Raw genomic sequence first — 71769 nt, 5'->3', positions numbered from 1 at the left:
TTTTTTTTTCATTTCACAGGAGATTCTGAATTCTCAAACAATAAAAAAATGGCAATCTCTGCAACCCCATTTACTCTCCATACCAATCTAGACACTCCCATCAAGGTAAGCTTCCCCAACACCGCTTCTTTATTTCTTTCTCCAAGCCAAAAATGGCGAATGTTAGCTTCTACTCTTACAGACTCCAAAAATATTCCAAGAATGGCAATAACTCATGAAACCAACAATGGGTATTTCTCAGAACTTAGTTTAGTTCCTAGAAATAATGGGGTGTTGGCTAATGCTGCTATTTTGCTTCAATCCATGGACTTAACAAACCCCGATGAATGTTCCGAAACTTACGCTTTAATCTTCCAAAGCTGTCGAAAGTTTGATAATTTAGAATTGGGCTTTCAAGTTCACGCCCATTTGATTGTTTCTGGAGTTGCATTGTGTGCATTTCTTAGCAGTCAACTTCTTGAGTTCTACTGTAAGTTTGGCCGTATTAATGATGCTCATCTATTATTTGATAAAATGTCGGAAAGAAATGTTTTCAGCTGGACTTCAATTATAGGATTATACTATGGGTTAGGTGATTATGAAGAGACGATTAGGTTATTCTATTTAATGGTTGATGAGGGAGTTCGGCCCGATCACTTTATCTTTCCAAAGGTTTTCAAAGCATGTTCCGAGTTGAAGAATTATCGGGTAGGGAAGGATGTTTATGATTACATGTTGAGTATTGGATTTGTTGGGAATCCTTTCGTGAAAAAATCACTTCTCGATATGTTTATAAAGTGTGGGAAGATGGACTCAGCAAGGCGGTTGTTCGAGGAGATGGAATTTAAGGATGTTGTGACTTGGAACATGATGGTTTCAGGTTACGCGTCAAAGGGGGATTTCAAGAAGGCTTTAAAGTATTTTGAGGACATGAAGCTCGCTGGTGTAAGACCTGATCGTGTGACATGGAATTCAATCATTGCGGGGTATGCCCAAAATGGGCAGGTCAATGAGGCTTCCAATTTTTTCTTCGAGATGCGTCATTCAGAAGAATTTAAGCCGAATGTGGTGTCTTGGACTGCATTAATAACAGGGAATGAGCAAAGTGGTTGTTCATATCGTGCATTGCAGGTTTTCAAACAGATGGTAATTGAAGGAGTGAAACCAAACTCTGTTACCATTTCAAGTATCCTTTCGGCTTGTACAAACTTGACTTTGCTACAACATGGCAAGGAGATCCATGGGTATTGTATAAAAAGAGAAGGATTACATTCAGATGTGATTGTTGGCAACTCATTAGTAGACTTTTATTCCAAATGTCGAACAGTGGACGTTGCACGCCAAAATTTCGATTTAATCAAGCAAAAGGATTTGGTATCATGGAATGCCATGCTTGCCGGTTATGCATTGACGGGTCATCGTGATGAAGCAGTTGAACTTCTCAATGAGATGAAGTCATTGGGAGTCAACCCCGACATTGTTACATGGAACGGACTGATCACGGGTTATACCAGAGCGGAGAGGGGAAGACGGCTCTTGAATTCTTTTATAGAATGCGTGAAACTAGTATAAAGCCTAATACAATTACAATATCCGGTGCACTTGCGGCTTGTGCTTTGGTGAAGGATCTAAAATTAGGGAAGCAAATTCACGGTTTCGTTACAAGAACCAAATTGAGTTGTCTACAGGTGTAGGAAGCGCTCTTATATCAATGTATTCAGGATGTGATGGCTTGGAACTAGCATGCTTTGTGTTCAATGAGCTTTCCACAAGAGATGTTGTTATTTGGAATTCTATTATTTTTCTGCGTGTGCCCAGAGTGGACTTGGTGTTGGTGCCCTGAACTTGTTGAGAGAATGAACATAAATAATGTGAAACCCAACATGGTCACGATGGTTTCAGTCCTCCCTGCTTGTGCAAGATCAGCTGCATTGCGACCAGGTAAAGAGATTCACCAGTTTATTATCAGGCGTGGGCTTGATACATGTAGCTTCATATGTAATGCCCTTATTGACATGTACGGACGGTGTGGGTCTATCAAAAAAGCACGAAGAGTATTTGATTTGATTCCTGAAAAAGACATAGTTTCCTGGAACACAATGATTGCAGGGTATGGGATGCATGGTTTTGGGATGGATGCCGTGAATCTCTTCCGCTGTTTGTGGTACACGGGACTAAAACCAAACCATATCATCACCTTCACACGAATCTTTTGTCTGCATGTAGTCACTCGGGATTGATTGATGAAGGTTGGGAGTACTTCAAGTTGATGAAATCAGAATGTTCTATGGATCCTGCCGTGGAGGCAATATTCTTGTATGGTAGATTTACTTTCACGCGCCGGTCAGTTTGATGAAGCCATGAAATTTCTCGAAGAGATGCCATTTGAACCCAATGCAGCTATATGGGTTCATTATTGGGTGCTTGTAGGATCCATTGTAACCCCGAGCTTGCAGAGTATGCCGCCGGGTTCTTTTTGAACTTGAGCCTCAGAATTCTGGAAACTATATACTCTTAGCGAACATCTACTCAGCAGTCGGAAGATGGGAAGATGCGCAAGAACAAGACGTTTGATGAAGGAAAGAGGGGTGACAAAGCCTCCGGGCTGTAGTTGGATTAGAAGTGAAACGTGAGAGTCCATAGCTTCATCGTTGGGGACACTTCACACCCATTGATGGATGAGATATCTGCAAAGATGGAAAGCTTGTTTTAAAAGGATTAAGAGAATTGGATATGTTCCGGACACAAACTTTGTGTTGCAGGATGTAGAGGAAGATGAGAAGGAGTTCAACCTCTGTGGACATAGTGAGAAGCTGGCCTTAGCTTTCGGCTTGATCAGCACGCCAAGTGGAGCCCCTTTGAGGATCATTAAGAACTTGAGGGTATGTGGGGATTGCCACTCGGCGACTAAGTTCATATCCAAAGTAGCGGATAGAGAGATCATAATGAGGGATTGTTACCGGTTTCACCATTTTGTTGATGGAGTGTGCTCTTGTGGTGATTATTGGTAAGCAAAATATATTTGGGTAGGAAAAATCCATCATCACTAACACTGTAAAAGTGATGTACTTTCTTGACTTTCTCCATTAATTGTCTTTTTAAGTAAGAAAATACGTTTAGTTATGGAGAAAACTGACATGAAACCAATTGGTTCACGAATATTATTATCTTAGCATCTACTATAATAACATGCCATTTGAATTCACAAAACTACCAAAGATTATAACAAAAAAATCGTTGTCAAAGTATTATTTATATAACAAAAGAACTCAGTGCCTAGGTTTTCAAGTATCCTGAATTTAATTTTCACCTTTTTTTATATACTAAAAATAAGTATTTCAATATGGAAATGGGGTTGAGTCCCTAATAAAGGCATTTTGGTCATTTTTGAGAAAAATATGAGAGTTTTTAGGAAATGTTTGGTTTGATCATAAATCGATAGTTTCTGCATCTGGGGATGGTTTCTCTAATGTGTAACATGGTTTATAATAAAGGGTATTTTGTTACTTAAAAAATATATATATATTAAGGGATCGCCATATTTACATTGCCTTGTTTGTATCATCGGAGAGCTCAGTTTTACACAGGGATGCAACTTGGTCTAATTCAAAACCAAACCAATAGGTTTGGGCTAGTTTTTTTGGTTTGGAACAAGTTGCGGTTCACTTTTGGGTTAAGAAAATGGAGAACTAGTCAATTCAGTTCATTTCTCGATCCAAGGCTTGTATGGAACGAACCAACTGAAAACCGAGCCCTCATATAATAAATAAATATAACTAATTTATTATGAATTATTTTTATGAGTTTGGACATAGATTTATGACTTTTTTATGGATAGGTTAATGTTTAATGTGTATTATTATTATTATTATATAAATTTCAATTAAATATGTTACTCCCAAGCATGTTTATAGAATATTGGCAATCAATAGATCCGAATCAAACCAAACTGACCTTAGTCTTGTTTGAGTTGATTTGGTTAATTGTCGTTTTGGTTCGATTCTGATTCTTATTTAGTGGAATTGCCCTATGTTGATTCAGTTCGAATTTGGCTTCAAAACAAACCAAGTTACACCCCTAGTTTTACATAGTTTGGAGAGGAAGTTGGTTTTCAATTTTCTCAATGACTTTAGAAGGCATACTTTGAGAGTACTTGTTTTGCCACACCATTTTTTGTTATCACACACTGAATAATGAGTTAACCTATGTATACAGGGTGTGATGACCCACCCTTTGTTTTTTTTCCATTTCTTCTTCACCTGAGGAGTTCTTTAATTTGGATTTATTTAGAGAGCTGTTATAGGCACCTAATTTTTTTAGATAATAAGTAAAATTTGGGATGCCAATAGAACTTCTCATAATTTTTTATTTTTTTAACCATATTGTTATTTGTTGGGTTTAATATTTTTTATATGAGCCTAATAATAATAGGTATGAAAACCGTTTGAATAATATTTTGTAATGTTGAGATAATAATTTGAGTCAAACCTTTGTTCTGTTTGATGATTTGTTTTAATCTTTAATTTGGGTGTGATAAATACTTTAAGAAATGGGATGTAATAAATAGAAGTTGGGGTGCCAATAGAAGTTCTCTTTATTTAAGGTTAAAAGCTCTTTGAAGTTGTAGGTTCTTGTTCTTGATTCCATCATTTCCCTCTCTCAATCCCAAGTTTATGAGGGTTGGCCCTGTAGACAAAACTTTGATGATCAAGTCAGTGGTCATACCAAATATAGATTAATGATAACCTATGCTCTAAATCCTAATGCTCTTTGTAAGCTCCCTGATGTGGCAGTACATAGAACCAAAGACTTTCTTCGAGATACATAAGGAAAAAGATCTATGGTTCTATGCATTGCCACATCAAAGAGCATCAGGTTTTAGAGCTTAATTTGTCATTAGTCTATAATCAAAGTTTCTAGGATCAGATTGCAACTTAATGCTAGACGAGTGGGTGCTATAGTCCACCCCACTGAACTTTTTTGAATTTTTTTTGTAATTTAGCCCTCATATTTTAATGGTTATTATATATATATACCCTGTATTTTTTAAACTGATAACTTATTCTTACAGTGATTTAGATTATAGCCCCCTCCGATATTTTTATATACCCTTGTATTTTTCCCTTACAATGGTTCATTTAGCTTTATAAAAATAAAGCACCAGCTGATTTAATTAGTCCCCCTACCCCTTCTCCTTTTTTATTTTTTTTTTTTTATTTTTTATGATATTACTTATTAGACATATTTGCTTATGTTTTTCAAACTAGTAATAGGCTTAAAATGGTTGGATTTTATTCAAAATCTAAGTGATTCGAATATGATTTTTAGTGGGTTTGGTTCTTTCTAGTATATCCGAATAAAAATATGGGTCGGATATGGGTTGATGTCCCTTGACCCAAATTGGATACGGATTCTCCCTATATCTGCCTATATTCGAATGATATATTATTATGTGTATATTGTAGGTAGAATTGTTATATTTTTTAAGTCTATCATTCATCAACAGATGATATTATGCGTAGTGGGCAAAACTTCTCTTTAAAAGGAGAGGTCTTAAGTTCAAGTCACATTTAAGCCACATTTTTTATAAATTACTTTGAAATGATTTGGAATTATCCGACTGAACCGACCCAAATCATTAATTAGATAATCGGATCTGGATATGGGCTTAATGAAAAAAAAAATTAGATATGATTTGAATTATAGGAAAAACCACTTCCCTCTCTCATTCATCGACCAAATGCTTGAAAACTTAGCCGGACATGCTTATTATTATTTCCTTGATGGCTATTCAGGATACAATCAAATCCCAATTACTCTAGAAGATCAGAAGAAAATCACATTTACATGTCCCTTTGGGACATTTGCCCATCGTCGCATGCCCTTTGGGTTATGCAATGCACCAACCACTTTTCAAAGATGCATGTTAAGTATTTTCTTCGATTTGGTAGAAAATTTTTTAGAGGTTTCGTGGTTGACTTTTCTGTATTTGGGTTCAACTTTGAGAACTGTTTAAATCACCTTAAACAAGTCTTAACTAAATGTCGAGAGAAGAATCTAATGCTTTGGGCACTCAACATTCGACTAAGATGCACACAAAACATCTCTATATTTTACATGTTGTTCAGACTTGTGATCTGACCTTTTGTGTTGTCTACCTGCTTCTTGAGACAATCACTGATGTAATGACAACTCAGATTCGTTCATTGGCTTTACTTCATCTTGTCTGTTGTATTCTTCAATGACGGATGGGTATTCTCATGGTTAGCCTACTTACTCAGGATCAACTCGAGAAAATACTGGTATTCAAAGGAAAAGATGGCTTTAAGACCTATGTTCAGGGTCTTTGGACCCTTAGTCTTTGTAGCTACATGGTTTTCGTCATTACGACGGTCACATTTACGATGGTTTGAAGTCGCCACCATTCATGTACTAAGTAGGTGTGAATGGTCACCCGATGGACATTTTTCAAAAAATGACATTTTTGGCATTTTAGTGACTCACGATGGATAAGGATTGATCAAGCTTTGAGATTCGGGTAAGCGGCTCGGTTGGAGAAAGGGGAAGGTGTTAGGCACCCCTTTCTCCCTGCCAAGTGGCGGTAACCTCAAATAACTCGGTTGTTTTGATTTTGAAATAGTGAAAAATAAAGTGTCACATGTGTGTGTTTGTGCCCTCGATAGGGATTCATTTTTGGCTTGATCATAGGGTCATTTCATTGATGGAAATGACCCTTATGAACCTTTAGCCTTGGGGTTCAATCATAAAAAATAAAATAAAATAGAAGAGGGGGATGTTAGAAGAGGGAAGAGGAAAAGGTTAGAGAGAGAGAGGGAAGGGGGAAATCTAGAACCCACCTTGAAGCTTCTTTCCTTTTCTTTCTTTTTCTTTTAGATCTTCTCAAGTTCTTTTGAGTCCTTAGTGAGTTGAGAGTGAAGTTTTCTTTTTTAGAATTTGATATGAAAGAGTAGTGAGGATGAGTAAAGAGAATAGACTTTTTTTTTGGGGGACTTGGTCACCATTTTTGGGAGGATGGGAGGGGTATTTATAGGTGTTTGAAGGATATTTAGGGGTATAATGGGGTGAAGAGTTAGGAGAATGGATAATGGCATTGGTTTTAGAGGTGAAGGGTATGAAATTTAGAATGAAAGTGGGGGTAATTGTGTAATGAGTGGAAATGGGTAGTGTTTAGATCCAAATGGTTTGGATCTTACCCAAATCATTTGGGTGGAGTGTTGGTGAGGTGAGATGATGGTGTTTAAGAGGATGGTTGGTTGATTGAATGTGTTTGATTTAAGAGAATGGAGGGTTGTAAGATGGTGGTTGGGAGGGGTGAAAGAGATGGGACATGTGGGCATGATGTGTGGATGTTAGAGATTTAGATTTAATTGATGGGAGAGGTTGAGTGTTTGATTTGAGAGGATGGATGTAGGTTTAGGTTGTAGAGATGGATTTATAGGAAATGATGCTGGGTAGATTAGGGAGAGGTATGATGATGGTAGTTAGGGGGAGGTGTGGTTGATGTGTTTGATTTAAGAGAATAGGGATTAGGGAGTTATGAGGTAGGTTAGGGGAGTATGGGGTTGATGGTGTTTGATTTGAGAGAATGGAGGTTTATAGGAAGTATGAGGGGTAGGTTTAGAGTGGAGCGTGTGGGTTGATGTGATTTTTTAGAGAAAATGTGATGTGGGTAGTTAATTTTTTGGAGAAAAGTGATGGGTGGTTGGTTTGATGAAGGAGTGGAGGGGATGATGACATGTCACCTTTTGATGGTAAAAGAGTGATTGGTTTATGTGGTTATGGTTTTGGGTTTTAGGTTGTGGGTTAGATATGAATTGGATATGGATTCGGACTTATGGGCATTGGGCTTGGGCTTTAGGAAAGGTTAGAGGTTTTTTGGATTGGGTTGGGGTCATTTTGGATTGGATTTTTGAGGGTGGGTAGGTTTTAGGTTTTTAGATGGTGTGAGATTGGATTTAGGTTAGGGGATAAGGTGAGAAATTGGTTTTTGGAGAATTGAGGGTTCATGGGCCATAGGTGGACTTAGGTTTTTTTTTTGGATTCTGAGATGGAGCGGTGAAGGGATATAGGAGGTGGTAGGCGTCCCAAGTGTCGTTTTTTAATTTTATTGATTTTTTTGTGATTTTTGAACTCATTGATTTGATTAGAAATGCCACGTGTTGGTAAATCGGGATTTTTGGGCCCGTTGAAGGATTTTATCGATTTTTCTGGATGTAAGCGTGGAGCGGTGAAGGTTGGGTCATCATGGGATGGGTCCGATCCCTTTGGTGGGTCCTTTAGACCATTGGGTGGTCTTGGGGGCCTCGATTTGATCAAAATGTCACTTTTTGGTGATTCGGGCCTTTGAGGCCCGTTGGCGAATCCTATTGAAAAATCAATATTTTTGGGCCCTTTCGAGTGTGAGCCCGTTCAAATTGGGGTGTCTACAGTCTTAACGAAGAGGAACATGGTAGCCTTCATAGTTATGGACTTGCAGGGGTCGAGTTCGACGAACCAGTACCTAAGGAGGAACGTACATCGAGCCCCAATTTTGAGGATATGTCTTGCTTCAATTAGGTACCTCAACAAGGGTATATAAATGCCTTTGAGAAGGTTTTTAGGGGCCTTAAGAAAGTCAACCAACGATATAAAGATCTGCAGACTGGTCAATACTTATTGATTGAATAACAAAGACAGATGTTGGCCTATATTAAGGAGAATAAGGCACATGCGAGAACCTGAGCCTCTCAGAGTTCAGATTCAGATTAGGATTAGGATTTATTTCTTAGATTAGGATGTTTTTATTTTTCTTAGTTAAGTTATTTTTCTATTTTTAGGTAAGATTTATTTTATGCGAAACTGTGTTAAAAGGGTACCATGATGTGAACTGAATCTCATAATCTGATGAATCCAAGTCCACTAGTAGTTATATTTTAAGTTAGGTGGAGGAGCTCTCTCTTGGAAATCATCCAAACAGACATGTATGGCTAAATCTTTAATAGAATCAGAGTTCATTACATTAGAATTAACGGGAATTGATGTTGAATGGTTGAAAAACCTATTGATTGGTATTCATTTATGGGAAAAAAAAAACGCCATCAACATTTATTCACTGTGATAATCAGGCTACTATAACCAAGGCTAAAAACCATATATGTAATGGTAAGAGTAGACACACATTCGTCTTAGACATAATGTGGTTAGGCAATTATTAACGAATGAAGTGATTGCTATTGACTTTGTAAGGTCAGAAAATAATTTAGTAGATCCATTAATAAAGTCATTAACTAGAGGGTTAATGAGTAAATCCTCGAGGGGAATGAGATTAATGCCTAGGTAAATAATTAGTTTATGATGGAAACCCAATTTACATGAATAGAGATCCCAAGAAGTAGATTCAATGGGTAATAACAAGTCACTGAACTAATTGATGAAGCAATAATAAAAAAGAGTTAACAAACTCTTTGTTCCTTTCCTATGGTGTTAAGTAGTGCTTATTTATGACAAGTTAATGATGAACAAAAGTTCTTAATATAATCCATAGCCTTATTAAGTGATATGTAATAGTCATAAAACACATTTGATGGACTTACCTATGTGAATGTGGAAGTGGGGTCGCTTCTTATGAATACTATGGACAAATATTCTAAAATATTCAAGAAAGATCAAGATTCGACACATAGTCGAAAAGTGTCAAATCATAAGAACTTGATCGGTCATAGAAAGAAAGATATGTATGATATAATAACTAACTTACACTAAAAGAGAAAAGGTTAAGTAACCTAGTTATACCATGTCTCTGAGAGTTATGTTTATCTATACTAAGTGTCGATTAAGTCTAAAAGACATCAACATTAGGTACTTGATATTTCACCTTGTACGAGCAACGCTTCCTTATTTTTTTTACTATGAATCTATGGGGGATTATTGTAAAATTCATAGTTTCCATATATTTTGAGAATAAGGTTTGAATTCAAGACCTCTTGAGTGTTTCTTGTAAAGAGTAGAAATTTCCTTATTTGGTGAAACATAAATTAAAAAGAATTTTTTTTTTATTTTTTGTATAAGTTGAAAGTCAAGATTTTTTTTTTTGCTTTTTGGTTATGAGAGTTGTAAAGACAACTCTTTAAATCTTTAGTCCCACATCAGATAAATACAAAAATAGTTTTCAACTTATTTATGATTTCTCTCACACTATTGCTTGAGTGTAAGAAAGAAAGAGAGAGACTGGGCCTTCCGCGTACATGGGGGCCCAAGGCACCATGAGACTATAGCCTATTGTGTTTGGGGCCAACTTGTGGAAAAATCTTAGTGCGTGTGTACGCATGCGATGCGTACGCAGGGGGTGCAAATCTCGAAATTTAAGCCCTACGTGGGTGTGCTACATAGAACTTTTTGATCTCTCTTCTTTTCTCCAATACACAATTCTACTGGTTTTACAAAGTTTGATCTAATTGAATTCGTCGTAGATTGCTATTTTTGAGTGCAAGATTAACAGACAATGCCTGTTGAATCATGGGAACTAGATGCTTGAGACCGACTGCACTAAGGATTCAATCCTAAGGGGACGAAATTGGTTTTAAGGATAGCGGCTTCTCCGTGCCATAGTCAACGATAAGTTCTTTTAATTTCGTCGTGATTTTTATATTATTTTCTATTGCTTATAATATGTTGTTTCAACAACACATAACCAAAACTGGAATCTCCAATAGGTTCTGTCTTTAGATTATTTCTCTCTCTCTCTCTCTCTCTCTCTCTCTTTTAAATTATAAAAAATATTTTAATGTAATTTAGTGATACTCTTAGTTTTTATAAGTTATTCTTGAGATACCTATGTACCCATGACTCAAGGATAAAAAAATAGGGTGGGGTTTGATCCAACATATGTTGGAACAGGTTGGTACCATAATAAAAGTTGCAAAGCATTTAATTAGTCCAAATTAGTTTATAGGGTCATGATCAATTTGGAACATTTGGAACTAGAAGAGTAGAAGGTGATTTCTAACAACCGAAAACAATCAACATCACCATTAAAAAAAGTGGTAGAATTTGCATAGCTGGGTTTGTAATTAAAGTTGAGGAAAAAATTGGAGGGGATGGGTTGGAATTCAAAGAGTATCAAAGCAATTAAGCATGAAATCAAAGAACTACGAAAAAGAAGTATCATAATAACATTTAAGGCTTTTCGAGTATTGGTAGCAATGGAAGTCATTACGGGGTGAAAGAAAGATTTCCACTTGGTAAAATGTGTAAGAAAAGTATGGAATGCGATGGGTGTTATCTGTGTGGTTATCAATTGTGGGTTCCTTGTTTTTTTATTTTAGAGCAAAATAGGGTAATTTCTTGAGTCATCTCATATCGATGTTTGAAACCAAATTAAGTCCATATTAGAGTTCCTTGTTTTTATCTCGAGTCAACTCGTACTCGACCGAGTTATAAGCCATGTTACACAGTAGTCACTTTGTTGGTCACTTTTTACAGCATTTTTGTTGGTGTGGTTAGGTTTAGCTCCTCTCGTTCCCTCGCTGCGACAACAATGGCTTTCATGAAAAGCATTAAGGTTCCACCAAACTCTGCAACTCTCGAAGAAGCGAGAAACCGGACCTTCGATTTCTTCAAGAAAGCATGTAGATCGATCCCGACAATTATGGAAATTTACAATCTTGACGACGTGGTGACTCCATCAAAGCTTCGCTCAGCCATCTCTGCTCAAGTCCGCAAGAACGCGCATGTTACCAATCCTAAGGTACTAATTCAAGTCTTCATCTTTCGATGATTCCTGTTTCCCTTCTTGGGTATTCTATTTTTTCTTAGATTCATGATTTTCAATTCTGGGTTGTTCAATTTTTGCTTAATTTCGACTAATTTTTCTAAGATTCCTGTTTCCCTTCATGGGTATTCGATTTTTCTCTTAGATTCGTGATTTTCAATTCTGGGTTGTTCAATTTTTAGCTTAATTTCTTCTGAGATATTGAATTGGGTATGGAAGTGATTTTGATGAGATGTTGCTTATATATATTTTTATTTCATTGATTTAGTGAGATTTTTCTCCTATGGTTGATTTCTTGTTATTTTATATTTTCATGTCAATGTGTTTCCCATCTAAGTAAGATAAGAGATCTGCTGGTTCGAGGGGTGTTCCCTTCTTCATTTTTTTTACAAGTAATTCATCTTCCTCTGTTATTGCAACCCAATTAAGATCAAGATCCATATTAGGATCTTACTCAAATTTACCCTAAAAAAAAAGATACTCAAATTGATTTAGAAAAAGAAAAGGGAAATGTAACAATTAGAAAGAGTTTATCGCTAGCCACATGATCGAAGCAATGCTCTTGTGCAGAAAGTCGAGAATTTGGAAACCCCCACTCATAATGCTTATGGTCCTGCACCACTCACAGTTTTTTGTTGAAATGATTTTTTTGAACTGCATTCTTCCTCCAGATGCAATGCATCTTCAATTATATCTTCTTCTTTTTTTTCTCTATCTCTTCATTCGAGCCTTTACTTCAATCAAGTCAACAACAACAACAACAACAACAAAGCTTTATCCCAAAGATTAGTGCTTGTCTAAACGAACCCTATTCCTCAATTCCACTCTATATAGAGCCACGTTCATTCTTATTGAAAGCAAGTTAATATCTTCTTTCACTATGTCTATCTACATTCTTTTGGGTCTTCCACTCGCTCTATTGGGGCCCTCGACTTCAATACTTCTTCTAACTGGGGCATTTTTTACAATCAAGTAATTTTTTTCCCTTTCTTTTTTCTTTTTGTTATTTATTAAATGGAGGTAAATGAAATGTTTTGAAAGGTTACTTATTGTGACGTGGTATGCCCATCCACACCTCCTTTCCCCATGAGTTGGCAATAGTGTTTCCATTTATATAAGTTGTTGGATAACCTTTAGCCAAAAAATAATGTGATAAAAGAAAGGATGTGTGATTGATGAAGTGAACTAGTTGTTAGGAAATTATTTTCATAATTGTTAGCAAAGGTCTGTTTCTAAAATCAGTTGAGTCTTGTCATCATTTGGTTCAAGAATCATGCTCAAGCTCAAAGTCCAAGTAAAGCGTAAGGATTGAAGATCTTATTGAAGACCATTCGATTCCATTCTAGGATGGTAAGGGATGTAGAGAATTATTGGAACCTTAGGTGATTAGAACTTTTCATAAAATTAAAAGTCCATTGTTCTTAATTTTTTAAAAGAAAGAAAAAAAATTCAATTTTAAGTTTTACTATATAGTATCGATCGACTAGAGTAGTCCGATTGTTCGATGCTGGCTAAAAACCGATCAATGACCAGGAGAGTCCGATCAATCAGATGGAGCTAAAACCAATCGATTGAACCACCTATTGATCATAATTTTTTTTCCGTGAAGAACCTCTGATTTTTCGCTAATTCAAAGTCATGTAAAACCCCTTGGTTTCTTTCAATAAAAAGAACTTTTGCCTAAGTTTTTGGAAGACACACAAGAACACACCAGAGGTTTTTCTCAAAGAGTTTGTGGAAGAAATGAATATATTTTATTCTAAGATACCTGTGAATTTCACAAACTGGAGCTTCAATTCTTATTGATGAGTGTTTAAGAAATTCCAACACGACCGAAGTCAGAATCTTTATTCAATATTGCTCGTGGAATCGAGTGTTGCAGTTCGTGGATTCGGATCATGTGGAGATCGAGACTTGGAGCGCTTTGTGGAATCAGATTGTGGAGTTCTATAAAAGGCATGGTAAAATAAGAAAGAGGTGGATCGGGGATTTGAGTCTGCCTATCGTCTTGTGTGTGGATGACTTTTGTAAACTCACAATTCTATAGTGGATAGTTTGGGACTTGGACCTGTAGTTTTTTCTCGGAATTTTCCGCGTAAAAATTGTGTCTTGGTTGCACGTTCTTTGGTTTAATTCTGCCTTATATGAATATCTACTAAATTAGATTAGCTTAATCAAATTCGGTAATCATTGTTTTGGGGAATTCTCACTAGTCTACAAGGTCTTAATGATATGTGTTTGATGATGTGAACTAGGTCTACAAGGTCCTTCAACTTTCTATCTGCTATCTCTATGTCTATTGAACTTGGAAAAAAGTTTCCTTAAAAAATTCACGACACGACCTTTTACTTTTAAAGAAAAATTCCTTCTGCTTGACACAATCTCTTAGCAATGCAATTCAACATTGTTAAACCTTCTATAATTGGATTTTGCTTTGTTTTACTTTTTTGAGACTATTGGACTTGGATAGATCTTCATGTTCACACCCTTGATGTCTTCAAAATCCACCTTTTAATCTAGCTAGTTTGAAGGTGCTAAATGAGCAACCATCAAAATTTTATTGGTTTACCTTGATTAAGAGATGGTTTTCCTATTTGTAACTTTCTTGTAAGATTGTAACCTCATTTTTATTTTTTTGATAAGTTTAAATTTTATTAAAATGGGGGACAAGATGGCCCTGAAGAACAAACTTAACAAAAAGGGTGAGGGCCGCTTAGGCATCCTCTAAATTACAAACCATATCCCACCTGACAATGAGATCCTCAAAGAAGATACATTTAAAAACTTTATACAATTTTCCCCGAAATAACAAGAGACCCAAAATAGACAATAATAGATCATGCATCGAAAGCTCCTTCCCCTAAAAAATATGGTTATTTCTCTCCTTCGAAATACCCCAACATATGGCGAATGGGGTTAGATTCCAAAGGATTCGTTTCGTGCCTTTGAAGGGGTTACCCCAGGATCCCCAAGCTGCCAAAAGCTCCTAGATGGACCTTGGGAAAAACAGCCCACACTGAAGAGGCTGAGGAAATGTGCCTAAACCTCGTGAGCAAGATCATAGTGAATGAGCAAATGGTTCACCGTCTCACCCTCTTTGAAGAAAAGCAACCATCCATTTTCGGTGTTTGAAGACCTCTCGAACAATTGATCCAACATGATGACTTTCTCCAACGACGCTTGCCACACAAACATAGAAACCTTGGCGGTGTTGTGAGAGCCCTTCCCATTGAGCTTCCTCCCATTGTTTTCTATTTTATCTAGTCAATAAATCTTTACTTATGAAACAAAACTTATTAGATGCTTCTATGGTTTACTTTGGTTTTCTACAATCATTTCTAACTTGCATGATGCTCCAAATAAAATACTTATGTTTAGAATTCTTTAAGCCATCTTTTTATATTATGAATTCTGCTTTGCCTATCAGGAAAAAAAAAAAGAAAAAATCTTCAAGCTAGCATACAACTTTAAGTTTGATTCTATTGAATTCACTCTTGAATATTTCTCCCCAAGAAAAAGCAAGGGGGGGGGGGGGGGTGGTCCATAGCATTACATTTCTCGCAACGTTCATTGGTTCACCATGTCTCTAGCAATCTACTGTATTCCAGAAAAAATCTTTTAAGTTCCCGAAAAACAAGGAATTGGTATTTAAGATCAGTAATGAAACAAATAAAGCTGACAGCCATAGCGAATTATCTTTGACTTTGTTACACGTAATGAAAAAAAATCATGTGAAGATGTGCAACTTTACATTTAATTTTATTCAAGTCATTCTTCTTGAATTTCTCCCCAAGAAAAAACGAGTGGGGATGTACATAGTATTTTCATTTCTCCTAATATTCGTTGGTTCAACACGTCTCCAACAATCTATTTCTTTGCCAGGAATATTTGATAAGTCTTTGAAAATGAAAGGAAATGTTTTAACTCCTGTGGGATTGGCTCAGTGGTTAGACTAGTGACAAGGGCTTGCTCCTTTTGGTCATGTGTTTGAAACTGGGTGGCCTCTTGGCTTAAACTTATTACACATTGGGAAACTTCTATGGGGACAGGGCGTGCAATTGTAGAGACTAGTCCCATCCCAAAAGGGGGTGGGGTAATCTTGCGAAAAGGCGTGGTTTGACACATTGCAAAAACATCTTTGAGGTCATGGGTTCAAGTCCAGCTTACCCATCAAAAAAATAAAATTCTTGCAATATCAAGGAAAAAAGTAAGAAAGAGATTGGTTTTAAATATCAGTAATGAATATTTTCTATTAATGAAATATTACTTATAAAAAAAAACAAAAAAAGCTATAGCGAATTATATTTGATTTTATTACATGCCTAACGAAAACACCCATGTGAAGATAAGCAATATTGATTTGGAGAAAGAGCCCACAATGATGTAAACCAGGGGTTTTTAGACTACATTAGTATGAGGACGGGATTTGGCAGTTTGTAGAGAAGGTGAATTATGAAATGTGTCTCCTTAGTGCCTTTTCCATTATAGTAAATGGGTGTCGTATTATGTGTTTAAAGAGTTCTAGAGGATTGAGACAAGGGAAACCTTACCCTATAATTGTTCATTATAGTGGTTTAGGTCTTTTTATATATATATATATATATGCATTTAGGTACTTCGTTCAGGGCTTGCTATAGGTCTAAAGAAATCTGAGACTTCATTGACAGATATAAGAGGAGAATGCCTTGTAAAACCACTTACCTATACAATTGAAGTGGAGGGTTTCTTCGTGGGAGAATTCTCATAATCTGAACACCTTAGGATCTGTACCGCAAACTACTCGTTTCTCTGGTCTTCCTCTTCCGCACCTTGAACTCCTCACTTGTGTAATACCTAGCAAAACCGCTCTGACACTCAAGATAGGTTACAATCTAACAATATATCTCTTTAGAAGGTTTCATTAAATTATATTTATTATACGTTTATTAATCCACAAACCCCTTCAAGCTTCTGACAGAACTCAAACCTCCACTTTTCTCAAGAGCGAACTGGATTGAATTGAACTCACCTCCCGACACAACGGACGTTCCCAGTATACTGACACATCATCCAACTTCTCCCAAAACTGATTGCACTCCCCCTTCCTTGAAGAGCCATAGACTATGGTAAACACCCACAAAGAAGTTGACCTCTACAATTGCAAAGGATTGATAAGGCGAAAGCGCCAGCCAAATGATCTTGAACACTCAGGAAGACCGATTCCCACAAGAGATCTGACACAATTTTATCATTGTCCACACTTAACTTCGATTCCTGAAGGACCACAAGATGAGGTTTACAAGGCCTAACTGTATCTTTATGGTCTCACCCAATCCCCTAACGTTCCAAGTCAGGATTTTAACTATCATTGTGAATCTTCACACCCTGGCCTTTTATACTATTTCCACCATATCTCAAAGGAAACGCTATTACATTCTGTAGATCTTATTCACATGACTTGGGAATAAAAGATCTTTGAGCATCACCCACATCCATTTGGGACACCAAGTGAAGTCTAGATTAGAGAGATGAGTGTACTCATAGCATTCCTTGAATGACATTATAATATGAATTTTTTTAGGTGAAAGTATTATGCCAATAGAAAAAGAAATAAAAGGAGGTCAAACTGACCCGCTAAAATAAAGCAAAGAAAAGAAATAGACAAAGGAGAAGAAAAAGAAAGTGCAAAGAAGAAAGTATCGTATGCATGGATCCTTTATCTATGCCTTGAAGAACGTTGGCATGATTTCTGACGGGGTAAATGATCCGTTCATGGAACCAATGATGAGGGAAACACACCTTTGTCATTGGCATCTAACATCACATCTTCAAATATGGTTTTCAAAATTCTAGATACTAGTTTTTGGTCCCACCCATTCTTTTAGCTTCATCTCTGTAGAGGTAGAAACAGGATGATCGGCCGCAGAGATGAGAGAGAGAAAGAGGATGATCGGCCGGTGGCAGCCACTGGCAGTAGGTCACACTTCACAGTGACGAGCGAGAGAGACGATAGAGAGACAGACAAGAGAGACGAGGGTTTCGTTGGTTTTTGTAAAAATTATAAATTAAAAATTAAATATAAATTAAATATTTTATTTTAAATTAATAATAATTCGATTTTCGGTTTGGTTCGGTTTTTTATATTACCTGAACCGAGAACCGAACTAAATTCATCGGTTTTTTATTCTCTAAACCCGAAACCGAACCGATACTAATCTAAACCGAACCAAACCAATCCAAATTTCACGGTTTGGTTCGGTTCTCGGTTTGAACCGAATTAAGTTGCACCCCTAGGTGTGGCACATTTCCTCTGGCAACTCAATTTCCGACATTGTACGCTTGTTCTATTAAGAAGAACCGCGCTATCCAGCAGTGTTTGATTCGCATTCCAATCCTAACTAGGATTTGGGGTTCAGGAGAAATTTTAATGATTGGGAGCTAATTGAGGTGACATCTTTCCTTGATCTCCTGCATTCGTTTCATCTCAATGAAAGCGAACAGGATAGGTAGGAATGGAAGTGTGCTAAAGACTCGAGATTCTTTTTAAGGTCCTTCTATAAGTGGCTCATCCCTCTTGTTGAGCGATCCTTTTCGGGGTCCATCATTTGGTCCAAATCAGTTCCCTCAAAAATTTCTTTTTTTGTTTGGTTGGCCTCCCTTGGTAGGATTCTTACGATGGATAACTTGATTGTTCGAGGTTGGATCACCCCAATTATTGTCCCCTTTGCTTGAGGGATGGGGAATCCGTTGATCATATCTTAATTCACTGCCCCTTTGCCCATAATATTTGGTCTATCTTCCTTGGTCTTTTTCGTATTAGTTGGGTCCTTCCTAGTAAGTTCTCTTTGTTAACAGAATGGGTCAACAATGATTTTCACCCCAGAAAAAGACTCCTGTGGGCTAATGCTTCCATCGGCGATTGCTTGGGGGGTGTGAAACGAGAGAAATAACAGGGTGTTCAACGGTAAGGTTAGAAGTTCTCATGCAGGCTGTTTGGAGATCTTGGGTTCCTTATACCTTTGGTCAAAACAACATATAGAGTTTGCAGGGTTATCTTTTGATGATTTTGTTTTTAGATAGAACTCTTTTTGTAATCTTTGATTTTTATTTCTCTTGTTTTTGTTCTTTACGAGGCTTCCTCGGCCTCCTTGTAATTTGTTTACCCCCCCCCCCCCCCCCCTTTCTTTTTCAATATATTATACTTCTCAAAAAAAAAAAAAAAATGACCCATCCTAAATTTGATCTTCTTTGATCAAGTTCTACTGTGTCTTTCAATTATTATAACTATTTAATGAGTTGTGATATTAGACAACTTCATGTCGGTTTGGACATTAATTTTGACTCTTCTTTTTCTTTTTATTCCCCACATCTATAGGTAATCGACATGCTTCTCTTTAATGCATTGGAGGAGCTAAGCAACGTTGTTGAGCATGCAAAACAACGGCACCACATCATCGGTCAATATGTGGTAGGGAGTGAAGGGCTTGTGAATGACCATGGAACCAAGGAACAAGGGACGTCCGACTTCCTTAAAAATTTCTACACCACCAACTACTTCTAAAGCTGACGTCGAGGAGGTAGTAAACTTTACCTTCCATATCTGGGTTGGACAATTTGTGTTTTTTTTTAACCTTGCTTTTGTAGACTTCAGGAATAAGATTCATATTGAAACTGCTCTGTTCATCTGTCTTCATGTTGGAGAAGATCAATCAATTACTCCTTTTGTTTGTATTTTGGCATTTTGGCCAAAATGTTTTGTTAGAACAAAGAAAATTCTTTTGCATTTTCGAAAAGAAATGTATTGGAACAAGAAGCACACCACAAGGGCTCTTACGGATCACTGCAAATTGGTTCGAAATACAGTTAAGCCTGTTTAGACGTCGACCAAATGCCCAATCACGTTCATTTAATCATTGGGTGAGGCTTGGGTCATATAAGGTCTGATCCATATAGCACTCCGGTTCTCTGTATAATTGTTTTGTCGAACAAATTTTTGTCGACTTTTGGTGGCAGATCTTTTAAAATGAGTTTCTAAAATTAATTGTGAAAAAATTATAAATTTCTTAATGTTACAAATTTAATATTATCTTTTATGCAATCTTTCTAATTGTCATGCACCAACCTCCCCTTACTCTCTCTCTCTCTCTCTCTCTCTCTCCTACCACCCTTGCCTGCAAAGGTCAAAGGAAACTATTAACTTCATAAATTATTTAGTGATTGTGCTTGAAAAGATGAAGTTTGAAAATATATATGTAGGAGTAATTCCAATCGATGATAAATTAAGAGAAAGTCGATTGAAATAATTTGGGCACCTTCAACAAAGGCCGGATTCCAATCAAAAGAGAGATTCAAGTTGAATGTTTTAAAAAACAAGATGAAGACCAGAAACAATTGCGTGAAAATCAAATTCCGTGTAGAATTATTTTATGCCAAAAAATGTGATAAAATTATCTTATTTACCAGGACAGGTCACCTCGCAAGCTATTTATGAAGTAAGTAAAAAAGTATATTTGGTAAATAAGTTGTTTCTTAAAATGGTTAAAAGGCTATTCGTTACTGTCATAAATGCCAGCTAATTTGATAAAATACCAATTTTATCCGTGTTATTAATTAATAATTACAGCAACAATAAAAATAAATAAATAAATAAAAAAGAATAATGTTGAAGTGACCTCAAGCCTCATATTGCATTTCTTGATGTGAAAGTATGAGGGAATCATAGATGCTTTTCATTGAAATAGGAGAAAAGCATCTATGTTTTCTATCCACTTTTAGTGCGATATGAGATTCCAGCTTGAGGGTCACTCCAGCATGACTGAAATAAATAAATAAATAAATAAATGAGTCGTGATAAATGCATGCCGTTTTGGTACAGGGCTCACGTGGCAAGGGCATAGAACCATATATTTTTTTTATAGGGATACACAGGAAAACAATGTGCGGCTCTGTGCCCTTGCCACATCAGCAACATACCAAAACCGCGTGCATTCATCATTGAGCAAAGAATCTGGCTCTCCCACGGTCCTTTGTGGAGAGAAGTATATGAATGAGTTTTACTGCCCTTGGATTTCAGCAACACACATCTCGTAAATTTTGCCACATCAATCACTTGCCATGTCATCATCCTTCTCATAGACACTTCAAACAGGAAAAAAAACGAAATTGATCTGGGTTCATCGCTTCAAAACACGTTCGAGACCGAGACGTGTCGCTCGAGTCGTTTCAATATCAAGCATAGATGAGACGAGATGGATGGACAAGTCAATGTATCAGACGGGATTTAAAACCCCACATTCATTTTCCTCATTGTTAAACGAGATGTATCAAACGTATCGGAAAACTCGTCCAAGACGAGACGTAAAAACAAGTTTTAAAACCATGTTTGGGTTGCCTCTACTAAAACCCTAATAGAAGAAATAGGTTCTTTTCGTCGATGACAAACATTGATCATGTTCTGACAAATAGAATCAAGTTACGACAAGATGGATAACAAATCTCTTACTATTGAAAATCAAGGTTCTCTCTCTCTCTCCCATCTACATTTAATATGTAGGAACCAAAAATATTTGATTAGTGAGATTAGAAAATATAGCATTACAACCCGGTCCAAACTCGAAATGACCAAGCACCACGGATCTAACACATACCCATATGGTTCAGCCCCCATAGAACCGACCCCTTCACATTCTCTTAAGGAGGTTTGGCCTCTCTCATGGAGTTGACCCCTTCATATTTTCTTAAGGAGGTTTGATGTCCAACTCGTAGAACTGAACAGTCACTGAGTTAAATCGACTGCAGAGTAAAATCCACTTCTCTTGTCTGTTACAAAAACCAAGAGAGTGGGGCTTCAAGGCCATTACGAGCCTAGATAATAATGCATTAAAGCCATTATGAGATGAGAAAATGGCTCATAATGACATCATGGGTCATCAATGACAGACATCATGGAAAGAAGTTACACATTCTAAGTAAATGAGTCAAATCAATAAATAGAGAGACTTCTCCCACCTCAAGGTACATGAGGACACACAACGCTATTCTACTTATAAATCTATTTTCCTTACTCTACAAATTTTCTCAAGTTCTAACTTGATCATCAAGGGCGTCTTGGCTAACACCACACTGATGTATCTTCAGGTGAGACTAACAGAGAAGATAACCAAAAAGACCAAGTTTAGTCAAAGAAGAAGATAAAGAAAAGTGAAAAAATCAACACGCAATTCGAGAATTAAATCATCATCAACAATATAGAACTCGAGGAGAGTGGGAGATCCGAAAAAATCTCCCACATAATCCTTCCTCTCTCTGTCTTAGTCGAGAAAGGATGAAAAAAATACCCTTTTAAATACATATAATTACAATATTATCTAATCTATCAGTAGAAGTAGTAGTCTACAACATTTGCTCTCCAACAACACCAACATCATATCTTCCTAAGCACTTTTTCATCCTTTCTCGACTAAGAGAGAGAGGAAGGATTATGTGGGATAATGTAGCTAATGAGTTGAAGTTGTAGGGAAAATACCTCATCTATTGATGAGATAGTATGGTAATATTTTTGATTGCAATGGATTGGGTATTTTTGATGTCCCTCCCCTAGAGCCATGGTTTTAATATTGATTTTGTTTTGACTTAGCTCGAGAATGAGTTGCTAAACCATCAAAATCTTTTTCACATTATCGGGGTTTGAAATGGTACAAGTTAAATGGTGGGATAATGTAGAGTGGGTGAAGCAAGCCTCTGCAAGGATAGATATTGTAGACACCCCAATTTGAACGGCCCCACTCGAAAAGGGTTAAAAAAGATGTATTTTTATATATTAAAAAAAAACCGTCAACGGGCTTAAAGACACAAATCTTTATAATAAAAAAATACTTATTTTATTTCAAATAATAACCTAAGACCCTCTTGCTTGGCCCATGGGCTAAAAGTGGACAATTTCCTATCATAAACCTTTACCTCCTAAACCTTCACCACCTCACTTCTTAAGCCCACTCAATCCTACTCATATGTGCCACTTTTCATTCCATTGATACCTCTTTCTTCATACCACTTTTCTGCCACTCTCAGCTATTCACCTCATTGCCACCACATGCTACACTTCCTTGCCAGCAGCTGTTGCCCCCATTTCTTTCCCATCTGCCATTTTCCTCATTCATTTTTTGTTTGTTTTGTCATTTAGTTTCTCACAGCACACACATTGTGTTGCCACCTTTCATTCTTATGCCAAGTCATTTCCCATAGCATCCTAATTGTCATCTCATGTGCACATTTTAATTGCTAACACTTCGCTACCCTATCCCTCCACTTTATATGTAAAACCCCAAATTTTTTATTCGTATCTCGAGAAAAAAATAAATAGTAAAAATTTAAGAAAATCTTGAAAATGAGACTTAGGATAAAATTTTAGGATGTTTCTGATTATTTTTAATAGAATCTGACCTCACCATTTGATTTAAAATGATCGAAAAACATACTTTAGCTTATAAGCATGTTGAAGTGCGAGTTCGAATATGAAAATTACAAAATCCTCGATTATCGAGTCAGATCAGGTTAAAATAGTGACTTTTTGCTAGAACAAGAATTATTAAGATTTGATTATATCATTGAGTTTGTAACAAAAAATTATTAAATATGAACTATTTATTTGTCATTTTTTTTAGCATAGAAAGTCGAATTATCGTCAAAAACGAAAATAAAGTCAACTTTAGGGGTCAACTCAGGGCAAAAATGTAAATTTTTGTTAAAGATAAAATTTGTAGAAATTGACCATACTATCAGATCCGAAACGAAAAATTAGATAAAATAGAGTATCCATTTATCAGTTTTAGAGTCTGGACGGTCAAGTTATAGTCGATCAAAACAATAGGCAAAATACCGATTTCATCCCAAGATATATATAAATAAATTTTTTGTTAATTTTTTTCACTATTCACTTTCGTTTTAAACGACCCAAAACCAGCCAACTCATTTTTTTTTTTTAAATTCGTTTTTTCATCAATTTTCAGCCTTGGATTTGTCGTAAACTGCTCGCCGTCGACTTCCAAATCAGAAGGGAGAAAAGTCCGCAGCCTCGACATATACAAAACCCACCTAAGATCTCTTCGTTTCATTTCCTCTTTCACCCCATATCGTCAAAAATCAGCTGTATTTATATACGGGAGTTTTGAAACTTCGACCTCGGATTTCATCCGTTTCAGGATCAAACCGTCCTCCGTCGTAGAAGGGAGAAAGGACGACGGTATTGAGATCTTCGAAACCACTGGGTTGGATTAAAAAATCAACCACCTCGAAGTTCGACCCATCTTGATTTTTATGCCGTTCGTCTCGAAGTTCGACCCATAAAAATCTTAGGATGGCGTTATTACGACCCACAAGGGATTCAAAGCCACATTTTTGTAATTAACTCTTGGGATTTGTGCACAAAATGGTGATGATGATTGGACCCTAGCTTTGACCTTAGTCTTCTTCCCTCGACCCTAGGATAGTTTTGAATCATAGTAGAGTCCGATCACCTCGATCGGGCAGGTTCGGTGCTTAACACCTTTCGAACCCGAAATCTAACCTCTTACTCATATCTCTTACTCGTAGACTACTACAGATTCATTTGGAGTTATTTTTCTTCTTAGACCTAAATTAGGTGGCGACTCTCTATTCTCAAAAAATCCCTCAATTCATACCATCGGATACTTTTTTATTTCACCTAAAAAAGTGTTGAGGTGCTTTCAATTTGTTTCCTTGATGTTGATTGTATACAGGTCTTGATGCGAAAATTAAAATAAAACTAAAACTACTCTTAGTTAGTTTGGTTGTTCATAATAAACCAGTAAAAATGATTGAAGTTCTGATATTTGTTGTAGTCAATTGTTTCAATTGCTAGCCTTAGAAACATTACCATCATATCAACGACATTAATCATCTCATAAGAAATCTTGTTAGCTAATTTTCAATGAGGGTCCAAAGAAGATGATTAAAGATCTGATATTTGTTCTATAATCAACGATTGAGTTGATTTTTTGTGAGGCTGTTCTCTATGATGAGGATATCATCCTCACAAAAAATCAGCTAAATCTAAAACTTCTAAGTCCATCAAAACTGGTTTACAAATTATTGGTAAAAAATTGAAAGTCCACATTCTAAATCACTTCTGATGGGATTAGAAGTTTCAGATTGGACTGATTTTTTTTTATAGGATGATCTTTTATGTCAGAAATTAGTCTTCATAAAATCTAATTTAACACTCCAAACTCAGAATATGGGATCACAATCTAACCATTCAAACCCAATAAGCAATTAATGGAGTAACAAGCTCTCTGCCTCATGTAATTAGATTTCAAACCAGATGAGAGAAAGAGAGAGCCTTGACCTACGTTATTCCAACTGAAGCTTTATTTTCAATTTGTTGAAGGTGGATCGTTCTTCATCGCGACAGAGAGGGAGGAAAGGAACTGCTCTTAGAGAAAAAAAAAAAATCCATTTCGATTTGGGGTTCTTTTGGATTTAGATGTTATGGGAGAGATGGAATGTGACATGGTAAGGTAGTGTGGCAAAGAAGCTCGAGATTTGTGGTGTTAATAAAACGGTTACCAACCTCATTCGCATAGCTCTCTCCCACGAATGAGCGTGGGAGAGCCAGACTCGAAAAAAAAAAAAAAAAAAATGAGATTTGGTAAATATGTTGTAGAGCTTAATACCTTGCTTGTTCATGTATCCACAAATCCAAGAAAATGTGGTTGAATGAGTCCAACTATCTCATTGGTTTATGCCATTTACCTTTGCTTATGCCATACTTTGTTGAAAATACAGGTCACATACACATTACAATAACAGCGTCAACAAGAAAGATGTTATAAAGGATCAAATAAAGACCAAAAGGTTCCATGTTAAAGTTGTCAATGGATTGGGTGGTTCAAGTCGGATTTGGCAACCAATAGATACCGATCCAATAAGAACATTATAAGATCCAGACCCGATCCGGACCACATCAGTTCTACCATTTTAAGTTTTGGAACCAATCATATCCATGTAAGAACTTTAATAGAATAATTAAATTAGCTTATACACTGCTGCAAGGTGAAGTAGAGTAATAAAAGATACAAGGACAGTTCAACTCATAAACATCTAAAGGGAGAGGAGGAGTGGGGGGAGATTCTATTGGCATGCCAAATTTTACTTGCAACACGCCAATCCTTTTGAAAATCAACCATTGTTTACATATAGTTAGGTGTGTCTCAAGAAAAAGTTGGGGTGTTAATAACGGTCTAAAAAATGAGACCTGAACAGCCAAGAGTTCTAATTTGATTAAACCTAACTGTTCATCATAGGTGCAAGCTACTACATAATATATTATAAACTTGAAAAATCAAAGTAGCCCATAAACTTCAGAATGCAGTCTCCTCCTATGAGAACAAAATTATACTGTGAGCTCCTCCTCAAGGCACCTAAATAGACAACACAAACTCGCAATTTGGATAGAAACAGACTCAACAATCCCCCGTACACTCAGTCGATCAAATCCGATATTGCTGTTCTCCTAAATGCGTCAACCTGTGCCAACTGTGCTCCAATTATGTGATTTGGATATATATTATCTGCTTTCATCCTCTCCCGAAACCCATAAGCCGGACTTTTAGCATTTATATAAGCCTGAAGAAGAGTCTGGTACTGCCGCAACCGAATAACGTACCCCAACTGCTTCAACCTATGAAAAATCTTCTCGGTATTATGTATATCACCTCTCTTCACATATTGTTCCATAATGGTCATATATGAACTAAACAACGGCTTCATTTGGTTCTTCTGAGATGCCTTATGCAAGATCGAGTATGCTTTCTCAACCTCACCAGCTTGCACATAGAGCTTCACAAGTGCATCCCAAGTCAATGGGCCGATACGACATCCGCTATCTGCCATCTGCTTCGCTAGATCCTTCCCTTTGGCCAACAACTTATGGTCTGCATAAACCTTTAACATTGAGTTATAGTATTTCACGGATAATCTCTTCCACGTATGAATCATCTTATTAAAGACTTCCTCGGCCTCCTCTAGTCTTCCCAGCTTTCCCCAAGCGTCGATGGCGGCTTGGCACTCCTTAAGTTGGGGACTTGGCTCGCAAGCATTCCAAATCCTACTAACCTCGTCAGCCTTGCCGAGGTCAGCATAGAGAGGAAGTAAATCCTTTCGAGCTCCACGATTCTCATTAATGTCGCTCCCTTCCATCTCCTTTAATATGGCCTCCGCTTTCTCATTGAGCCCCGCAGAGATGTAATGTCTAGCAATCAAGGCTTGGGTTTGGGTGTCGGGTTCAATCCCTTCTCCCTTCATGGTCTCAAATACTTGTTCCATCCCTGTTATGTCATTGGACTGACCTTTGGTGTCTATTAAAAGCCTATAAGTGAAAACAGTTGGCTTGATTTTTTCTTTCTCCATAAACAATAAGACGTCCGCTATCTTCTTCTTGTCAATCCTCTTGTATAGAAGCACTAATTGGTTGCAAGCAAAGGCCGTAATTGGTAGCTCTGTGTCTCTCATTTTCTTGAACAATTCCTCCGCTTTCTTCACATTAGCAGTATGCACATAGTTAGCCAATAGGGTTCTGTAGATTACTTCCCCTCTAAAGGATTCCGGTATCTTCTCAATGTACTTCTCAGCCTTATAAAGGCCATGTACTTTGGCAATCAAATCAAGCCGAGAAGCATAATCTTGCTCGTCAAAGTTTAGCTGCTTATTTACTTCCAACCACTCTGAGAGCTACAAAACAAAAACTAGATATATAAGAAATGGTAACGGGTTCAATCCCTGTCATCTGATGTGGAACAAACCACTAGAGTCAAAGAGTATTAATCACAATGATAACTCAATAAGTTAAGTGGGTGCTACTTATAAGATTATTTCTAAGATGCTCAAATCTAGGATGAAATCAATGCTTCAGGGGATTATTGGGCTGGATCAAAGTACATTCATAAGGGGAAACAAATCATGGATGAGGATCTCATCGCAAATGAGTGCATTAATTCCAAACCGAAATCAAAATCTTTGGGGTTGGTTTGTAAGATAGACTGAGAGAAAGCTTTGATCATGTTAGTTGAGGCTTCTTGAGGTACCTATAGGTTCATATGAGTTTTGGGTAGAGATAAATTCAGTGGATTATGAAGTGTATCATCTCCATTTTTGTCTTAGTGAATGGGTCACCGAGTAGGTTCTTCAGGAGGGGTTTGAAGAAAGGGAATCCGCTAACTTCGCTTCTATTTAATTTGGCTCCCAAAGCTTTAGGGACAATGTTGATGAGGGGGTAGAGAATGGCAACTTCTCTGGCTTCTCAGTTGAGAAGCTCTACTGGCTAGGTGGTGTCGCATATTCAGGTTGTTGACGATACTCGTGTTACTTGTTATGCTGTTGAGGAAGTTGAGGTTTCTTAGTGGTATCCTATGTTGCTCTAAGGCTATATCTGGGTTATTAATGAATCTCCAAAAAGTGTTTACAATCAATAGACTTTCGAATCTAGATGTCAAGTGGGACTACTTTCATGATCATATATAGATTTAGCCTTGGGGGCTGCCTACAATAGCAAGGTAAGTTGGGATCTAGTACTTGAAAAGGTAAGTAGGATATTTGGTACTTAGCAAGCAAGTTAGATATCTAAAGGTGGTAAGTTGACTTTGATTACTAGTTTTCTGTCTAGTGCTCCAATCATTTTTTTTATTTTTTATTTTTTATTTTTTATGATGATGATTAAAAAGAAATTTATTAACAGGGGCAGTTGAGATGACCTAAAACACCAAAGAGAGTACAAAGTTAGTCAAAACAACAAAACGAAGACAACAAGAAACAAACACAATTACAAGCCACCCATAAGATTACAAACCCAATCCCACGTCCCCAAGAGGTCTTCAAAGTAAATCCCTCTCGTTTCAATGAACACCAAGCTCAAATGAAACAAAAGGCCTAGAATGTCAATGATCACCTCGTGGGTTTCATGCTCCTTATTCTCGAAAATCCTACCATTTCTTTCACGCCACAAGCCCCAACAAATGGCATAGGGAAGAATGGACCACAACTTCCTCTTAAACGCTTGAAAATCCACTCCCCACAACTTCCTATCTATTTTCTCTCCTTGTTTTCGATTCCAAGAAGTGTGTAACGAGTGAGTTAGATAACCTATTTGGTGATTTCTTTTGCCCTAACAAGGCAAGATAAAGTAACACCTAGTGAATTCATTTTATGTGCATTTTCTCAGCCAAGAAATATGGAGGGTTTTTTATTTAGAAGGTTGGATTGATGAATTCAAACTTATTGGCTAAGTGGCTTTGGAGGTTCAAGTAGAGCTATGGAGAAGGATTGTCTGTGGTGGAATGTCACCATGGCAAAGTGATGCATGGTAGAACACATAAACCTAGATTTTATGTTAAAAATCAAATTTTATAGTCAAATCCCAAGAACTAGGAGTGATGAAGAATCTCTATGTTGAGCAAAACAAACTAGAAACTTCAATCTAGGTTTGATATTGATGAAAATTAATCATACACACTAAAATTAATAACCAATATCGGGTTCTGTTGCTCAGAAAAATAAAGGGAAGAAAAGTATTTTTTTTTTATAAGTATAAGATTATATAAATGAAGAAAAGATAAGGGGGAGGCTGAGTTAGCCCCCAAAGTACACACGAAAACCTACAAAGAAAGAAGGAAAACAAAAACAATGAAAAAATCCATGGTTGGGCACTAGCTGTCACAAATGGTATCCCAATTAAATAAGAAATCATGAAAGCGCACTCCCTTAAACGCTTTGTTCATCTTAGACCAAAGGAACAAAAGTCCAATAATCTCTACAGTCACTGAGTGGAACGAGCTCTCCTTGCTATGAAAAACCCTGTTGTTGCGCTCTTTCCAAAGACCCCAAGCAACGGCCGAAGGAAGGATAGCCCAAAGAAGTCTCTTTCTAGAAGAGAAGATATTCAAACTCCAACCCTCTAAAAGATCAAAAAAAGATAAAGGAAGAACCCAATCCACCTGGAATCGAGAAAAAAAGAACATCCAGACCGCACGGGAGAAAGAGCAATGAATAAGAATGTGATTAACAGACTCCCCATCCCTCAAACAAAGACAACAAAAATTCGGAGTGACCCAACCCCTTCTGATTAAATTGTCCAAGGTAAGAATTTTACCCAAAGAGGTATGCCAAACAAAGAAAGACACCTTGAAAGGTAAAAAAGCTGACCAAATAACCGAAGGAAAAGAAGAACCCTCACAAAACGGGAGCAAACAACTATAAAAAGATTTGACAGAAAATTTCTTATCCTTGGCCTTGACCCATTCTCTCCTGTTCAGCTCATTCTCCCTGCATTGGATCGAATTAAGGAGGCCTAGAAGAGATGTAACCTCCATCAATTCCCAATCATTGAAGTTTCTTCTAAATCCCAGATCCCAAGTGTCGGTTTCCCCGTCCCTAATCAAACACTGCCTCACTGAGTCATTTTGTTTCAAAGAGCAAGCGTACAAGGATGGAAATTGAGTAGACAGAGTTGAAGTTCCACACCACAAGTCCTCCCAAAATCTAACATTGTCCCCCAACCCCACCTTGTATCTAATCTCCCTATCAAACTCATGAACACCCTTCAGAATACCTCTCCACACACTGCACCCATAAGTTCCTCTGGCCTCGTTGCTATACCACCCAAATCTCATCTCTCCATATTTAGCCTGAACCACTCTCCTCCACAAATTGTCTCTTTCTTCTCCAAATCTCCAAAGCCACTTGCCTAGGAGAGCTTTATTCGTAACTCTAAGACCTCTAATCCCCAAGCCTCCATACTTCTTAGGAGTACAAACCACTTTCCACTTCACCAAATGATACTTTCTACCACCATTTTTATCATTCCACATAAAATTTTTCATGAGTTTCTCAATCTTCACTTCCACCGACTTAGGCAATGCGAACAGGGATAAGAAATAGATCGGAATACTCGTTAAAGTGCTTTTAATCAGTGTAACCTTACCCCCTTTGGAGAGATATTTAGCCTTCCAAGTACTCAACTTTTTTTCCAGCTTCTCAATAACTCCCTCCCAGATATTCTTATTCCGATACGGTGCTCCTAGTGGCAGACCTAAGTAGGAAGAGGGAAGCAAATCACTACTACACCCCAAGGTATCTGCTAGAACTTGAAGATTCGACACCTCCCCAACCCCAAACACCTTGCTTTTCTAGAGATTGACATGTAAGCCAGAAATTGCTTCAAAGCAACATAAAAGAACCCTAAGAACTCTCACTTGTTCCCTAGAAGGGTCTAGGAACACTATGGTGTCGTCAGCGAATTGCAAATGTGAGATTAAGGGACCTTCATTGGTTACTTTGAAGCCAAACAACCTCCTGATTACGACTCCCCTCCTGAACAATTTCCCCAAGGCCTCAGTCACTATAAGAAATAAAAATGGGGATAGCGGATCCCCCTGTCTCAAGCCCCTAGAGCTCCTAAAGTACCCTGCCGGACTCCCGTTGACTAAGATTGAGAACGACATCGAAGTAACACACTTCATAATCCACCCAATCCACTTAGAACCGAAACCCATTCTCCCCAACATATACTCTAAGAAATCCCAACTCACATGATCGTAAGCCTTTTGCATGTCAATTTTCCCTAAAAGCCCCGCCTTCTTTTCCTTAATTCTAGAGTCTAGACACTCGTTAGCCATTAACACCCCATCCAAAATCTGTCTACCCCTAATGAATGCACCTTGCTCAAAGCCAATTAATTTTCTCACAACTTCTTTCAATCTGTTAGCCAAAACCTTAGAAATAATCTTGTAGACCGATCCCACTAAACTAATAGGCCTAAAATCACTCAAATCAACCGCCCCCACTCTTTTAGGGATCAACGCCACAAAAGTACTATTGAGATCATAATCCAAGCAATCTTTGTCTTGGAACTCCCGAACCACCTTCATGAAATCCATGGCTATAATTTCCCAACAATGCTTGAAGAATTCCATTGCAAAACCATCTGGCCCCGGCGTCTTATTCCCTCCCATTGAGGCCACAACTATTCTCACTTCCTCCTCACCAATCTGTCTTTCCAACCACACTCTTTCTTCTTGAGTTAACATATTGAACTCAAGATTGTCGGGCCGTGGTCTCTTCTCCTCTCTTTCCCTATAAAGCTCTTTATAGTACCCCACTACCCCTTCTCTGATACCCTCTTCCCCTTCTACCATGCTCCCATTGATCTTCAACTTGGCTGTTTGATTATTTTTCCTGTGATAATTAGCCACCTTATGGAAAAATTTAGTATTATTATCACCCTCTTTAAACCATTTGATCCTAGACTTTTGTCGCCAACTTATCTCCTCCATTAAAGCCATACTTTGAAATTCTAACTTAATCTCATTTTTTCTCACTCTTTCGTCAATTTCAAGCTCTCCCCTCTCCTCCTTGGTCTCTAGAACATCGATCTCCTTGAGGAGCTCCCCCTTTCTCACTTCTACCCTCCCCAACACTTTCTTATTCCAACCTTTCAATTTCTCCTTCAAATATTTGAGTTTAATCCTGAACGCAGCACCTGGGTGTCCCACCATTGGGCATTCACTCCACCAAACTTTGACTAAATCCGTAAAATGTGGTTGAATGAGCCACATGTTCTTGAAACGAAAAGGAATTGGGTAAGTACTACAATGCCCAGCCTCAATTACAATGGGAGTGTGATCTGACACTAGGCTAGGGGCTGCCGTTTGCACCACATTACGGAACCTCTCCTCCCAGTCCCCACTCACCAAAAATCTGTCTAATCTAGACCTCCTAGGTTCGGCTTGGTTATTGGACCACGTGAATCTTTTGCCTAGCAATGGAAGATCCATTAAGGCAAACCTATTCACAAAGGCGTTAAAGTCCCTCATTGCCTTAGTAATACGCTGCTCCCCATTCTTCTCATTAGAAAATCTGATAACGTTGAAATCCCCACCTAAAATCCAAGGCTTATCGCAATAACCCGCTAGATCCTCCAATTCTTCCCAAAATTGTTGCCTCTCCCTACTAATTGTGGGTCCATAAACCCCTGAAAAAACCCATTGAAACTCCTCCCTCACGCACTTACAAAGAATCGAAACAGAGAAGGCCCCAACTAGGTTATCGATCACTTCAATATAGTCCTTATTCCACATCAAAATTATGCCACCAGCACTACCAATAGCTGGCAAAGCAACCCAACCAATATTCCCCCTCCAAAGATCCCTAATCTCCTTGTCCTCACAATCCGAGAGCTTTGACTCTTGGAGAGTGACTAAGAAAGGTCTTTTCGATTTGATAAACGCTTTCACTGCCGCCCTCTTCCTTCTATCCCCCAATCCTCTCACATTCCAAGATAGAATTTTCATCGACATAGAAACCAAACAGAGCCCCGAACACAGCCACACAACTCATCAACCATTATTCCACCTCCCTATCCAATTTTGGCCTATAAAACCTCTTCACTGAATCCATAGGTGCCACCACAACCACCTCATTCGATTGGCCATCCCTGTAGGTTTGAATTACCTGATTATCTAACCCCACTAAACCCAAAACTTCATCACCTACTCTACTTTCCTTACCTAATTCCTGCAATTCTGCCTCGAGAAGAGCTCTATCCTTCGAATCTCCTATAGCTACTCTTAAAATCAGTGAACAATCCTTATCATCTGTCTAATGAACTATTCCGAATTCCTCCGCCATACTCCAAGCTTGACTCACTAACCACTCAACTGTTTCCATCTCTGTTTGCGCTAACATTTCCTCCACCTGAACCGCGTTTGGATCTTCTGAACCTCTGTCATCTCAACGTCCATCGAAATACTCTTCAGTCTGATTCGAACCAGTCACCTCCACCTGAATCTGAGATAGGGAAACCTCAGACTTCGAATACCGAAGGACATCACTTCTGGTCTCTCTCAATCTATCCTCTATTTGAGAGAGTTCACTGAACTTTGGAGATTCGATCAAGACTAGTGGAGTTTGAAACCTGCTAACAGAGTATGAAGGGGCCACAGAAAAGCAAAAAGAGGCACAAAAAGAGAAAGAAATGGACGCCCGCACAAAATCTAAACCAAAAACCCACAGAGAATTGTTCAAGAGAGGGATGTGAACAAAAGCAGAAGAAATCGGTAAAGAGTTTGAAATACCTTTACCAGAAGAAACTCCTCGACTATCCTGCCACGGTCCCCAAGAGCTCGAGCTCCCTGTAGCGAGCGACAACCCATGGTGATCCCAAAGATTGCTACGTAGCCTATTCCAGATCTTGGAAACTGGAATAAGAGAGCCTTCTCATGTTTACTTCGTCCTGATCAGCTCCTCGTCATCACTATCTTCTGAACCATCTTCCGAGTCTGGTGTAGAAGCCAAAAATTTGTAGGCTTCCTTAAAATTCTTGCCCTGTGCCTGCCCTCTTACCCCCACTGTTCTACCAAAGAATTGATTTCTGGGTAGCTTCTTAATCGTAGCTGCATAATCCTCATACACACTTTCTTCCGAGCGGAAACTACCGCTAATCTGCCCCTCCCTAGCCTTCTCTGTTTCTCCCCTTCCAGATAACTTGACCTGACCTTGTGGATATAAGCGCGAGCCATTAACCCCTTTTCGACTAGATGAATCGATTAAAATAACAGCCTGCCCTTCTCCAACCTTCTCCCCGTCTTTTCCCACCTCCAGATCCTCTTCGTAAATTAAACTCTGTTCTCTCTCTCTGAACTCTACCCCTACATCACCCTGTGAATCGCCCTCCGTGAGCATCTCTTCATCAACCTCGAAACCCATCCAAGCTTCTTGAACCACCTCCTCATCTGATTTTAGAACTTTCGGTTCTGGGTGCTGAGAAGTTGTCAACTTGGACACTCTCCTCACAATCCATTTAAGGAACTTGGAGAATTGGACATTACGTCCACTGGCCTGTTTCATCAAAAGTCCAAGCCTCCTATTAAGTGGGCCTCTCCTAAACGAAGCCCTTCTTGACTTACCCACTATCTTCCCACCTGAACTTGCCTTCTAGACCAGTCTGACTTCAGATGGACCTGCACAGCCCAGCCCATTAGAGCCCGAATTAACAGACTTATTTTTCACTTCACCGGCTGGACCACAAGCTTTTTTCTTGCTCAGCCCAGCCCAATTAAGTGATGGACCAACCCGAATCAAAGCCTTCCTCTTCATAGAGTTAAGTTTTTTTACAGGGCCTCGGACTGAAGCTTCCAATCCCCTATTCTCCCCTGATGGACAACCTTCATTCGGCCCATTAAAAATCAGTGAACGGGCCTGTATCTCGACGGGCTCAACCTCTGCACTTTGGGCCTCTTTATTCAATGGTCCTAGTCCATCTACTTTGGACAAATTCGATTCGACCACCCCATACCTACGCAGCCAACTCCTGTATTTTAGGTTTCTAGCTGATTTAGCTAACCATTTCACTGTACCAGCATGCTTCGTACCCCATTTACATGTCTTCGGTTTAATGCTACGCCTGACACATGTTCCTAAAATGGAACCAATTTTGAATTTCTGAGTACTGTGTTGCTTGACGTGTACATAACCTCCACCCGGTTTTGATATTTCCCATCTCAATCCGCTATAACCAGTTCTCTTCTTCTCCCTCATCCTCAACCCCTCCTGCTGTTGAAGTTCTCCTTCATCTTCCTGAATACCGGTTCCCGCTGGGAATATAACTTCATTGGGTTCACCTATCCTTAACTCTTCCTTGGTTCTCTGATCTTCGTGATCTTCGTCTACCACCTCCACTCCTAGCCTGTAACGAAAACCATCTACCCAAACATGTAATCCTCGCGGTAGCTTCCATGGACAGCCACCAACCTTAAGCTTCGCTAGATCCAATCTCGCTCGTTTTAGAGTGATCGGGTCCACCTCTAAAAGACCACCCAGCTAATCACCAATCTTACGGAAAGCATGGTTTATCCATAAATGGAATGGCAAACCCCTAATATTCACCCAAGTTCCCCCTTCCTTCCAACTTGGTTTGTAAATGTTACAGTCTGCGAATCATGGTCTCAAGTTAAACGACATGTTTCCCATCGGAACTACCCTTTTTGAGTTCACTTTCATAAATTCTGATTTACTACCCAACATCATTATCCGAGTGAGAGGCTCCCATTTTAACAGTTTAATCGACGTGGAATGAGCTAGGACTTGCTTCATGACCGACAAAAATTCTTCCCAATCTGCCTCCAGTGAGCTCGAAGTGCAGATTAAAGCCCATCTCCAACTACCAAATACTAGACCATTATTATAAGCTTATTTGAACATAAGGCTAGAAACCATCTTCTCACCTGTAGCAGCCTTCTTATCACCTGCAACAGCAGGATTTACTGTCTTAGTTACAGGCGGATTAACAAGAATTTGCGCCCACGAATTTGCCGTCACACCCTCCTCCAAAGTTTCCTTCATCTTCTCACATGGGCTTAACAGAGCTGTAAGAGCAATGCTTACTTCCCCCCACCCTTTTCCCCCTACACCTTCTGGAAACACCACACCTCGCGAGCGAAAACTATCCAAAAACTGCTATAGCTTCAAAAATCTGCCATAGCTATTTTGATCTTCCTGGATTAGGAAGATCCTTCCTTGTTTAGAGAATTTAGCCCTAAAGATTTTTGACAAAGTTTTCGCCATTTCAAGTTGTTTCGAAACCCAAACTGCTTCCTCAACTAGCAGTTGAATTATCAAATCCAGTTTTCTTCCCTTCTCCTTAATCTCGATCCCTCTACTGTGCTGAACCCGGACTTCCTTCAGTTCAAAAACCTTTCTCTCCACTGTGACCTTTCTCTCTCTCTCCATCCCTGAGTGCTTCATCTTATTCATTATTCCCTTTTATTTCTTTTCCTTCTAGTATGGTTGGTTAGAGCATCCCCTATGTTTTTTAGACACGATGAACCACCTGTTGGAGAAAGCAAAGGAGAATATTTGAAAAATTCTAAGTTCAAAGCATCTGTTTTTTTATGGGTATAAAGCATTTGTTATATGAAGAGAGCTGTTCATCCTTTGTACCTCAAAATTTTGAAGTACACAGGTTGATAAGTTCAAGATACTGGAACTGACAATTGTGGTGATGTAGCAGAGGAGAACGATGCCTAAATTGGGATGATGGGGACAGTTTCTTGGGTACTGATGTGCTTCTCAAAGAGAATGAAACAAGTAAAAGAACATAAGGATTTGAATTGCGAAAATTCCCCCAGGATTCCTACAAAAGATCCAATCCCATTAGCAGAAATGCTCCTGCCGCTATGAATCAAGTATCAACTGCTCCCAGAAGGTTACAAAGTCTCACTCGCTAAAGTCAGGAAGAGCAAATGTTTCAGATTCAGGCATAGATGTTGGAGTCAGAGAAACAAACGTTAAAGTGGCAATGTTAATAGGAAAAAAGTCACCAAGCTAGATAAGTTGAGAATGAAAATGACGGAAGAAAAGTATTTTCTTTTATTAATCAATCTTAAAAATAAAATAAAAAAACTAACTGCTGAATTTGTTTATTGGAGCTCCTTATATAGATAAATCCCTAATAAAAACTTAGAAACCTTCTATAATACTAACTAGTAACTTTCTAAACTATCTATAACATGTTACTAATCTTCTAATCCTATTAGAACTCAATTTGGACACCTAAAAGCACTTCTAATTATAATTTAAAGAATTAAAACGAATTTAGAGAACAATAGAAACATAAAACAAATTAAAAACTAACTAAGAAAAGAAACTTTCTAAAATTGAAAAATAAACTAACTAGACTAATTAAGCAACTCAAAAAATAAAAACTCAATAAAATAAAAAAGTCCTAAGAGAAGTTGGACAAGGTCTTGTGGACTAGTCAAAGATTGGACCGAGATGACTCAATTGGTCAAATTGACTTGACTCGATTTTGACCGATTTGACTCAATCAATTTTGTTGCTTGCTTCAATGCGTCTTAACTCTATCATAGGCATTCAAATAAGTGCCAGCAAGTCTATCTACATTACCTAGTTACGGTGTAGGAGTTCCGCTGGGAGAGTGGAAGGGTTCGGACCTCGTATGCGTGTCAGGTTTGGGAAAAAAAAAGGTTCTAACGTTAACCATTTGTTTTGCATACAAGTTCGTTTCACGATCGAGAAGGGGGGAGTAAGGTACGTTTTTTAAAGGATCTTGGTGTGGGCCTACAAGGGACCTAATGGAGTAATTCCTAGTCATGTTTGGGTAAATGCAAAAGAAGAGACAAGCTATATTTAAGTTCCTGATTAGGTCAGTCAGGGAGGTGGTGTAGGATTCTACTTTTAAAAATCTTTTTATTTATAAGATTTTATTAATTAATAAAGTAAAGACAAAACGGCAGAGGTGGCCCCTTTATAGTGAAAAAGGAAAAGTAAAAAGAACCAAAACAAACAAAAGGAAGCTTTCCACAAGCAAGTTACACATGGCAAAGAGAGCCCCACTTAAAAACAAAATCTTCAAAAAACACCCCTTCAAACTCCTTGGACAACTTGCTCCATAGAAACATCCAACCCAAGATATCCAAAATGGCTTCTTGGAAGGTATTCTCCCCTCCCTAGATTGTTTCTCTCTTTCCAAAGCCCATAGCATAGCAAAAGGAAGAATGACCCACAGGTATCTTTTCATATTGGACAAAACGTTACAATTCCACCCTATAAAGAAAGAGAGAACCTCCAAAGGGAAAACCCAATGTAAGTGAAAGAGGGAAATGAAGTGAGACCAAATTCGAGCAGAGAAACGGCAATGCATAAGAATGTGATTCCTTGACTCCCCACCCCTTTCATAAAGGAAGCAATAATTTGGAAATGAAAAACCCGATTTAATCAGGTTATCAAGAGTTGGGATTCTACCAGGGAAGCTGTCCAAATAAAAAAACTAACTTTTGAGGGAATAATAACTATCCAAATAACAATTTCCAAGAAGGCAACAAAAAAGGAAGGCAAAAGTAAATTGTGAAAAGAGCACAATGAATTTTTTTATCCCTACTTACAAGCTACTCTCTTCTATCATCTTCATTTCCAACAAAATGGATAGAGTTGATAAGATCAAGAAGTGATACAACCTCGTTGACTTCCCAGTTGTTCAAGTTTCTCCCAAAACCCAGATCTCAAGAGAGATCTTGCCCATCACAAATCCGACAATCATGCATCATTGAGAGCTTCTTCAAGGAGATAGCATAGAGAGCTAGATAACGAAGAGCCAAAGAAAAATTGTTACACCACTTGTCTTCCCAAAATCTCACCCTATCACCTTTTCCCACTTTAAAACTAATCCCGTTATTAAAATCTTCAAATAATTTTAAAATCCCCTTCCAAACTCTACAACCATATGAACAATTGGCATCCCCACTTTCCCATCCAAATCTTTTCTCCCCATACTTTGAAGTTATTACCCTTCACCACATTTCTTCCAAGTGGTGGTACAGCCGTGAACTTTCAGTTGGTCATCTTGACCGCCTTTTATTTGAATAAAAATTTGACCTAAAAGAACAAACACATTTAAATTAACTAGACAAATAACTTGAAATTAGTGTATTCTTTCCATAGATATGTGGTGAGAGTTTAAGGATATTAAACCTCATCTACATTGGGTTTAGGAGTCGCCATCATTCAAGATTAAAGGTGTAAAGGGACACCATGGAAAATGATTTTTGAAATTATATTTTTGACTTTTAATAATGAGTCTCTTCAATGGAAAAGGTAAAGGTCCACCTAAGAACTAAGTAGGGAGGTTTGGTTGTGAGAAAAGGAGGGTGTTATGCACCTTGTCTCACTCACCAACGTGGTGGTTACCAAAGAATGGCCCAATATGAAGTTGAAAACTTATTTTCTTGATTTTTTTTATAGTTTAAAAGCAAAGTAAGTCAACAAATACAGTATAATTTGACCTCTAAATAGAGCAAATGGACTCAATGAGCAAACCATATATGAAAATACATGCTTGTTGGAATTTTTTGTAGGCTTGAGGTTTGGGTGAAAATCGTCATAGATTTCACCCTTTAGGCCTCCAAGTAATTGTCCTACACTTGTACACTCACTAAGGAGTGTTTTTGTTGGTTTGGTCATAATAAGGGCAGCTTGTGGACAGAGCACACCCATGCATGAAATTTATGTCCATATGGGACTTTTTTTATTAGCTTAGAGTATTTAACATAAATCTAAAGAGATTTACATTTTGACTCATATCCCTTTAAGATAAAGAAAGGTGATGTGTGTGCTTAGGGTGTATGCATGTCATTGTTCCAAGAGGAACTTATTTCTTTAACTTAGAAAGGGGAGATTGCTTCACATAGTGAAGGCTTACTATCTCCATCTTAGGACATTAAGGTAAAGAAGCTAACTAAGAACATAAAAGAAATGCTAGAAACTTAAATAAGATGGAAATGTGACGTAGCGGAGAGTGAAGTAAATCACGATTATGAACAAGGAAGAAGATCATTGTCTCCAACCGGTAAGATAACTAGCATCCACAAGCGGAAAAGGACTGAAACCTTTTATAATAAAAAAAACATAATTTATTTTTATTATTATCAATTTTCATATTTGGAGCTCTTTATATAGATAACTCCATCATAACAACTTAGAATCCTACTAAGATACTAAAAATTAACATTCCGAACCTATCTATAACATAATAACAACTTTCTAATCCAATTGCAACTCAATTTAGATACTTCTAAGCACTTCTAATTAGAGTCTAAATAAGAAAAACGAATTTTAAAATAAATTAGAAACTAACAAGGAATTGTAATCCTAACATAACTATGAAATTGAAATCTTACTAGAACTAGAAATAGAAATAAAAATCTTACTAAAACTTTAACTAAAATTGAAGATGTCCTACATCAAAATGACTTACTTTAAATATTAAAAATACTCTTTGAGAGTTTATTTGTAGACTTAAGAAGGGAAGATGACTTCAGAAGGTGAAAACTTACTCTCTTCTATCTTATGCCATCAACAAGAAAAAGAAAAGAGATACATTGTATTGAACTTGAACTTAAAAGAAACACAAGAGGATAAAGAGAGAAGGGAAGAGGCAAGTAGGCTTAAATAAATAGGAAAAATCAGCAACATAAATGTAACACCCCACCTTAGTCTTTCTTTAGCTCTAGGGTTCCCAAACAGATGGGTAAAAGATTGAATAGAATTTTGGGACTTAGGGATGTTCTTGAGAGGGTGTTTTGATAGAATTTTCTTACCCTAAAAACTTCATTTCCCTTGGCCTTAAATATGCCTGTATTTATAGACTTTTGAGAGACCTTTGGGGGCAAAAAGAGTCTCTATCTTCCCAAGTGCACAATATTCTCAAGAATACCTCCATGGTGACCCCCATTCCCCTTCATACCCTTATCTTTAATAGTCATTATCAAGCTCTTGAATCTCACCAACAAAGATCTTCAAAAGGAAAATAGGCAAAGGTATAAGAAGTTCCAGAGAATTCTCTTTGGAGGGCAAACGGGTCAAAGCCACTAGGTTTTTATCAATTTATTTTGAACGTGGGTACAAAGAGCTTTGAAATAGAAATGAATGAGGGGCTTATTGCTTATTGGTTATTGATCATAAAGTAGTCTCAACAAAATAGGGGTATGGATGTCATTGTCCACTTGTGGGGACCAAGGTCAAAGGTGACGGAAAGGGTACAATTACCTTAAGATCATATTGTATGGTGTTGGGAGAGGATAAAGCAAGGCTAAAATGGTAAAAGACTTGCGGTCCAAAGAGGATGAAGCCTAGCGGAGTAATCCCCTCCCCCCCCCCCCCCCCAAGTGTTCTGTACTACATGTAGATGAGGTGGGGAGAGTAAAAAATTAGAGTTGTCTAAAGGTGGGGTGCTGGCAAGATAAAAATTAGCATGTCTACACCTAAGGTACGCACAAGCTGAGCTTTTGTGTTTGCTGGCAAGGCCTATGGACCTTGGTTCTTCTTGGTGGTCGGCCTTGGAGCCCTCTATATTGCTTCTTTGGACTGAAACTTCTTCCACATGATTTCTTGAGCTCTCGAGCTCCATTGAGACAAAGTGGGGTGTCTACACTTTCTACAACAATTGCCGATGGAGTTAGTTGATCAATTGCTTATTCATTGCCCTTTACCTCGAGAGGGGTGGACCATCTTTCAACACTACAATATCTCATGGGTCATGTTTAGAAGTATTTTTATGCTAGTTGAAGATCATAAGTATCATTCTATGTTGAGGTCATCTAGTCCATAGCTCTCTACTCCCTATGTGGTTTGGTGGTGTACATGGAAAAAGAGGAACAATCTTTGAATGGGATAAAAATGATGTGGAGAATTTCAATTTGAATACCAAAGCTCTACTTTCAAGTGATTTATGAATGTATGTGGCCTTATCCCAACTTTTTATTTAAAGGATTTGTGTAATCAAGTAAACTTTGTAATACCTAGTGTCCCCTAGTTTGCTTCATGTTTTATATAGCCTTATAGGACTCCCTTTCCTTTAGGTTGTTTTGTGTCGGGATTCATCCATTTCTCTTAGTTTAATTACTTTATTTAATGAAGAAAACAAAGATAGACGCAAGGTATACTAATAACAATAAGAAGAGAAGAATCATAGGCTAAGCATTTCTCGATCTTTCGAATATGTATCACACATGCAACATTGACTAAAATTCAATATTACTAATAAAAACTTAACCAAGTCACAATTCAACAAAAGTCAGACTATCTTAATTTAGTCGTAATTATTGTGAAATAAAAAATAATAAATAAAAGTTTTTTTCATTGCTTTTCAATACACACACTTCCTTGCCCTTTTTCTGATTATTGACATTATATTTTGAGTAAATCATGCATTTCTTTTTCCAATATAGAATTTAATTCATGAATCATAAAAAAATACATAAAGGGGGGAGACCAAGAAGACATTTCTACCTAACAAGCTAGCATATAAAGGACACAAATGTGAATTGTTAAAATGCTTTTCTTTTTTTTTTTGAGAAACAAGTAAACAATATTGTTCACAAACAACTCCAGTCTGGAAAACATATCCTCACATAATAGCCCCAATGCAATGACAGCTGTTAACTATTAAAATAGGAGTCCTTTATAAGATTCTACTTTATTCCCTACAAAGGCCTATTCTATTTCTTCCAAATACCCCATCGAAAAGGAAATGGAATACATAAAATTAGACTCTAGGTGAAGACAAGTATACCACCAACGAAGCAACCCATAATTGACTTCAGCATAATCCAGTATATCCTAAATTGTTCTAACAAAGCACTCCAAATGATGTTAGCAAAGTTAAAGTTAAGGAAAATTGTTTGTCATTTCACTTGAGCCTCGCACATAGAACAAAATGGATCGAAATCTTGCAAGAGACCAGGTAGTTGATTCTTAAGGTTTTCTTAGGAGGAAGTCCATACAAAAAAAAGAGATCCCTGAAGGTACTTTAGATGCCCATACAAATGAAGTTGGAAAGGAACATAGATTAGACCAATATAGTTAATGTCAAAAGGCACAAAGGCTTCCTAATCCTAGTGCCTGACTTCCAGGGTGTAAGGTGAGACACGAGCCTAAGTGAAACAAGGGACAATAAAATTGTAAAATAAAATATAAGATTATAAAAATCCAAAGTTAAATAGTGAAAGATATGTTCCAGACTTTTACAAGTATGACATGTATAATGAGTATTATAAATGAGTTAAAGTATTCAACACTTTTAATGTCTATGAATAGGGAACCAATTAGGTAAGAAAAAAAGAGGAAAATTTATGTTTATATAAGGATCAGTTATTCCTGGTAATGTGTTGCATGTTTTTGTATCACAATAGTAGCGGAAAAAAAAGATGTGATGTAATAAAAAAGAAGGTATACTTATTATATTCAATTTTCACTGAGGCATGCCTCAGGTACTCCAAGGCATATGCCTTGACTACATTGCACTAGACTATTGCAAAGAGTGGAAAAATGGATTCAAATAGAACAGACCTGTCCTATTATAATCCCAAAAGAATTTTACTTGAACAGTGGGTTAACTAGAGGCTCTTCCAACTTGGCTAACAAAAGACATATCATATCCATCTCCCAATCATTCAAATTTATCATGTAATCAAACTTCCAAGACACCTTACCACCATTCCAAATCATGAATTCATCAATGGGACCTTTCATCAACAATGGAGCTACGATAGTTGAAAACCTCTCTTTAGGGTGTGCTACCACCAATGGGGTCAGAATAAATTCCTAGAATATTTATGCCATGTCAGATAGATTCATCCTCTTAATAACTCGATTAACGAAGAAAAATGATCTTGAAAACTTCCTCACGATACACTAAATCCTGTCACCCACTAAAGGGAACTTTCTTGGGAGTTGGATCATAACTTTGTGGAGACGAGAGCTTATCCAGACAAAGAAAGATGATGTCACCTACGTCATGATTATAAAAGAAGTAATACCCAATCTTCATTGTTTTACATCCACAAATGGTTATCCAATTTACCAAATGATATTTAAAATTGTTATCATTGTCAATGCGAAGAAAATCCCTCATACATATCCCTAAACCATTGAACTGAAGAAAACAAATATTTAACATTGAACTAGACAAGAAATATACTTCCGTTAATATATTGAAACATTATTACTCCAATATATTTGTGAAAACATGCTCGCATCTTGGGAATGTATGAGTCCAATGCCAAGGTAGATGCTAAGATTAAAGTAATATATGCATCCCAGTAAACTTTTTGATGGACACATGATCATATTTATGAAGATGACTAGCATTCGATAAGGGAAAATATTTTATAAACTAATTAAATTTTTGATATGGAAAAAAATAAAAAGATCGCAGCAAACACCTGCAAGGCTTTTTCGTACATCCGACGCTTTCGAAGATTGAGCATGGTTGGTAAAATATCAGACTGCCCCAAGGAGTTCCCTTCTTTAACCCACTTATGTAGAGCATCATTCATCAAATGACGAGGAGTATTAAAGATAGTCATGAATAAATCCGAAGTAGTCCCTTTCTTCGGGAAGGCATCTTTAGTCGTACCTATCTCAATATCTGACAGTTCAAGTTCATTGTGTGAAACTTCTAAAATCTCTTCTGAATCATCATCTAAGAGCTCTGGCTCAGAAACTAACTCATCATCAATTTCCTCCCTTGCATTTTTTTCTTCAATGGTGTTAGAACTAGGGGTTTCAAGCTCGGAAAACACATCTTCTAAGTTGTCTTCCTCTCCGCTGCTCTCTGCACCAGTTTGTGAGGAAAGGCCACGACCCCTCAAATAAAGTTCCCCAAGAATGGATGGACTTTGGTAAAACCTCTTCAGTAGCAGAAGGCATCTCCTAGATAGAAATTGGGTAGGACTGCAAGGATTGGTTCCATGTTCTAAATCATTGCTTAGAATGTTTGATTTAGCACAAGAAACTCGAGAAGCCCCTAGACGATAACCTTGGCACCTGACAATAGGCCAAAATATATCAAATTTATTTACTAATAAAATAACAACAATAAGTACTAAATCTACTTCATACATCAACAGTATTTTTTCCCATGAAGTATTTAGAGAGAGAATATGAAGCAAAATAAAAAAAACATAGGAAAAATGATTAAAAAGTTGACAAATGCACATGCTTACTGAAGAAACTATTTGTATATTTTTTGCAACACCATGTTCATATCATATCATATACAAACTAAAAAACTTATATATATATATATATATATATATATATATATATATATGGGTCGCATTCGGGGAACATCTACACGTGACAACTATTTTTACATCTCCCGGATGCCATCCATTTTACAAGATCCAACGGTGTTGTAGAAAACAAAGAAAAAATGGACCACATCCATGTAGTTGTGTAAAAATAGTTGTGTAAAACACACATCCCTAAGTGTGTGTTTATATATATAAAGGAAAAAAGATATTGTAGAGAAAATGGTTTGGGAATCAGTTGAATACGCAGTAGAGATATACCTAAACAAATAAAACTAAGAAATAAAATGTGGCAATCATCACAATATTACTACAATGCTTTCTAACTCGTTCCACAATGGTCAAATATGCATCCCAACACATGTTTTATGTTGCTCGACATATAGATTGTGATCAAAGGTCTCACGGCCATACCTTAGTCCCTCCACCCTACCCGCCCAACCAACACCCACACCCACACCCACCCACCCACCGCCCCACCCAAAATATAAAAAACAATTAATTGCCATGAAATGACTTAATTAATTTGCATATATACCGTGGTTTTAAAACTCTTTTTGACGTCTCATCTCATCCGTGAATGAGACCGAGTCGTCTTGGACAAGTTTTCCGATACTTTTGCAAAATCTCATTCAACAATGAGAAAAATGAAGGTGGGTTTTTAAATCTCGTCCGATACATTGACTTGTCCGTCCTTCTCATTGCGGGGCGATACCGAGAAGACTCAGGAGATACACCTCGGTCTCGGACAAGTTTTGAAACCATGATACATACAGATAACGCCATTACCCAATCAAAGGAAATTCTTTACCGTTTTGTTTACATGCATGAACTGAGAGCATTGAAATCATTTGTAGATGCTTAGTAAAAAAAAATCCCATAATTCACTACCTCCATAAACTATTATCTCTGTAAATATAAGCAAACATACAAGAGAGACAGAAAGTCGTGAGTTTTCATTTATTAATAAAAATCAAACAAAAATAGATCGAAAGCTTCTCAGATTTCTCCAGTAACAGATATTTTGGCATTCTCAGACTATTTATACCCAAAATATATATATTAAACAAAAATAGAAAGACAGAGTGAGAAATCGGTTGAAGAGAAAACAGGACTACCTGAGAGGATTGGCAGCTCTGCGAAGTGCCCACATGATGATTTTTTTTTTCTCTCAAACGAGGAATCAAAAACCATAAACCATAAATCCTTGAAATGAGAGGTAGATTGACAAACCCTAGTTCCTGCTAATGAGCATAGAAAGAGCCATAAAAGGGGGCGGCTATTCGCACACCGAAATGGCTCAATGCACCCATTTAAGGTAGAGGTAGCAATCTTAGCGCGGCCGCCAACATCACTTGAAAACAACATGAAATTAGTGGGTTCAGGTCAAGCCTATTTGGATTTGGGATATAATACTGTCAACCCAATCTAAAATGATTATTAAATGGGTCGGGTTTAGGTTAGGGGCACCAACCCGTTTTGACACATTTAGTTATTTTATCAATAATGTTTAGTTTTAAATATATCATAATTATTTAAGATTTAAAAAATAATAATTACCCATTTCTTGCTAGAAATTTTTCATAATTTTTTTTCTTCAAATTTTATAAAATATAGAGGGTGTTTTTTTTAAAAAAAATCAAATAACTAATGAGAAAACTTTTAGTTGTTGAAAGAAAAAGCACTTTTCTTACTAAATTATTTATATATTTTTATTTTTATTTTCTTAATCTATTTTTTCATTAAAATATAGAAGCATGTGGTGTTTGATTCCTATAAAACTGCCCTTGGTAAGATTTAAGGCTAGTACACCTATGTAATAATGAAATATACTTAGCTTAGCAAAAGATAATAATAATAATAATGAAAAACATTTTTCTTACCAAGTTAGTGAGAAAAGTTTTTCGACTACATTACCTTATGACATCTAAAAACATGATTTGACGTCTCATGGCTGTAAAGGGCAAAATTATATGAACTTTGAAAATAATATTCAAAATAAAGTTATTTTTCACCATTGAACTTAGTTTATGGTTGTGTGACTTCATTTTTAATAATGGTATTTTATGTTTATGGGTTGGTCAAGTATACATATTTATAAATGGGTTGGGTTTGGGTTTGGTAAGTTTTCATAATACCCTTGCCTCAACACAACCCAACTCATTACTACCCCAATTTTTAAGGAAGATGGGGGGAAGTAATTTACTATTCTACCATTATTTTTTTACTAGTAATACACACCGAAGATACACATTCACTCCATTGATTAAAACCTAAAAAATTCTACAAAAATTTAAAATCAAATTTATTTTCGTTGATAATAGTATAACGATCATTAATACTCAAGTATCTTCACATGTAAATGAGTCTTTGATAGATTTGAATCAATGGAGTAACTTATAAGGGTTTTTAATATTAATCTTTGTTGGTTACACTTTTTTGATAGTTTTATCTCATATTGAATGATCAATAATTGTAATGACATGAAATTTGTCTTATATTAAGGTATTATTAAGATTTAAAACATATTTTAAAAGTAACTATTGATTTTTAACTTTTTTTCGTTACCATTTAATTAGTTCAGACCGAACGTGTAATAACATCTTCAGTATGTACATACCGAATTAGTTGAAAAACCTAAAAAACAAAGTAGCCATTTACTCTATAGGCACATACCGAAAGTAGTATAACAAACTCGATTATTTGTGCTGATGGTACAATACAAAATTCAATGTAGGGGTATCGAACATAACTATAGTAATTTAGAAATCTTGTTAGAGTTATGTTTGGCACCATAGTACCGAATGTGTTGAACCCAATTCGATATGTACCAACCAAATATGGTTTGCTATTTCGATATGTACATACCGAACATAGTTTAATTTTTTTATATATATTATTTAATTTTTACTGATTGTTTAAATTTATAAACATGTAAATTTAGTTAGCTCAAGTAATCGATTATACGATATACTTTCAATTAGATGAGGCATTTTATAGTCGAGAAGACTTGTGTAGATGGGTTAAAGATACATGTAGCATTGTTGAGACTATCCTAATAGTCTCAAAATCAGATCATCAAAAGGGTAAAAGACCAAGAACATTCTTCGGTTGTGAAAGGGATGGATATTATAGAGGATCCAAAAATGGTGGAGATGAAAAATCTGAAGAGGATCAAGCACCAAGAGATGTGGATGCCTTTTTCTTTGAGAGGTTTGAAATTAACAGATGATGATTAATGGAAGATTAAAGTCAAATGTGGTTCCCACAATCACGGTATTGTCGAGCATCTTAAGGGGCATTCATTTACTAGGAGGCTATTACCGAGTGAAAAACAATTATTAACTAAAATGAAAATATTTCATGTATCGAAAAAAGAATTTAAAGTAAAACACTCGGATATTATTCCCATCATTTTTAACGAAAACCGACTCCGCCATTGGATTTAAAGAGGTTGAAATATATATTTTAGCCTATAAACAAGTTCGAATGAAATAGTTATAAAATCCTCGAATTTTGTGTTGAATGAGACCCAAAATAGTAAATTTATGTTAGAGCAAGAATCAGAAAATTTTGACTGCACCATTAGGTCCGCAATAAAAAATTATTCGAAATAAAATATTCATTTGTTATTTTTCGAGCCTGATGGTCAGGTTACCATTGAAAATATAAACTAAAGGAAAATACCCTCCAGCTTTTGTTATAAAAGAACTTAGTCATTCTTTTTTTTCACTTTCTCTTCTCCAATTCACAATAGAACTAGCCCATTTCCTTCACCAAGGGTTTCGACCCATTCTCGATAAGATCCTTCGTAATCAAGTCCGTGTTGAACCTTGATAAAGAAGGCAAAGTCGTCGGCGTTGTCGAGCTCCATGTTCTCACCCCATCCAACTTTCATTTTATTTCTTTATTTTGGGTTCTCACCAAAAATCAGCAAAGGGGTTTGGATTTTACTCACTTGGAGTTTCATCCAATTTGAAGAGGAGTAATCTATTGTCGTTGAAGGAGGAAGAACACCTTTATCGAGGGTTTCGTAGCCAACCCGATTCGTTTGGCACTCAAGTTCAACCAATTTAAAGCTCTAGACCGTCGATCCTTGATTTCCAAGCTAGCCTATCGTGTCCAACAACCACAACTAGTAAGGGACTCTCAATTCTTATTAGTAGCCTTAGATTTCGAAAATATGCATTTAGATTTTCTTCGAAACTTGTTGTATGCTTTAAAATTATAAAATATCGTTTTAATTATTTCAAATTCATGCTAGAATCATTGTGTTTGATGTATTTTACCATTATTTAAACCTTTGATTCATGGGTGGGTTAGTAGGATCGAAAAATGAACGAAAAATCCAAAAAAAAAATTTGAAAAATCGTGAGTTTGCAAGTTTCTGATGGTTCCATCGTGAAGGGCCATGGTGCCACCTTGCTTAAACTTTTTTTTTTCAAAACTGCACTATATTTTAACCTTAAACTCCCTATCACTTGTAAGTATATTTCAACCATTTTCTTTAAATGTCCTCTTTAATTTTTTTACTTTCCATTTACTTTAAGTATTTTAATGAAATTAAAGTTTTATCCCCCATTTTATAACAATGAGAATGATTTTAAAATCCAAAACTCAAAAGATCAAAATCTGATTTTTGGTTTCAAGAACAAAACGTAAATTTTGACATTTTCGTCCGATTTTCAAAAATGAATATCTTTTGTGTTTCTGTGAATTATGAAACAAAAATTACATGATGTCAAATCTCGTGTTAAAGTCTTTCAAGTACAAAAACCCATTTTCAATTCCAAGAACTTTGAAAAATTGAATTTTTGACACTTAACGAAATTTTCACTAGCTTTTCCAATTTTGGCAGTTTGCCTTCACGTAATCATTGGGACCCTGTTTTAACAAAAAATTGATAATTTGTTGATTGAATGATTAAAGTGATTTTGAGAGCTTAAAAATAAATGTTTGGTTTGAAAAGATGAAGAGTGAAAATGTCGAAAGAATGGGAAATGGATGAATCGGTAAAATGTCAGAATCACACCCGAGAGGTGATGTCTGCATTTTACATTGTATGTTGTGTGTAGGTTGGTGAAAGGATATCCAGGGATAATGAATGGTTGTATGTTTATTTAAATTTTGTTGGTATATAAGTTTCGAGTTCTGTTATTTATTTTAGGTCGGGTGGCCACACTTGCATGGTAAGAAACTGGATATCCATTCTCAACCTTGTATTGTTAATTTCTCTTTTGTTTTGAAATAAAAATGATATATATATATATACACGTAGCTATTTTGTGAGCTATTAAAAAGTTTGTGAATGTATGAAAAGATAGTATATCATATCACTTGGAGTGGTGTAATATCCTAGGATGTACAGTAAGGACTACCAAGCTCATATGTGGTATGGGACCCGTATGAGAGTGGAGTCACAATTGGAATCCAGGTTCATTCCTCTCTATCTTTACCAGTGAACGTGTATTGTAAAGGTGGGTCGTATATGAATGGAGTGTTTATTTTGAGAATCACATGCATGCTTGATAGGCATAAACGAAGATGATTAGTTAGTGATCACTAACAATCTAGTAGTAATCAAACGTTTTGACATATAGAAAAGAGACCCATTGCTTACGGTCACGACAAACAGCTAGCTTGAGCAGGATAAATGATCACACAAGTGTGGTAAACAGCGACCAGCCACAAAATCAGGAACTACGATTTTATTGAGGAATATCATGTCCCGACTATGAGCGATCCAGTCGTGAATACCAACTCTCTAATTCTACTGCTCTACCATTATGTATTATGTAACTATTATTTCATTTTGAAATATAAACTAAAAAGCTTGCCTGTCATTTCAATGTTGTCAATTACATTTGTATAAAAACAGAAATGTATAATGAGCACTGATGATTGATGTTATGTGAACTTTTAAACTGTTTAGTTGTTCATCCTTAGCTATATGTACTAATTAATCATATTTTATTTTATAAATCTTTGCATGAATTGAAAATGTTCAGCATACTTACTTGATCACGTTTAGGAGAAGTTATTAGTAAGAATTGGTAGTGGATTTACTGGATAACCATTATTACTCACTCTTTCTTTCTTATTTTTTTAGTTTTAGAACTTTCAATTATCAAGGTAGGCGTAGAGTTGGCAAGTGAGGAGTACCTGGTCGGTCAGTTTAACGACCATAATCTATTGCATGAGGAGTACTAGGGCTACATCCACTAAGAGTCTGTTCGTCCTAGGAGATGTATATAGTTTTTTTTTTTTTTGGTTGAGTAATTAGGTTCATATTAGAGTGAGAGCATTTTTTGTAATCATTTGTATTGTAAACTTCTGCGCTCTGATATACTCACATGTTAGATATATTCGATCTTCCACTATTATTTCTACTTTTACATTTTTTTTTATATACAGGATTTGTGGTATATAAGATTACGATGCTTTCGAGTTCCATGGAATGCTAACATAAATAGGAGAAGCCTATTTCAAATTTCAAGGTGATCTTGGGATTTGTGTTAGTGTTTTGGCGAGGTGCCACAACTCATATTAGTCTAAGACATATTCTCCGAGCAATCAAGCAAAGAGATCAATATAATGCTACAATATTAAATGCCATTTACAACACTCGGTTAAAGATAAGGAAAGATGATATGTTAAGTAGATCACAAATGCAATATTTATTGAAAAAGTTGGTTGAGAAAGACTATTTAGAATGACATAATTGTGACGAGGGTACATATGTTGTTAGAGATATATTTTGGGTGCATCTCGAGTCAATTCAACTTGCAAAGTGTTTTCCTAATGTCTTTTTCATAGATTGCACTTACAAAACTAATTAATACAACATGCCATTGTTGGAGATTGTTGTGGTGACATCTACCGACTTGACATTTTCATTAGTATTTGTCTACTTAGATGTTGAAGGAGAAGATAATTATTCATGGGCATTGGAACGAATGAATATAATTATGTACTTGAATTCCCTACCCTTAGTCATTTTTACAGATAAGGAGCTAGCCTTGATGAATGCCATCAAAAAGGTCTTTCCAAATACAAGAAATTTCTTGTGTAGATATTTTATCTCTCGGAATATCCTTTAAAAATGCAAAAAAAAAAAAAAAAAAAATTATATATATATATATATATATATATATATATATATATATATATAGGGAGGCGTTCGGAGCCATCTGTTTTAACAGTCGTTTTAACAAAAGAAGCTCTATCGTTGGATTTAGAGGAATTGGACGGTCGAGATTGAATTAATCGGCATATACGTTTAACTTATATGTTTATGCTATTTTTACAGCGCCATTCCTCATTTTTGGATTTATTAGTGCCACCTCCCTGGCACAATTACAACAACAGAGAGTTCTCGTCTGAAACCTCTCTCTCTCTCTCCGCTGAAACCCTCGAACCTCTCTATCGCTCGCTCGCTCCGCTGAAACCCTCGAACTCTCTTTCTCTCCTTCAACCACACCAGGCCATCTCGTTTCCGTTTACAGTGAAGTCTAGACAAACCATCTCAACCATCACTTCCCTCTTCCTTCTGTCCTTAAAAAATCATTAAACATCGTCGATGGTCCCAATAGCTCCGCTGCAGGAAACCCAGGTCACATTTTCAAACCTAGATCCATCAATTTCGTTCTGTGATATATTTATTTGTTTTATGTTTGATTTCGTTTCTATCTTTGTAGATGAGATTGCTAAGCTCTTTCCCAATCTGTTTGGGAAACCATCTGCTTCGTTTGTTCCAAGCGATTCGGGTTTGGGATCAGATAAGAAGTTAAAGATTGGTGTTGTGTTGTCTGGAGGTCAGGCTCCAGGAGGGCACAATGTGATTTCTGGAATTTTTGGTGAGTAAAGCTTATTTAGTTAATTTTTTGTGGTTGATTTAATGGAATTGTGTTCAAGTTCGAATTTTTTTGCGAAAATGATGTTTGGGTTGGTTTTAGATTACTTGCAGGATCGAGCTAAGGGGAGTACTCTTCTGGAAGAAACATACATGGTTATCTAATGCTTTTTCATGAAGGTGTTTGTGGTAATGGGTGTTGGGTTTTTGATCATTAGTATGTATATGGTTCGGTATTTTGGAGTTCAAAATGTAGTTACAACAGCACGAACCAATTTTAAACCGTGTGTTGAAGAGCCGCCAAATCTAGACCGTTGGATTAGGCCTCCATCAAGTTTGATGCACACCATGAGCGACAAGGAGCTGTTTTGGTGGGCATCTTTAGAACCTCGAGTGAAGGAGTATCCATTCAAGAGAGTTCCGAAGGTTGCTTTCATGTTATTGACAAGAAGGCCGTTACCGTTGGTACCTCATTAGTTTTTGCTATATTTCATTCATTAGGAGCTATGTTCTTTACTGTTTTCTTAAGTTTTGATTCAATTAGGCACAAAGGCATGAGTTGTTATTGGAGAGGTTTTTCTTTAATTGCTACCTGCATGAATCTATAAATTCCCCAATGAAATCGTGCTTACATGTTTATCAGATATTTTATTGCTCCCTTTTTTGTGAGAATTCCTTTCATCCTTGGGAGGAAAAGGCTGCATAATTTTCTAAGATGATCCTTTAAGGGAGAATTCTAGAGGGACCATTTTCTTGTCTGTTGGTGTTGGTTTCTTCTTTATGGTTTTGTGCAAGGGATTTAAACCTTGGTTTAATTGTTGACCTGAAAACTAATGAATTTTACTATGACAGGTGAGTATCATATGTTTTATTTTGAGAGTAATGTTGTCAGAATTGAATCCAGATCAGAAAATCTTGAGGAATACGATTCAAATCATAATGGCTGTTCGATCACAAGATTCATTTGAATTTATTTGTGAGTTCAATTGATTTGAAACTATATATATATATATATATATATATATATATATATATATATATATATATATATATATATATATATATATATATATATATGGGAGTGGTTCTGCAGCCCCTTATGGTGCCACACATTTTTTGTAAATTACTTTTGATGGGGTTACAAGTTTTGGAATAGGCTGATTTTTTGTGAGGATGATCCCTATGGTGAAGAGATCATCCTCACCAAAAATCAGCTCATTTTGAAACTTCTAACCCAAGTTTACAAGTTGAAGAATCATGGACCATCCAATTTTTGTAAATCACTTTTGATAGGGTTAGAAGTTTTGGAATAGGCTGATTTTTGGTGAGGATGATCTCCTCATCATAGAGATCATCCTCACAAAAAATCAGCTCATTCCAAAACTTGTAACCCATGTTTTGAAAAATGTGGCACCATAATGGGGCTGCTGAACCCTTTTATGGGAGGCGTTCGGAGCCATCTTTAATGGAATTTTACTCATCAAAAAGATGCAAGAGCAGCACAAAGTTGACAGAAGCTTCTTTCTATGAAGAATTAACAAGCAATCATTCAAGATGATTATTTCTCACAACTTATAGAACTCAAAATGTTAACAACAAAAGGAACCCCAAAAAAAAATTCTCACTGGTCAAAGGTTTCAATACATTAACAACCTCCTCTTACAAAGCATCCATGAAAGGATTTTTTCAAAGGATGTTGGAGAGCTTCAGTGACGCTAATTCTCTTGGTAGGATCAAAGATGAGCATCCTCTGTAACAGGTCAATCGCCAAGGGGTCGGCATTGGGATATAGCTGGGCCAAGGGGATCTGAGGGGAATGAGGGAGTGACTTTATGTACCTCCTAGCTTTTGGGTTGTCAATGAACTCAAGATTGGCTTCACTCTGGTTGCCCAAGACATTAATGATCAGTTTGAGTTGATTGAAGCTCTCGGTACTAGGGAATATGGGTTTCCGACCAAGAAGCTCAGCAAAGATGCATCCAACAGACCAGAAATCAATGGAGGTACCATAGTTGTCACAGCAAAGGAGAAGTTCAGGAGCTCGGTACCACCGGGTGACAACATACTCTGTCATAAACTGGCTCAGAAAAGTTCCTTCTCCTTCAGCAGCTTCAAAGTCCAAGAACAATGTAGTAAACTAGTGTGATTGGAAGAGCTATTAACATCCCAAAGATAACCTTGCAAAACAAAACAATTATTCAAACCCAAACTTTTATAAGAGAAACATCACTCGACCATCTTATGATTAGAGGGTATGCGTGACGTTTACGTAAACGTGTCAACATGTCATGCCATACATAAATACCTGACTTTGGTAGGGTTGTGCTCAAAATAATCAGCTCAAGTTTATTGCTATCATTAGTGAATGTGTCCCCCCCCCCATAACCATGGTCTGCACTTTCGAATAGAAATGGATGATTGCAGCATTTCTTCAACTCCACGACAATATTTAAAAGGGAAACCTACAAAGTTAAGAGGAATGAACGGTATCAAATTTCATCGGTCATGCTTGATGGTTAGAGTGAAGAATGCAAGTAACCTCAATGCTACTCTGACTAGGATATTCAGACCTTGAAGCATGGTAAGTAAAACTTCTAGTCTGATGCCAGTAACTGAAATACTGCTTAGCACCAAGATTAATTGATTAATCATAAACATTCATAAAAAAATGCTAACAATATAAGCGAAGATGAACTAAAAGTGTGAAAATCATAAGTGTAAAAGTGTTCACCTTGCATGCTGTATCAAATCCAAAACTTGTGGGAACCTCCTTGCATTTCAGATCACCATCAATGGTTTTGGGACATCCAATCACCCGAGTTTTCACATTTTTGCCCCTGATCAATCCATTCAAAAAAAGAAAAAATTGCAACAAGAAGATCCCCACATCATCGACATGAATAAATAGTAAAATTTCTCTAACCATTATAGAACAGAAATCCAAAATTATAGAATGCAAAAGTTACTCGTGGAACTCTAAAGATACTATTAGCAGAAGATGCAAATGCTTGGATAACTCCCTTTTTACAGTGTTTGGGAACAACAAAAACATAGCCTCTACCATACCTAAATTTTTCGGCAAGTAGACAAGCATTTGTGTTTGAGTCATCTCCACCAATAACTACAAGCCCATCTAAATCAAGCTTCACCGCAGTTTCTTCCACTTGCTCAAACTGACAAGCATGAGCATATGAATTCAATTAGTCCATAATTAAAAGGTCATTAGTTGTCTCCGGATCTGATTCCTGATCTCCGAGGTAAGGTGTCTCTTACTTGGATCTGGATGCTTTGAATTTGTGGTGGATTTTTGGGGTGTTTTTGAGAGGTTTTTGGGTGTTTTTAAGGCTAAAATCGGAGTAGGGGTGTTAGGGAAGGAGTTGGGGCTCCAAAATTAGGGTTTTGGGGAGGTTATGGAGGCTTCTTCACCTACTTTTTCTAGGGTTTTTTCTTTGATACGAAAATAGGGTGTGGAGGCTCCTATTTATAAAGTTTTTAGAAGCATTTAGGGTTTGATTAGGGTTTCTTTTTAGGGTTTCAATTAGGGTTTTGACTTAGTCTTTAGGGTTTTAGGGTTTTGATTTAGTCTTATGAGATTGACTTGATTAGTTTTAAATTAGGGTTTGGATTTAGGGTTTTGACCTTAGTCTTATGAGATTGACTTGATTAGTTTAGATAGGGTTTTGATTTAGGGTTTTGACCTTAGTCTTATGAGATTGACTCGATTAGTACCTTGACTTCAGTCTTTCTTGATTGACTTTAATTTTGACTTTAGTCTCACTTGATTGACTTTAATACCTTGACTTCAGTCTTGCTTGATTTACTTTTAATTTTGACTTCAGTCTCACTTGATTGACTTTAATACCTTGACTTCAGTCTTGCTTGATTTACTTTTAATTTTTGGAGAACCCCCTTCTATTATATCTTTAATTCTTTGAACCCCCAAATGGAGGGGTCCTTAAAGAAATATCCCACGAACCCTCAACAATTTTGCCTGAGAGTCCAATTAATCGATTTTTTAGGTTCAACTTTTTAAATTAATTTCATTAATGTTTCACTTTAATTATTAATGTTTTATTTATTAATTTCGAATTTTTTAATTATGAAAATTGTGAAATTACCATTTTGCCCTCGGAGAGGATTTTTTACGTTTTAAGTCGTTTTTCAATGTTCCAGGATGTTTTGGAATCAGTTTTTCGTAAGGAATTCAATGGGAATGTTGGTTTTGTCATTTATGAAGTTTTTTGTATGAAATGATCGTGAACTTTATGAGGGGTATTTTCGTAATTTTGTCAAATTTTGTGAAATTGGCGAAGTGGTTTACTTGGTTTCGATTTGTTGTTTTATGTGTTTGAACGGATTTTCCTAAGCGTAATGCAGGCTCTAAGGTTGTTTTGATATTAGGGGTATTTTGGTAATTTGATCATTTTTAGTGATTTTTATCGTGAAGCTTCTTTTTGGTCTGCAAGATGATGATTTCTATGTTTCTGGGGTCGTATTTTCCTAGCGTAGCGTGGTTTCTAAGGTTTTGTCAATTCGAGATACCTCATCCGGATTTCTGAAACACATCTGGTAACAAAATAAAGCAATAGAATACGCATCCATCATTGGGAATCATTGCGATCGGGTTGATGAGTTGATTAATCAGGCGAGTGCAAAAATGGGGTGTCTACACATAATGAAATCGTTGATTCAACTCGTCAACCCGATCGCAATGATTCCCAATGATGGATGCGTATTCTATTGCTTTATTTTGTTACCAGATGTGTTTCAGAAATCCGGATGAGGTATCTCGAATTGACAAAACCTTAGAAACCACGCTACGCTAGGAAAATACGACCCCAGAAACATAGAAATCATCATCTTGCAGACCAAAAAGAAGCTTCACGATAAAAATCACTAAAAATGACCAAATTACCAAAATACCCCTAATATCAAAACAACCTTAGAGCCTGCATTACGCTTAGGAAAATCCGTTCAAACACATAAAACAACAAATCGAAACCAAGTAAACCACTTCGCCAATTTTCACAAAATTTGACAAAATTACGAAAATACCCCTCATAAAGTTCACGATCATTTCATACAAAAAACTTCATAAATGACAAAAACCAACATTCCCATTGAATTCCTTACGAAAAACTGATTCCAAAACATCCTGGAACATTGAAAAACGACTTAAAACGTAAAAAATCCTCTCCGAGGGCAAAATGGTAATTTCACAATTTTCATAATTAAAAAATTCGAAATTAATAAATAAAACATTAATAATTAAAGTGAAACATTAATGAAATTAATTTAAAAAGTTGAACCTAAAAAATCGATTAATTGGACTCTCAGGCAAAATTGTTGAGGGTTCGTGGGATATTTCTTTAAGGACCCCTCCATTTGGGGTTCAAAGAATTAAAGATATAATAGAAGGGGGTTCTCCAAAAATTAAAAGTAAATCAAGCAAGACTGAAGTCAAGGTATTAAAGTCAATCAAGTGAGACTGAAGTCAAAATTAAAAGTAAATCAAGCAAGACTGAAGTCAAGGTATTAAAGTCAATCAAGTGAGACTAAAGTCAAAATTAAAGTCAATCAAGCAAGACTGAAGTCAAGGTACTAATCGAGTCAATCTCATAAGACTAAGGTCAAAACCCTAAATCAAAACCCTAATCTAAACTAATCAAGTCAATCTCATAAGACTAAGGTCAAAACCCTAAATCCAAACCCTAATTTAAAACTAATCAAGTCAATCTCATAAGACTAAAGTCAAAACCCTAAAACCCTAAAGACTAAGTCAAAACCCTAATTGAAACCCTAAAAAGAAACCCTAATCAAACCCTAAATGCTTCTAAAAACTTTATAAATAGGAGCCTCCACACCCTATTTTCGTATCAAAGAAAAAACCTTAGAAGAAGTAGGTGAAGAAGCCTCCACAACCTCCCCAAAACCCTAATTTTGGAGCCCCAACTCCTTCCCTAACACCCCTACTCCGATTTTAGCCTAAAAAACACTTAGAAACCTTTCAAAAACACTCCAAAAATCCACAACAAATTCAAAGCATCCAGATCCAAGAAGGAGATACCTTGCCTCGAAGATCAGAAATCAGATCTGGAGACAGAACAAAGTAAGGAATACGGTACAAGGAGCCATTCTCACCAGATCTGAGGGAATAGCACTTTTGCAGATCGAAGGTAAGTTTTTTTTTTTATTATTTTTTTAATCTAGGTTTGTCATTAGCGATGTAACTTTATTTGGGATAAGTAGAGACCGGCAATGGCCGGGCGGGGTTGGTGCCTAACACCTTCCAACCCCGTAACATGATCCCCGGATTCGGATTTTCTGTAGTAGATTAGTTTTTATCCATTTTAGAGTCAGTTTGGTTCCTAGACCATAATAACTAGGTGGCGACTCCCAAACCTCAAGGGTCAAAAGCGGATCCGCGCACCCCGCGGATCGAGGGCGCTTTCAGTTATCAATTTAGAAAACAACGTTAAAAATTGAATAATCCTTGTAAAATATACAAGAGAATAACCTGTTCCGGGGTTTCAATCTTGTCCCTCCCACTACAGATCATATCAAATCCACCCTGTTTAGAAAATTAAAAATAAGATATTATTATTAGCTAACCCCAAATTGTTCAGATATGGCTTTGATGACAATAATGTATTAAGATACTATCCCGGGTTCATACAACACTTTATGGAAGGCCCAGTGTAACACTGCAAAGTGTTACATACCATAAATAGTTGAAATGGTAATCACTACTTCATTGAAATCTAAATGCACGAACACTTAAATAGATACATGCACACATGGATCCCCAAAACCCATAAATACTACATAATGCATATGTGGACATGTCGAACATGTAACCATCCATGGTTGCCCGACTATCTTAATGGCCAAATCTGCATCACACACATGCATGAATGCCTACTCACAAATACACATAAAACCAACTGAAAAAATATGTGAGCGAGTCATTTCCAACATCCACCATTAAAAACAACAGATCACAATTCACAAACATAAATTTAATGCAATTCGCCGCAACCCACATAGAACAAATCAAAGCCTAACCTGGTTTCTATAAGGATAGATCAATTCTGATGTCAGCTCAACATATTTGCATTTCATGATCCCAGCAGGACCACCCTTGAACTCATAAAGAGTACTCCCCTTAGCTCGATCCTGCAAGTAATCTAAAACCAACCCAAACATCATTTTCTTAAAAAAATTCGAACTTGAACACAATTCCATTAAATCAACCACAAAAAATTAACTAAATAAGCTTTACTCACCAAAAATTCCAGAAATCACATTGTGCCCTCCTGGAGCCTAATCTCCAGACAACACAACACCAATCTTTAACTTCTTATCTGATTCCAAACCCGAATCGCTTGGAACAAACGAAGCAGATGATTTCCCAAACAGATTGGGAAAGAGCTTAGAAATCTTATCTGCAAAGATAGAAACGAAATCAAATACAAAACAGAGAAATATATCACAGAACGAAATTGATGGATCTAGGTTTGAAAATGTGACCTGGGTTTCCTGCAGTGGAGTTATTGGGACCATCGACGATGTTTAATGGTTTTTTAAGGACAGAAGGGAGAGGGAAGTGATGGTTGAGATGGTTTGTCTGGACTTCACTGTAAACGGAAGTGAGACGGCCTGGTGTGGCTGAAGGAGAGAGAGAGGTTCGAGGGTTTTAGCGGAGAGAGAGAGAGAGAGGTTTCAGACGAGAACTCTCTGTTGTTGTAATTGTGCTAGGGAGGTGGCACTAATAAATCCAAAAATGAGGGATGGCGCTGTAAAAATAGCATAAACATATAAGTTAAACGTATATGCCGATTAATTCAATCTCGACCGTCCAATTCCTCTAAATCCAACGATAGAGCTTCTTTTGTTAAAACGATTGTTAAAACAGATGGCTCCGAACGCCTCCCATATATATATATATATATACAGATTCAAGGGACAGGAGAAAACATATGTAAAAATAATGTAACATTAATAAAATTTTAAAATGTGGGTTAGAAATTTCGGATTGAGCTGATTTTTTGTGAGGATGATTTATATGATGGGAAGATCATCTGAAAAAAAAAATTAGTCCAATCTGAAACTTCTAGCCCCATTAAAAGTGATTTAGAATGTGGACCATCGATTTTTTGCCAATTTTTGTCACTAATTTGTAAATCACTTTTGATGGATTTAGAAGTTTTTGATTGAGCTGATTTTTTGTGAGGATGATCTTCTCATCATAGTGACCATCCTTGCAAAAAATCAGCTCAATCCAAAATCTCTAACCCATATGTTGAAAAATCATTCTTTTTTCATATGTTTTTACATATGGCCCTTGAATCGCCCCTATATATAAGGGTGTCAATGGATAGCCGAAATCTGAATTCCAATTAAAAAAATCGAATATTATCCGAAATTTTTGGATATCGGATTCGGATTCGAATGTCAGTTTAACATTCGAATGAGTTTCGAATAAGAATTCGGATATTGCGATATGTGATTCGATATCCGCTCCGATAAGAATATATATATTATGTATTTATGTTTTACAACAAAACTTTTATATTTGTATATATATCGTGTTATGTATTCGTGTTATACAACAATTTTTTTTTTTTTTTTAAACTTTATCTTCTCTCAAACCTTCAAACGTGAATAACAGACGAACAGTGGTTTCGATTGCTGTAATCGCCATCTTCTCCCACCGGCAACCATCTCTTTCTCTTTTTCTTCGATCTGAACTTATCGGAGTGATTTTTCAAAGAAAATGTGGGTTTCGACTGTGCGAACTCCGACACATCTTCTCCAGCCAGTGAGCATCCAGGTACATTCTATCTATCTATCTCTCTTTCTCTGATATGAACCAGTCGGAGTGATTTTTCAGATGAAATTTGGGTTTCGACTGTGTGAACCCGACAGAGTGAGGAATATATCGGATATCCGATATATTTTTTGGATTCGAATTCGAATGTTTGTTAGGGATATTCGATCGGATTCGAATTCGAATTTTGATAGTATTATTTTTTTTCAGATTCGAATTCGAATATAGTACTATCTGATCGGATATCTATCCGTTGACAGCCCTACCTATATATATATATATGTTTGATGACAAAGAAGTTTGGATAAAACTCATGGGGATATTGTAAACACCTGAATTTGAAAGGGCCCTTCATTCAAAGTGCCCAAAAGTACACAAAAATTAGAATGGGCCTTAAGGCCCAAACCCTCAAAAATTCACTTATCTCTATCTAATAAATAATGTAGGGCCCCCTCTTACTTGACCCATGGGCTAGAAACCTCACTTTTCAACCCAACCCAATCCTACCTTAATCAAATTCAACCCAAACTTCTAAGCCCATTGGACATAAAACCCAACCCAAAACCATCATCACTACACGCTCAAACCCAACCTTAATAAAATTCAACTCAACACAAAATCCTTATCTTAAACCTCATCCCAAATCTAACAATCACCACCAATCACTACAATGACCCAAGTTCATCACAAGAGGACAAATGTCATCACCTCAACCCACTTCCCTAATTCATCTACCAATCCCATCACCTTTCTCTAAAAAGCTAACCTATTCACATCTTACCCATACTTATGTCATAACTTATTCCCACCAATCTCTTTAAATCCCTCATCACAAGTCACCCCATACACTTATTCTCCTTAATCAACTCACTTAACACACACCCCCACACCTATTTGACACATGTCACCATCTCTTCCATTCTCCCAAAAAATCAACAACCACTCTCTTACACCCAGTTCTTCTAATCAAAATCCACTTCATTCAACTCATCAAATACTCTACCCAAATGGGTAGAAAGATCAAACCTATTTGGCTCACAAATAACCCATTTACACCCTTTCCATAAATGCCCTTCCATTACTTTCAATTTACACATACCACATCTCATTATTCTACCACTAAAAGTTATCTTTAAAATCTTATAAAATCCCCTATTCTCAACACAAAAGTGGAAAAAAGAGAAAATAAGTCTTGAAAATCTATCTCAAGTTTTACTCTCAACTCTCAACTTTCTCACAACCTCTACTATATAAGCACATCAAGACTAAGGTGCTGTTTGTTAAAACTGAACAAATAAGTGCTGAATGATTATAAGTGCTGAAATTGTATAAGCGCTGAATTTAAGTGCTGAAATTGTTGTTTGTTTACCGATCTGAATTGCACTGAACTGATTCAAATTAAGCGCTGTGATCACATAAAACTGTTTGTTACTTAATGCTGAAAACTGGTAAATTGACTATATTGCCCTTTCAACCATAGTAATTACATAAAATTATCTGTTTGACTATTTTAACTACTACTTTATATCACATATAATAAAAAACATACATATAAAAGATAATCTAGTCAGTTATTTTAAATTACAAACACAATTCATTGTACCCAAATTTTAAATTACATACAATTCTATTCATCTTTTTTTAGATCTAATTTTTCTTTCAAATTCTTGCATAGTTGTACAATGTTTGTCCAAATTTCCTCAATCTCTCTATTTTTGCATTCAGTTTTCGTTTCATCTTCCTTCACGTTTGTTGATGAAACAATATTCGGTTCCTCGTACCACGTGAATAAGCCACAACCATTGTGCACTACCTATAGTAAAAATAACATAAAAATTAAATGTATTAATTCATTATATGACATTGAATTATATCATTTTTGTGTTATACCACATTAACTAATATCTTACCGTTGACTTAGGACAACAATAAAATCTTCGTCCTTTGTTACCATTTTTGTTAGATGTAGTTGTTAATAGCTTGCATGGTCCACGTCCACATTTGCACCATCTCACTTCATCCAACCAAATCCAAAATCCACATCCCTTATTATTTCCAATCTAAAATAGACAAACAAATAAATATTATATTGTAGATAATGACATGTGATTTCAAATGAAATATCATATAAAAAAATTATAAAATTACCGCATTTGGACATTTTATATACAAACGATCTGGATTTCTTGAAGTTCCTGATATACAAACTTGGCAATGGCCTTCACCACATGCACATGGGATTTTTACATCCATCTAAATAGACAATACAATATTATAAATAAAACAAGTAATAAGCATAGAAACAAATATGAAAATAAACATACATTGACATAAATTCAAATGTTTACAAAGACTTGTATTCTAATAACAAACAAAAGAGAAAATAAAGATACATTCATATCATATAAAATGTCTAAACATAAATTCAAATAACATAATTTACTTAAAATACAAATTCACATAACATCACATAAGTTGATTCGCAATTTGGTCGCGTAGACCAATCATGAACGCCCGTTCATTTTGCCCATATAAATGATTGATCTCGTGAAGCTCATCTCCATCGTTAGCCATATTTAGAGGAACGTCATCATTTTCAAATTGTCTGAATAGCTCATCCGTCATTGAAATCCTACGAAGGAAATTGTGAATTGCCATGGATGCAATCACTATATTCCTTTGTGTTGGAAAAGTAAATGGCGCCATTCTTTTTAAAATTGGAAAACGTGCTTTTAGAACTCCGAAAGACCTCTCTATTACATTCCTCAACTTGGCATGTGAATGATTGAATATCTCTTCTTTACCCCTAGCTCTCCCACGATGAAAATCAGGCAACCAATATCGAACGTTACGATATGGTGCCATGAACCCACGTGTGTGCGTATAGGCAGCATCAACAAGATAATATTTATCTACATCAAAACAAAAATAATATCACATTAAGCTTATAAAATGTAATGACTAATTCCTAATATATAAAAAAATAAAAATATTTTTACCAGGTGGAGGTATTGGAAATCTATTTGCAGGGTCAGAAATAGTCTCCATTAAGATCCGTGAATCATGTGCCACTCCTTCCCAACCGGCTTGGACGTACGTGAAAATCATATCAAAATTACAAATAGCCATAACATTTTGATAGCATTCAGATTTTCCTCTTCCTCTATAAGGTATTTGTTTATCTGCTGGAATACACGCGTGGATGAGTGTTCCATCTAACGCACCAATTGCCCCCTTCACAATTTAATAACACCAATGTTAGTTATTTAATGGTATATATATAATTATTATGTAATCCCTTATGTAAAATGTACCTTGAATATTTGTCTAAGACGTCTGTGACTTCTAATTTCCTCCGTGGATCCGTCAAGAGATGGAATAATAATCATTTCTTTTGAAAAGTGTAACATTGCAATTAACACTTTATGAAAGTATTTGTGGATGGTTTGCAATGAATGCTGGAATCGATTTTTAACCAATCGATACCTACAATTATGACCTATTACAATAAGAAACATTGCAACCATCTCTGATACTCTAACATGTCGACTATCTTGAAGCCATCCTCGATTTTCAAATAAATGACAAAGACTGATGAATGCACTCTTCTCCATCCTCAATAATTCATAACAATTTGAAGAAGGTCCATCTAGAAGTTCCTTCATAAATTCTGCACCGGATAGTGAGGATACATTCACAGGTTCACGTGTGATAGATAATCGCTTCAAACTTTCCAATAATAACATCATTATTACTAATAAAATTTTCCTTCCTTGTGGTGTCATAAGCATTGGATGCATAGCTGTTTCCAAATAAGAATACAAGCTATAATAAGAAAACAACCCACTAACAAAATTTTATGATAAAAATATATCCATCCACCAACAAAATATTTCCATCAATCAACAAAATATTATATAAGTAAAAGCATCCATCATAAAGTTTAGTACATTACTCATACTCATAAAAAATATTGTACCACATAATAATATTCATACAGAATTCATTTATAATAGTAACATAGTTCACTTAAACAAAACTCTTTAACCAAGATAACCGCTCATCTTCATCATCTAACACCATCCATGTTTCACGATGTTCTTTCGATTTAACAAACGTGTTGAGCGCAAGATTATAAATATGATTTGTTTCAATATCTTAATACAATCAGGAACAGACGGGCCATTGTCAGGTTCTTTTCCAAGTACAGTGATAAGGGACTGTACAGTACTTTGAAGCTCAGAAAAATCATTATTTTTTCGACGCTTACTAGTTGAAGAACCACGAACAAGTTCTTGATGATCTTGACTTGCATCTTGGGTATTTGGAGCGGTGGGTATGGTGATTTCCTCTTCCTCGTTAAATGCTTCTAAATTTGGTGTACTATCATCATCTAAATTTGTGGATGCAACAGAATCTACAGGCAATCCTGTTCGATGTGGACCCCATCCGCTGTTTCCTTCTGCCAAGGTGGACTCAAATAAAATAGCCAACTTCTTTACATCCTTCAATGAATTCATACGGAATTGTTTCGCAATAGGATATTTCTGTGACATGAAATGTATTTAGCCTAATTAGAATGTTTCATCAGCATTTTGAAAGAATAATAGAAAAATAATAATTTTAAAATTTGCCTTAATGAAGTCGTCCCATTTATCATCCGGCCAATTGAAGGTATCTGTCTCAGCGTTGTATCCATGACCGGTGGTGGTCGTAAGTTTCACCCAAACACCGTAGAGCTTTTTTAGATAATCCCATTCATTCTTTAGTTGTCGTTGAGTCAATTCTTCTTTAGTAATATTCTTTATCTCAGTAATTATCCTTATCCAGCAATGAGATTTCAAACTCCCTCCTGACCTCCCACCTTGATTGACTTCTTCAATACACAGGTTGATAAACAAATTCTTAAGCTCCGTTGTCCAATTTGCTCTTTTTTCTTTAGGAGGCATATCTAATCAATAACAAACATTTCAAATGTTTGATTAAAATTAAAATTATCACCCTAGTAACTAAAGCATAAATAATTACAGAACACTACATATCTAATCATTATTTCTTAACACTACATACCAGAAACAAACATAAAAAAGCATAGAAGTTATGAAACAAATATATAGAAATCAAGACTATGAAAGAGAATGTGTTCACATATAGAAAATGATACAATTTCTCAGACTCTCAAGCATAACATTGGATTATGAATCATACATTTTTGATGATTTTTTAAGATGAATTGATTTTGCCCAAATATTGGATAACATGCAGTATCATATTGTTCTAATCACAGTGAATGTAGATCAAACATAATTACATATAAAGCATGTAACAGCATCAATTGTTGTTTGGACTCAAAAACCTCACTACAAATTGTGCACGTGGCTAACAATTCATTCCAAAATACTATGACAAACAATTATACTTTATAGATGAATTCTATTTAATTTGCATAAGTGCACAAAATTGAACTAGTGAACTCAAGGGCTTCATTTCTTAAGCAGCAAGCATTTCTTTTATGCCATTTCTTTTAAGTGGCAGGTAAAAATGATTTTTGAGAGTATAAATAGGTAGAGGGACATGAGGAAAGGTTGAAATATCTCAATATTAAATAATTATTTTAAAGGGTATGAAGTAAAAATGATTTTTAGTGTTTTTTTTTTTTTAAATTTTTTATATTAAAAATTTTAAACAAGACTTTAAGGAAAAAAAACGTTTTTTTTTCAACAAAACAAAAATATTGCATTTTTTTTTTGTGTTTGCGGGGATAACCAGCAACCAAGGCCTTCATCTCTAAGCTATTAGAATTAAATGCAATATTAAAGTTTATAACAAATTATTGGTCGTCAGCTTGTTATGGTATAATTATATATAACCTAATACAAATTCAAGCTGTTGATATTAGAATAGTAATTGTAATATATACCATAAAAATGATTTCTGATATTATGATGATTCTCAAATCCCATGGCTTGGGCTTGAAATTGAAATTGAGGGTGGTATTGCATTAATGTACTATTGGAGCCAAGAAAAAGTTGATTTTTTTGCTTCACAATAAAATAAATAAATGAAAATGGCATTTTCATCAATTATGGAAAAAAAAATAATTCCTTCGAACTTAGAAAAAATATTGTTGGATTCTAACATAATATGTTGATCACAACAAATATATTTGTTTTATACGTAAGTTGGACTTGAACCCTTCACCTCAAAGTTTCGAGAAAGTTTATATTTGGCTAGAAAGTATATTATTTGATCTGCTTGTGTAATCTCTCCTTCATACTATATCATATTGTTGATCCCAAGTCGTAATAAAGGAGGATTGGTTCAGGTTGGCAATCGGAGTATATAAGACATTGAGAAATACACATTCCTAAATACAAAAACACTTAAGGAAGGAAGCCAATGAAAGCAATAAACAAAATAAGTTAATAATTTATCCAGGGAATAGGTGGCACCCAATCTTCAGATGCTTTATATAATAGAAAAGATTCAGTATAGTGCACAAACTGAATTAATAACAAAAGGGAAACTTTAACATATTCAATCATGAACTACTCAACACCAAGAAACAAATCACACAACTGACCACCCATAATGCAACCATCAAAATAAGTCAACTAGTGTCTACAGTTTCAGATTTCCAATTCGAGAAAGCCTATAGTTTTGAATACAAGGGACCTCTAGATGAAGGTTTCTATCTGTCTAAAATCCACAATTTGCATTATTTCTTTAAACATCTATGCAAATATTTCCATTAAAAAAAAAAAAAAGTAAACTCTTGGTGATAAAACACAAAATATCCCTCCTCCACAGAGACACCATTAACATTTTGAAAGACAAGTTTTTCAACAGAGAAGCAGAAGAGAGAATTAAACCTTCCACCATAAATACTAGTAGGAGACAATAATCTGCAGTCTCAGACACCCTACAATACAATCTTCCTTTTCATTCTATATTGTTTTCTTTTATGGGATCAAAATTGTGACCTCAAAAGTTATGAGTATGATCCCTAGCCAACTGTTCATGTGTTTAATCCCCAACCTTGTGACAGATACTCATTTGGGACTAGGAACCTCCCAAAGTTAATGTTCTTACAAGAGGCTACATATCCTTTGTATGAATATTTGAATATATTGGTTCATAGTCATCTCATCTGTAAGACCCATCTATCAGCACAAAATTAGAATATAATTGTAGAGTCTACCCATTCATTGGCAATTAGAATACTATCTGGGATTTAATATCCCTTTCTTTTATGAAATCCCCAAAGGAAGCACCAACTTCATTCTAGAAATTCAAGCCTTCGAGATAATTTTGCAAACACTTACCACAAAATTTGATAGGTTTATAATCTGAAATATCCTCACCATTTTGAGTTTTTGGGGCTAATTAAGTTAAACAACTAATTCCCTAATCAAATCCTCCTCCACCATAAGATAAGATTTCCTCCAACTTTGAAGCTAGAGATTGTATTTCCTTTCCTATGGGCATTGATCACTTTGTGGACGTACTTTGCATTATACCTATAAAAAATAGAACTTTGCATTATTGTCACCTTAAGAGTTTTGACTAGAATTTGTCTCCAAGACTACCTCCAGGTTCTCAATGCTTTGACAATCCACTGTTCAAATCAGACCTCATGCTTTGCCCTGCTATTTTCAATCAATCATGGGGAGTTCTTTAAGAATCAATTTCATTTTTTATATAAATTCTCTCAAAACCTCATGATTTCAGATCTCAAATTTGTCTTTGAGAGTTTTTAACCAATCCTACCCTCAAAGAAGACAGAGTTTTACTAATCCTTCCCCAAGACATTGAAATTCAATTCCTAAGACTGCACATTATCAAAAGAAAAGGGATTGGGCATCTAAAACTATTCCACAATCAAGAATCAAAGGAATATGGTCAGAATCTTTCCTCCCCACTACCACTATTTATTCATCCAATCTACATAAAACTAAATATCTTGATTATGCATACAATACAAAAGTACCAAAATTACTAGCATTGGGTCCTCATCCCAATGGTGGTTGCCAGCATCTTGCAAGACCCATCTATCAGCACACCATACCCCATTATAAACAGCCCATCTGCAGGGACCAGGTCTCCTATAAAAAGATGAACAAATTAAAGAAACAAATGCTCTAAGAAGCATTTTTACAAACACATGGTGAGCTTTCATTGTCGAAGGAGAGAGGATTTTAATGTTGAAGTCTTGAAGATGATGGGATCATCTTCTAGAGTTTGTGGAGGAGAAAATTAAGGATTCAAAGTTACGCTCGGCTCATTCATGCCCTCCATAAGGGTAATCTAAATATTCAGAAGTGTGGAAGGGTATGGAGAGAAACTTTAAAAACAAGAGAGACGATACGTAACTGTAAAAAATTTACAGTAGAGAGAGAAAGAAAGGGAGGTAGAGAGAGAGAGAGATGGTGTTCAGTGGTGTTCTTGTGGTGAATGTGGCGAACATATCAGTGATTTTGGTAAAAAATAACAGTAGAGAGAAGTTAAACCTGGATTCAGCGATGGTTTTCGATGAAGCTCGTTCCACGATGAAGTTCTTTCAGTGATGAAGCTTGTTTGACGATGAAGTTCGTTCGTAGATGAAGCTCGTTCAGGCTACTCTTCTTCGGAGATCAGTATTTCAGCGGAGATCTGTATTTCAGCGAAGAACTCTCGCAGAATCGGAGATCTGTTTTGGGGTTTAGGTTAAAAGGATATTGGATGTAATATTTGTGATTTGAAAAGGGCATACTTGTCCGCCCATTGTTTTAACGGTGCTGAGCGCAAATCATGAATCAGCAATAAGTGATAAAATATCGCTGAATATTTTCACACATTTTTCAGCAATTGTCACTGAAATTTTGTTAAAAGCAAACGCGCTAATCGCTGAAACTGAATTGCGTTCAGCGTTAAGTGCTGAATTAAGCGGTAAACAAACAGCACCTAAGACCAAGAAGTCCATTTTTGAAGATCAAGAAGAAGACCATAAGAAAATCAAGTCAAGAAAGATAGAGTAAAGTCTAAAAGAAAATAAATAATCCATTCTCTCTCCCCTCCATATTCCTCCCTTCTATTTCTCCCCTTTTTTTAAACCTTAAAATGGGATGAAAACCCATGTTTACCTCCGTTAGATCGGGCTTCAGCTCTGTAGAAAGGGTAGATGTTAAAAAACATATTTAAAAAAAATGTTTCGAAAATCCCTATACTAATGTATACACCACAAAACACTTTTGGACTAAGGTATCGAGCCCCTTTCTTATAAAAGTGGACCCTTAACTGAAGAGTCTACATTCTTTAAACATGTTCAAAGGTATGAATCATGATAGGCCCCTTCCTCAATAAGGAAGTATTCTTTAGTTTAAATCAAAATCAAAGTGTTTCGCACTCGAAGACACAAAACTGATTTTTTCAACTTTTCTGTATTTTCAAAAATAGACCGAATCCATGGTTACCACCAATAGTGGAGGGAGTAGGGTACCTAACACCTTCCTTTCCTCTTAATATGGATCCCCTTACCTAGATCTAGGTGTACCAAGGGACCTTATTTGTACGAAAGTCACCAACAAAAAATAATCTTTCAAAAACAACTTTATAGATGACCATTCACACTTTTTTCTAAAAAAAGAATGTTGGCGACTCCAAATTCAAGTAAGAGAGATCTTCAGACTCAAAAATCTCATGT

At 36.3% G+C, this 71769-nt stretch overlaps 5 protein-coding genes, 1 long non-coding RNA gene and 2 pseudogenes across 9 annotated transcripts; 3 read left to right on the top strand and 5 right to left on the bottom strand.

Annotated features, from left to right (window-relative positions):
• LOC147384311 (pentatricopeptide repeat-containing protein At1g20230 pseudogene) overlaps positions 1–3030 on the top strand; it is a 3165-nt pseudogene extending 135 nt beyond the window's left edge.
• An 8420-nt stretch (positions 3031–11450) lies between these two features.
• LOC147384310 (LYR family of Fe/S cluster biogenesis protein) lies at positions 11451–19544 on the top strand. Its single transcript, XM_086425989.1, has 2 exons — positions 11451–11725; positions 19104–19544. Exons 1-2 carry the CDS (start codon positions 11516–11518, stop codon positions 19287–19289), a joined length of 396 nt encoding a protein of 131 aa, XP_086282115.1. The 5' UTR covers positions 11451–11515; the 3' UTR covers positions 19290–19544.
• A 6333-nt stretch (positions 19545–25877) lies between these two features.
• LOC147384309 (pentatricopeptide repeat-containing protein At1g80270, mitochondrial-like) lies at positions 25878–46695 on the bottom strand. Its single transcript, XM_086424838.1, has 3 exons — positions 46524–46695; positions 44536–45139; positions 25878–27478 (listed from the first exon to the last, which is right to left on the bottom strand). Exons 1-3 carry the CDS (start codon positions 46556–46558, stop codon positions 26231–26233), a joined length of 1887 nt encoding a protein of 628 aa, XP_086280964.1. The 5' UTR covers positions 46559–46695; the 3' UTR covers positions 25878–26230.
• Positions 46696–52905: 6210 nt separating this feature from the next.
• Positions 52906–53553, top strand: LOC147384308 (uncharacterized). Its single transcript, XR_015173053.1, has 3 exons — positions 52906–53017; positions 53103–53261; positions 53361–53553. It is a non-coding gene; the product is annotated as an uncharacterized LOC147384308 (long non-coding RNA).
• A 1349-nt stretch (positions 53554–54902) lies between these two features.
• On the bottom strand, positions 54903–55331 carry LOC147384307 (mitogen-activated protein kinase 3 pseudogene; annotated as a pseudogene).
• On the bottom strand, positions 55243–61185 carry LOC147384306 (pyrophosphate--fructose 6-phosphate 1-phosphotransferase subunit beta 1-like). 4 transcript variants are annotated; one of them, XM_086426866.1, is made up of 7 exons: positions 60544–61185; positions 60323–60444; positions 59775–59828; positions 56324–56430; positions 55989–56094; positions 55828–55877; positions 55580–55719 (listed from the first exon to the last, which is right to left on the bottom strand). In XM_086426866.1, exons 2-7 carry the CDS (start codon positions 60377–60379, stop codon positions 55707–55709), a joined length of 387 nt encoding a protein of 128 aa, XP_086282992.1. In that variant the 5' UTR covers positions 60380–60444; positions 60544–61185; the 3' UTR covers positions 55580–55706. The 4 variants fall into 4 exon arrangements, with proteins under 4 accessions (XP_086282991.1, XP_086282989.1, XP_086282990.1 ...); XM_086426865.1 differs by lacking the exons at positions 55580–55719; positions 55828–55877 and adding an exon at positions 55243–55435; XM_086426863.1 differs by lacking the exon at positions 55828–55877 and having other exon boundaries at positions 55443–55719.
• A 3368-nt stretch (positions 61186–64553) lies between these two features.
• LOC147384304 (uncharacterized) lies at positions 64554–70927 on the bottom strand. The gene is made up of 4 exons (XM_086424907.1): positions 70598–70927; positions 65402–65889; positions 65087–65321; positions 64554–64999 (listed from the first exon to the last, which is right to left on the bottom strand). The coding sequence occupies exons 2-4, from the start codon at positions 65885–65887 to the stop codon at positions 64554–64556; spliced, it is 1167 nt and encodes a 388-aa protein (XP_086281033.1). The 5' UTR covers positions 65888–65889; positions 70598–70927.
• On the bottom strand, positions 66161–67036 carry LOC147384305 (uncharacterized protein At2g29880-like). The gene is made up of 2 exons (XM_086424905.1): positions 66722–67036; positions 66161–66634 (listed from the first exon to the last, which is right to left on the bottom strand). Exons 1-2 carry the CDS (start codon positions 67034–67036, stop codon positions 66161–66163), a joined length of 789 nt encoding a protein of 262 aa, XP_086281031.1.
• Positions 70928–71769: the final 842 nt, after the last annotated feature.

The sequence above is a fragment of the Akebia trifoliata genome, chromosome 15 (genome assembly GCF_017979445.1).
Source record: "Akebia trifoliata isolate Shusen 1 chromosome 15, ASM1797944v1, whole genome shotgun sequence".
Lineage (NCBI taxonomy): Eukaryota > Viridiplantae > Streptophyta > Magnoliopsida > Ranunculales > Lardizabalaceae > Akebia > Akebia trifoliata.
The sequence above is the reverse complement of the archived record's forward strand: the minus strand, read 5'-3'. Positions and strand labels throughout refer to the sequence as shown.

Coding starts and splice junctions, on each gene's coding strand:
- LOC147384310 (XM_086425989.1), top strand. CDS start 11,516: ATGGCTTTCATGAAAAGCATTAAGGTTCCACCAAACTCTGCAACTCTC. Junction 11,726..19,103: donor CGCATGTTACCAATCCTAAG/GTACTAATTCAA, acceptor CCACATCTATAG/GTAATCGACATGCTTCTCTT.
- LOC147384309 (XM_086424838.1), bottom strand. CDS start 46,558: ATGTGGGCACTTCGCAGAGCTGCCAATCCTCTCAG. Junction 45,140..46,523: donor AGAGCTGCCAATCCTCTCAG/GTAGTCCTGTTT, acceptor GCCTATTGTCAG/GTGCCAAGGTTATCGTCTAG. Junction 27,479..44,535: donor TGTACGAAAAAGCCTTGCAG/GTGTTTGCTGCG, acceptor TTTGTTTTGTAG/CTCTCAGAGTGGTTGGAAGT.
- LOC147384304 (XM_086424907.1), bottom strand. CDS start 65,887: ATGCATCCAATGCTTATGACACCACAAGGAAGGAAAATTTTATTAGTA. Junction 65,322..65,401: donor GTCTTAGACAAATATTCAAG/GTACATTTTACA, acceptor TAAATTGTGAAG/GGGGCAATTGGTGCGTTAGA. Junction 65,000..65,086: donor ATTTCCAATACCTCCACCTG/GTAAAAATATTT, acceptor GTTTTGATGTAG/ATAAATATTATCTTGTTGAT.
- LOC147384306 (XM_086426863.1), bottom strand. CDS start 60,379: ATGAAATGCAAATATGTTGAGCTGACATCAGAATTGATCTATCCTTAT. Junction 59,829..60,322: donor TCTATCCTTATAGAAACCAG/GTTAGGCTTTGA, acceptor TTTTCTAAACAG/GGTGGATTTGATATGATCTG. Junction 55,720..55,988: donor GATTTGATACAGCATGCAAG/GTGAACACTTTT, acceptor TTAACTTTGTAG/GTTTCCCTTTTAAATATTGT.
- LOC147384305 (XM_086424905.1), bottom strand. CDS start 67,036: ATGCCTCCTAAAGAAAAAAGAGCAAATTGGACAACGGAGCTTAAGAAT. Junction 66,635..66,721: donor AATGGGACGACTTCATTAAG/GCAAATTTTAAA, acceptor TTCATGTCACAG/AAATATCCTATTGCGAAACA.